The 55,991-nt window shown below is 38.3% G+C and overlaps 4 protein-coding genes across 5 annotated transcripts; 3 read left to right on the top strand and 1 right to left on the bottom strand.

The window, feature by feature from the left end:
• Positions 1–1,918: 1,918 nt before the first annotated feature.
• On the top strand, positions 1,919–6,380 carry LOC139712908 (zinc finger MYND domain-containing protein 12-like). Its single transcript, XM_071624686.1, has 5 exons — positions 1,919–2,084; positions 3,029–3,198; positions 3,813–4,059; positions 4,799–4,944; positions 6,231–6,380. Exons 1-5 carry the CDS (start codon positions 1,919–1,921, stop codon positions 6,378–6,380), a joined length of 879 nt encoding a protein of 292 aa, XP_071480787.1.
• An 8,006-nt stretch (positions 6,381–14,386) lies between these two features.
• On the bottom strand, positions 14,387–30,271 carry LOC139712914 (acetyl-coenzyme A transporter 1-like). Its single transcript, XM_071624691.1, has 7 exons — positions 30,193–30,271; positions 19,455–20,417; positions 18,573–18,754; positions 17,938–18,122; positions 16,436–16,556; positions 15,398–15,619; positions 14,387–14,575 (listed from the first exon to the last, which is right to left on the bottom strand). Exons 2-7 carry the CDS (start codon positions 20,191–20,193, stop codon positions 14,396–14,398), a joined length of 1,629 nt encoding a protein of 542 aa, XP_071480792.1. The 5' UTR covers positions 20,194–20,417; positions 30,193–30,271; the 3' UTR covers positions 14,387–14,395.
• A 254-nt stretch (positions 30,272–30,525) lies between these two features.
• Positions 30,526–44,501, top strand: LOC139712910 (uncharacterized). Its single transcript, XM_071624688.1, has 9 exons — positions 30,526–30,607; positions 31,420–31,523; positions 32,070–32,135; positions 34,257–34,387; positions 35,057–35,219; positions 35,854–35,970; positions 36,681–36,785; positions 39,817–39,903; positions 40,579–44,501. Exons 1-9 carry the CDS (start codon positions 30,589–30,591, stop codon positions 40,750–40,752), a joined length of 966 nt encoding a protein of 321 aa, XP_071480789.1. The 5' UTR covers positions 30,526–30,588; the 3' UTR covers positions 40,753–44,501.
• A 1,406-nt stretch (positions 44,502–45,907) lies between these two features.
• Positions 45,908–54,405, top strand: LOC139712912 (uncharacterized). 2 transcript variants are annotated; one of them, XM_071624690.1, is made up of 6 exons: positions 45,908–45,985; positions 48,046–48,190; positions 48,893–49,004; positions 50,265–50,384; positions 51,226–51,294; positions 52,354–54,405. In XM_071624690.1, exons 2-6 carry the CDS (start codon positions 48,185–48,187, stop codon positions 52,374–52,376), a joined length of 330 nt encoding a protein of 109 aa, XP_071480791.1. In that variant the 5' UTR covers positions 45,908–45,985; positions 48,046–48,184; the 3' UTR covers positions 52,377–54,405. The 2 variants fall into 2 exon arrangements, with proteins under 2 accessions (XP_071480791.1, XP_071480790.1); XM_071624689.1 differs by having other exon boundaries at positions 48,046–48,194.
• The last annotated feature ends 1,586 nt before the right edge of the window (positions 54,406–55,991 follow it).

Genomic DNA, 55,991 nt, shown 5'->3' with positions numbered 1-55,991 from the left:
GTCATGAAAAATCTGTGTGTAATTACCGGATAATGATTATTTGCCAATTGTGAAATTGTCGTTTCACATTAGCATTATATACTGTGATAGACTTACATAGGGAAACTAATGTGATATGGAAGAGACGTACCAGTAGCCATTTGTAGCGACATTTCTAGTTAAAACTTTCAATTTATATCTAATCAATGAAGGTTTATATTATCCTAGTACACTGTAAAAGTTATCGTGGATAATGGGATGTGACCAGATGTGTGTCTATAATTGAGGATATCTGGCTGAGTATATATGAACACACAGGCCATCATACTGATGGTTCTTTGCTCAAACATGTGTTGATACTGACATACACTGTAGGCCCTGTAACAAAGAGTAAATGCATTATTTATCATGTAATCAGATTAATGGCAGTTGGTGCTACAGAGGTCATGTTGGTCCAAACAATTGTATCTCTTGCATCCTTTGAGTACTGAAATGCAATATTCACTTTATTTCCTTGTCATTTTTGTTATTGTTGTTGATTAGGTAAAAGAAAACATTTAACAGAAGCTCATTGAATAAAGGATACAAATAAGCAAAGCCACATTTAAATGTACAAGTGAAGGGTTTGTTTGCAAAAACTGATAAGTCCGTTTTTGAAGATTTTGAAGTACGATCTCTGTCATAAAGTACAAAATAATACCTTTTAAAATGATATATTGTTCACTACATAAAAAGGTATATTTTTTGAGTTATGGTCAAAAGATGCAGAAATTTTCTTATTATTCTCTTTATTTTTCTTGCCCTTTATTCGCAAATATCTCCATTTGGCAAATATGGACTTATCGGTTTTTGCAAACAAACTCTTCAAGTGTTATGTACTGTACATAGTTATTTTGTACTGAGAGCTGGTTGGCAATATTGCAAAGTAAAAGCTGAGACATACACCATAAAAGCTGAAGAAAAAAGAACAGGTACATTGAAGTCAAATGGTTTAATGTGAGATTGAATAATTGAAATTACGGTATTCATATAGTCAGTGTATGTTGTTGAATTTGAATTTGATACCTTCTTGTATTCATGAAATTACTGCTTATGATTGACAATTTACAAACCGTGTAAATGCAGGGAAATATTCTCATATGCAAAGGCATTAACATATAAATAAAAAAAAAAGGCAAAGATTTCTTTATCCAATTTGAGTATATGAACTGTACCTCTTAAGATGTCTAATTTAACGATAATATGTTAAGTTTGAAAAAGAAATATGGAAATTGTCAAAGCACAACCTGTCCTATTTAAAGTTGAATTTCATAGAAAAAAAGTCATCTCTTTTGTCACCATAGCAACACCGGGTGGAAGAATATTGAATACTTAAAGACCCATTAAGATACATTTTGCCTTTTTTTATTATGTGGTTGAAAGTGATCCAAGAGTGGTCCAATAGTTGATTTTATTAAGCTTTCATAAGATAAGTATGTAAGTAAGTATAAGATGTGTATGTATTCATATGGGAACATTTTGAACTTTGTTGAATACACTGTGTATGATAGTTCTCCAGTAAATGAAGATAGAAAGAAGAGAACACTTTTGTAATAGGCATTGTCTTACCAGGGTAGTTTTGCACTTTCACCGAATTCAAAAACTTCAGCAAAACATACTGTAGAACTTCATTCATCTGGCCTTTTAAACAGTAAAAGTTGCACTTTTGATAATTTGTGATAAAACAGTCTTACAGTATGAACAAGTTCTGAGAAATTATATGTATGCAATCATTCCTTGACTCATGAAATAAACTCTTGTGGAGAACAGTAAGAAAAAAGGTTCTTATGTAAAGAAAATGGCTTCTTTTGAGGAGAAAAGTGTTCTTGACTGTAGCATATAGTGATCTATTTATATCTCTGATTTCCATTCAATGGTCTTTGTCACGTACTAGATAAACATGATTGAGCTAACGAGGACCACTGGACAGAAACTCCTCTTTGAAGGCAAGCATGAGCAGGCTGTGCCAGCAGCAATGCAGACACTTAGGTTCAGCATTGATGTACATGGGCTAGACAGCATAGAGCTTGTACCATCCTACCTCATCCTAGCTGAAGCTAGTATTGGTAAGTTCTGTTAAAATAACTATCCATCAATTGATGTTACATGCATCTGATACAATTTCCATACATAATAACTTTTGAATATGTATGATTTTTTTTTTTCGTGTATATATGTGACTGCATCAGAAACTCACAAGTCCTACAATTCAAAGTTTGGTAGTAGATACAATGTAAATGTACATGTTATTTGAGTCAACGATGTGTTTTGATTCTTTTAGTTTTTGGTGTTTTCTGAAGGAATTAGCTTTCCATGTAAATCTGATCTTTGCAAGCATTAGTGGAAGTGAATGTAGCTTTCATGCCTCGGCCCCAAAGGGTGCTTGAGGCATGCTGTTTGTTACGATTGTCTGTCTATCTGTACATTCCACATCTCATTTTCACAATTTAAGAAAAACTGCATAAATGTATTTTCCTTGAGCATGGCCCAGGTATGCTACATGAGGTGCAGATATGCTGATCAAAACTTTGATTAATTCTAATTATCTGTTTTATTTTCACATGAAAAGAAAGACAGCTAATTTTAATCCTTTTCTTCTTGCGCTGACTACTATCATAAATGCAAAGGATGGAATGAGTAAATCCATGTATACTGTGAAGTCTCAAAGCATCTTTACAGAAATTAAGTGATTATGCGACAAAGCAGTTGTGAATGTTCATTTCCCTCCAGCATCGTATGAGTACTAAGTAGCGTGAGGCACAAACTACTGTTTACCAAGTTCTAAAGGTTGTATGTCTAATGAACCCCTGAAATAGGCAACCGAGGTTTAATGAACATCATTGGGATAAGGCTTGGCCTACATGTGTGAAAAGTTTTATGGACAGACTTATACCAAAAGTTTCAGCCCTGTGTCCAGTTAAGTGTGCTGTTGAGAGTATGTTACTGATGCATCATTTGCAGAATGTTCCCCAGACATGATATACATGTTTGATTAAAACTATATCCTCAGGCCTTCACAAGTTGCAGCAGGCAGAAGAGTACCTGGCCCAAGCCCAGTGGACTGTCCTAAAGACACCAGACTCCAGCCATGCCATTAAGTCAAAGCTGTACAGGAACTGGGGTCTGCTCTATGCTGCCGAGGGCAACTTTGATGAGGCGCTGCGAAACTTAGCAGATGACGTAAGACTTGATTCCATGGACCTATCTCCCTGAGTGATTGCCGTGACTATCTTCTTTTTAAATGCATGTTGTATCATTGTGTCAGGTTGGCCCAAAGCAGCGCTTTACCTGTGCACTCACCCTAGTTTGTACATCCCAAATCTGATCTATCATTAGAGTTTAATACTAACTTCACAGCACAAGAATTTCAACCAAACTATTACTTCTTAGGTTTAACTGACACATTATTAAAGGGGAATTGCAGACAATTATCTAATTTAACATCATGTAAATTGTTAGTGCTATGTATAGATTTGTGGAATTATGTTTTTTAAGCAGATAAACCGATACTCTTAAAAACCCAAAACAAGTTATACTGAACAAGGGTGACATGGAAGGTTCACATATTCCAGTACTGTAGCAATGAAATTCCATTACCATACCACTTGCTTAACAGAGTCAGCTGTGTAGAATTTGTGCATACTTTCTTCTTTTGTTTTGCTTCCATGAGCACCCAGTCATGCATTCTTATGTGAAGCTGCTGTGTCATCATCCTTGTTCACTGTGATTTATTATAAATTTTGAAAATATTCTCTTATGCATTATGTGTCTCTTTGTGTGCTTGGTAATTGTAGATTTTCCATGCATCAGAGCAGTATGGCACCGATGACATCAGCACAGCAGGTGGCTACTTCCATATGGCCAATGTCTTCTTCCGCCAGAACCAGATGGATGTTGCCGACTCACTCTATGCACGTGTGACAGATATCTGGCACAAGCACCTCCTGCGGCTGGTCTCCGCCCGCACCCATCGGGCGGAGACACCTGCTGGTGTGGGAGCTGTTGCTGTGGAACTGAAAAAGGAGAAACCAGAATCTCTAGGTTTGTATTTAACCTGGCTCTGACAGATGAGAGAAACCATTCAATTCTTGTCTTCTGCTTCCTTGCTATGTTGCCAGATGTAAACAATGCTATAGATGAGTCTTTGAAGTTGTTTTTAGCTTGCCTGAACCAAAGGCTCAAGTGAGCAATTGCGATCATGCATCGTCCAGTGTCAGTTGTGCATCTTGTGTTGACTTTTCACATTTTTTGACAACCCGTGATTTTGATAACCCTGTGATGGATTTCACCAAACTAGGCAGGTAGCATCCCTAGAGGGATAGGATCTCAATTTGTTCAAATGGGCACCTTGCAACCCTGGAGGGACCCCCAGGGGACCCCAAAGCCCCCTGATAACCTGTTGAGGACGGACTGATTTTGCTACAATACGCATTTTCAGTAGATACTTGCCTGAAGTATACTTGGGACTTGTCCTCAACGGGTTTAATAATAAGAATCTTCGAAAATCTTTTTCTCGAGTACCAAAAATGATAGAGCTAAGTTAGTGTTGTGAGTAAATACATTGGAAATTTCTCTTTCAAGTTTGTTTATAGCGTATTGGCACCCCCCCCCCCCCCCCCCCCCCCCCCCCCCCCCCCCCCCCCGTAAAGTTTATATTGTGGTATTAGGGTATCGTTTGGCAACTTGAAGTGTTTCACCAGAGATTTGGCAGGGGAGAGGATGGCTGCTACTTTGAACCCTCATTTACTACTAGTATGTGTTTGTTGCTGTCTCCCTTTAGATGAAGCACAGGAAGCCGAGGCCAAACAAGTGTTGCATTCCATCCATGACATTAGAGAGCAGTCCAGCAGCCAGAATCCTGTGACCACAGCACTCGTCTGCCATGCCCTAGGCATGCTTCACTTTCTCCTGGAGGACATCACAAAGGTGAGAGAAGATGATGGTATCTATATTTGTGACCCTGCAGCACAAAACCAACAAAAAGTCACCAGACGTGGATTTTTAATCGAGGTCAGATTCTGAAAGGACAGACTCTAAGCTTTAAAATGATGTATAAATCAATTCAAATGGACTCCCCTAACCTATCTAAATACTAGAAAGAAAGCACACACTCTGGAAAAGTGTGAACTGAGAAAAGAGGCTCTGAAGTACAGGGCTTATTCAAGCACTTAATCTTTACCAAGCCATGCTAGCTGTGCGATGAATGTGACAAAACACAGGATGTAAACCACCGGAGCAACAACAATGAAGGGATTATCAGATTTAGCTGAAATTGAGCATGTTCTATTAACACATTCTGTCCATGATTAATGCCAACTTTCAAAGCAGTGGCGTTATCCTTTCAAAAGTTATTAGACTTGAAAGTGAAGAGTGTATTTCAAGAAATGAAAAGGTGCCTCTAAGACATACCTGATCATTCTACTCTCCCCCTAAAAAGCGTTGCAGAAAAACTGCTGAAAACACACTTTCCCATTCATGTTATGATCCCAAGCTGAAGAATAATGTAGAATAAGGATAGCTCTTTTAGAAAGCATGAATAACTCCAGATTGACTCGGATGACCCATTTCACCTTTTTTGAGTCATCACGTAAAATCAAGGTGTGCGACTTTTTGTTGGTTTTATGATGCATCAGTACAACCTCCACTTTCAGCTCACTGCTGCCCATTGACAGTCACTATTTGCTTTCCTCACATTCTCCCTGTGTCCCTTCCCTCCTCCATTCTCCTCTTTCTCAGGTCTTCTTTTGCCAAACAAAAATCTTGTCAAGGACTACATACACGTGGTGTTATCCCAAACCCCTCTTCCTCATTTACATCACTATGCAAACTTTCAGACAACACAAAAACTATGTTGTGGTATAAACAATCAAAACCTTGAGATTTCATCAATTAGGAGACCTCATACACTTTTCTGTCTTACATCACCTTGAGGGCCCAATGGAGTATTTGTAATCTGCAGTATTTTGTGTTCAAGAGTGAAGCGAACATAAAGTAGCTTTCGTAAGAGTACATCACTTGGGAGGTCATAAGCATTGAACAGAATTGTTGTTGTAGCTTGGAGTGACAGTCCATTGGGTTGACTTATCACAGCATGCCTATGATACAAACATGCCGACCTGTGCAGTATGTGCTGAAAAGATCTCTTCTCTGTGAATCATGATTGCCATCTTCAAACATGGATCTTGATTTCTATTTTCCCTTCTCTCTGATAGGCCAGGGATCTCACCGACAAGTGTCAGTCACTCATGTCATCTTCTGGAGACGAGGAGAGTGAGCTGAATGGACAAATTGCTGACTTCAGCAACGCACTTGACACCCTTCCCAGCAAGAAGGACCGCAGCATTCTGGGTAGTGCCTACTAGACAAACTACAGCCCAAAGATGTCTGTTCGTTTGGACTAGTGTTCGCAACGGAAGTCTTGTTGGCACTTACACTGGCTGTGTGAAGTCAAAAGCGCGTAATCCATATTTGAAATTTTCATCGCCATATGAATAAAGGATAAAAGAATTGAAGACTCACACTTGTTTGCTGGGTGCTGTTTGGGAAGGACACATTGACATCTTTTGTCATTTCTACTTCAAAATACAACATCATTTCATGTTTTAGCCTTTCAGCACAAATTCTGCAGCCTCTTATGTTCATAAAGGCACTATGTTATGAATAATGAAAAAGTAATGGCAAAATCCATTCAATGGTTTTTGTATAAAGCAGAGATGATGTTGCTGAATTTTGTTGAGATTTGGGAGCCTGTCTATCAGTTTTGACTTTTTTGGGGGGTCTGGTTCTATAAAAAAAAAATTATGATAATAAAAAAAATTGTTTAATAGTTGTATGAATGCTCCCATGACTCAAGGTGGCTAAGCAGTATCATTTTTGGAATTCACAAAAGTGACCTGTGTATCAGTCTAACTTTGTGCTCTTAAAACAGCACATTTTTTTTTTCTTCACAGAAATAGTGTGAAAACGTATTTTCAGTGTGCTACTTGTGAGTGATGGAACAATACTTTCCATATTTTCTGGATATCTGGAATATTATACCAAGAAAGTCCCTGCATGCATGAAACAATTACCAACAAATGTGAATGTGCAAATTTGAATCACATGCATCAGTGTATGGGCTTGTAAGTGAGCCTTTAAAGTAGTTCCAACCTATAAATGCATAAAATATAGTGTTCTTTTATCACTTAATGGCCATTTCAATGGCAAACCTATGTACTTTAATAATTAAGTCCAATCACTTAGGTGGGACAAAGAAGCCAGACAAACCCAAACAAGCAAAAAAGAAAACACACAGTCATCAATGGTAACTCTATCAGACAGAAGAACAACACACATTGCTCTCTCATGTGAGCACAAAACACAGGCTCATACAGACACAGACACACACAATGTTTCCTACTATTGTATTGTTTGGGCATACCGGTGTGCACAATAGTGCACACACCAGTATTCATCACTGTTAGCTTCCTGGTTTTATGCAAGTGTGGGGGAGGATTAGGCATTGTCTATTGCTCTGCCCAGGGCTTTTGCCAGGAATCTTTACACATATCAATGTGTTTTCACAGAGCATGATACTTGAATATGATTTATCTTTATCTTAGAGTCTGGTTTGTCAATGAAGATGATCAACCAACCTTATTTGTGATGGTAAACAGTTTTCTACAGATAGTACAGATGTTACAGACCCATGTACCAATGCAACTAAAAATTTCAAAATTGCAACCTAAGATATGAAGCTTTCATTGCAAAAGAAAGAAAAAAAAAACTGACACACAATGGAAACAAGGTTACATAACCAGTACAAAAATTAATTAAATGCACCTCATTAAAAAGCTGTGATTAACTTTTCTGGTAACATTGGTTGTAAATGTGGTAAAAGTACAGTGCACTCCCATTATAATGAACACGGTTATAACGATATTACGGTTACAACGAAGTAAAAATTCAGGTCGCAACATTATCCACTCTATGTCTTCTTATTGTTTATTTGTTCGGTTATAACGAAATTTTGATATAACGAAAGTAAACTGCCGGTCCCGAGGACTTCGTTATAACGGGAGTCCACTGTAACTGTACTTTCATGCACTGCTTATGTATTTGATGTCTACATTATAAATCTAGCAATCTTGGTTTTTAGTGTATGACTACTAATGAGCTATTCAAGGCAAAAAGAGATTCTTGTTGATCTGAGGAAAAAATATGATACCAGGATAAGGATTTAAGATGCAAAAATTAGAAAATTTCAAAATGGGTGGTTCTTCAGCGGCAGTTTTCATTTCACAAATGTGTTAAACAAAACACTAAGTAAACTAAAACTAGTACATGGTTTAAGCGACAGTGCCTATATGAAATATCTGAAAAGGTGGTTACCTGGTAATTAGAATGAATATTATATTGAGGAGCATTTATCAAGTCACAAACTCTTACGGGATTGGACAGTGTATAACTAGACAGGATATCATCACTGAATTCATTGTGTGATTTTCAAATCAAATTTGAAAATACATGTATTCATTTGCAATAGTGCTATCATATTCTACACAAACATGGATGCTTTTTAAGGAGGCAAAATGAAGAAATAGACCAATAAAATCACAAGACATGTTTTTTTCTTTACTTGTTAGTCTTTATTGTACACAAATATTTGTATGTAACATGAGTTATAAATCAATTTTGCACATATGTAAATATACTTTTCTTAATGTTGCTAAAAGCAAAATAACAATTGTAAATTTAGCAAAACCCTATAGCCCAATAAAGAAAAAAATATATAATTTATTAGACATTGAGAGTGTGTTTGTGTTGTTACTTTTATTGATTGCACTAATAGCATGACAAAAGCCCAGAGAAGTAACATAAGTATTCTCTCAACAGTCTTTCTTGATTGAATCACATAATGCACCATTTTCTCTTGGAAGTTATGAATAGGTACGACATCTTAGTTTGGACAAGATATCATCCTTCCCTGGTCTCAGATACATGTACTGTGATGTGTGTGTGTGTGTGTGTGTGTGTGTGTGTTCTTTTTTGTGACAGAATATAGATCAAACTTGCTTGTCAATTATCAGACTTTTTAAAACGAAGCTCTTGTCGGCATAAGCCAGACTGTGCTGCCCTTTCTCCATACACACCAAATTTCTGTAGGTAGATAAGATGCTGTACAAAATATAACAGACCACACATACTGGACATTATGCATATTATCAACAATTCATTTTGGTAATACGATGATGTACACTGTATCTTCATATCCTCGTATATTTCTGAATACAACCGCCAACACCTACAAGTTAAATGGAATGCGTATAGCAATAAATGAATAAGAGCATTTTGGTAGCAGCAAGCAGTGGATTGGGATGCCTCCATCTTCACACATGATCACTAGATTCCATTACAAGTGTTTCTCTTCATTTACATTCAGATAAAACTCGATGATCTTGACCATTGACCTGCAGAATGACACTTTCACCCCTTGGCACACTTGGATATATCTTCCAATCTGGTTCTTTTAACTTGACTCTCCTGGCTGACACTATGGCTGAAAATGGCATTCTTAGCCGTAATGGCGCAATCTATAACTCCATAAATTATTTAATGTCCATTTATTTTTGTCCTTGCTAACAACATAAAGGGGACTCCCATGAAAACAAAGTCCTCAGGATTGGCAGTTTTCTTTCGTCACAAAGTAATTTCAGTACATAGCCAAACAATAAAGCATTAAAAGATATATTTGGAGATGATAATATAATGACATGAATTATGACTTAGTTGTGATAAGAATTCCGCCATAACCATGTTTGTTATGACAGGAGTGCACTGTAATTACATCATAACTGAATGTTCCTACGTGAGGTTATGCCTGGAAAGGGGAAAGTACAGTAACTTGTGACCTTGAATATTTCACTCTACCATTATTGTCAATTCATTAATTTCATCCATTCCAGCAAATTACCCTATCAGTGGATATCCATAGCTGAAGTTATGGTTGGAAATTGACATTCTTATTTAAATGTTCAGTGAGCTTGGACCTTCACCACGAGGGATTTCATTCCCCCCCCCCCCCCCCCAGTACGATGAGCACCTCAAGTACCATGAGAACATTATTTACAATGGAAACTCGATATAAAGAGATCTGATTTAACAAAATGCCTGATATAACAAACTAAATTCTCCAGTTCCAATGAATTCCTATTTCCTTTGTTTTGTATTGTTTATTGACTACTGATATAACAAAATATCTAATATAAAGAACAAATTGTCTTGGTCCCAAGGCTCTTGTTATACTGAGTTTCCACTGTATAACGAGAACTATGGCAAATGAAGCCATGCGTGGATTGATAAACCAAAAACATCGGCATTCTGTCAGTAATGCATTTTTGGTCCTACGAAAGTGTCATGCCTTCTGCACAACAGCTACACAAAAAGAAGGAACTGAAGCCAAAACAAAAACAACAATAGAATAAAAAGAAAATCAACAGTAAAAGAAAGTGATCAAGACCTACTAAGTCGAATATTGTTTTGGCAAACAGCCAGGAATGTTTGGCACAATAATGGTCTCCTTGGTCATGTGAAGAAATGTACAATGCAATGTGTGCAAGTACAGTCTTGACGTGAAAAAACTGAGACCCGAATTTTGACAATCAAGGTACGAACACATTCATATGTTAATGAAAAATACCTGTAATCAATCAAGCATTTCCTAAGATCATGTTGGTGAACCTTTGTAGCATTTTTTTAAAGCACTTGATCTACATCATGAAAGAGGGACATGAGAACTTTGTGTTAACCATGAGAGAGAGGAAAAAAACCCAAACAAACAAAACCCAGTCAGTTTCTCCACTTGTAATGTGATGTTATCTGCTAAACTAGGTATACATAATACCTCATATCATTTACACCTTTAGGTATTGACATGCATAGACATTAACATATGCTATGAGCTTGAAGCAACGAAGTATTATCATGATTTAAATAAAATTGGAATGGGACATAAATGTACAATAATGTAATTAAATGGGAAATGCAGTGAACAAAGCATTGACCTTTTCCCAAAATTCTTTGACAATCAACATCATCAGAGAGGTAGATAATGGAGTCTTACATTGGAAAAAAAAAATACATTTAACTCAATTACAAAAATACTTTTGCCATTATAATTGCACAAAACTCAGTACAATGTATTGAGATTTCTAATTTTCTACTGCCACATTTACCAGATGTTCAGTGTTGTCTGCGATAGTTATGCAGAGAGAGTGTCCCCCTGTTCAGACGCAAGCCAGTTTATACCAAAACTCAATAAAGAAACGACGTATAAAGAATCATCGTATAGCCGACAGACCATTCAGACGCTAATTTCGACCATTCCGGAAAAACGTCGTATAGATGTGCAGTTTCTCACGGCGCATGTTGTTATGGTCATGAGTGACAGGTACAAGGTCACCTTTCGTTCTCGCTCCCATTTAGCCCCGCCCATTTATACCGTTCTATGCTCACCATACGTTCAGACGCACAATGGACACGTTGGAATGCTGATTCGTTATCGAATTCTAGTTCGAAACGATGCTCTAACCATCGTTTTGCTATACGTCGTTTCGTTATACGTCGTTTCGTTAGTCAGCATTCAGACGTATAAATTCATCGTATAGCTATACCGTTTTGGTATAGCTATACCATTCTAGTATAATTTTTTATTTTTTGCGTCTGAATGCCCTGTGTGTGTCTGTCATGTTGAGGCAGCTTATTCCAAGTTTGATTCTACAAAATACATTCTCTCTCTGCATGATGACTTTAATACTCACTGTAAATGGTAAATTTTGTGGCAGCTGTAGAAGGCATGTTGTTGCCATAGTACATGTATTTCTAAATTGATCGAATGCTAGACATTCCTTGCGAAGCAGGGAATGGGTGCAACTGCACCTCTGCTTGCATAGTACAGTTGTAGTTCCTTCTTTTTATTTTGATAAAAGATTTCAATTATTTTGCTATTTACAATAAAGAACACATCAAAATCTCTACTAAATTTATCACTTTACGACTACAAGGTCTTTGCAAGACATGGACTGAATGTCATAGGAAGGAATCTTCATATGTACAACTCTTCTGTAAAACAAATATGCTACACAAACATGTACAGGTACTTTGGATTTGTACATCCAAAGGATGAAGCTACAAAATTATGTCTATGTTGGCTGTCTATTAAGGCATTATATGAAATAAACCAACTGCTAAATAAAGCAAGAACACATGCTTTTCCAGCATAAAAATTAATATGTGAGCTGGATGAGAAGGAACCACCATATAACATTGATTTTTTTTTTCACATTTTCAAAGAAAAATCTATCCATGAAAATGAATTGACCACTAAGCTTATCTGCCAACCTATTACACCTTGCTGCGCCTCATGCACAAACAATGCCCTTGTGCTCTAAAGCACCTCAGATCACTACCTTACCTGCAGATTAATACACATTCACATGTGACACAAGGCACTTTAAAGCATTCTTCATTCTTGTTTTGGTTGTCTCTGGAAAGCATTTTGAAAATCAAAAACAAATTCTGCAAAAATAATTCCCATGACAAAAGTAACATACATATTACACTAGTACTTCCATCTACTTATATTGACCTTTATCTTCCATACTGCATGCAAAAAAAAAAAGGAAAAAGGAATGAGATGGATGTATTATATTTATGCCTTTTCCACACGATAATGTTGAAGATATTTAGCGTTTACTTTTTTATATAAATGCGGAGTATTTCTTGCTACCATCACAACTTTACAATGACTTGAAGCAGCTGAATAACACTTTGTAAAGATCACTATGATCATACCAAGTTGAAGAGAGAGAGAGAAGTCAATGAAATTTACCCTTTTACGTGGTGATCCTTGAAAATATGTAATCACCATGGATATTCAATAAGACTCAAATCAACAAAACTCCAGATTTGACAGTTACTTTTCTCCCCGGCATACTGACAACCACATCATCTCCCATAATGCATCCAATTTGATGATTTATTTCAAATTGTTCAGAATCAATACACTAGTATATATCTTCATAATCAGCGATAATCAATGTCAAAAATTTTTTTCCCCTGTAATATGTACCAAAGATTATTAGATGAGATTATTTCTAGATATATAGATGATAACCTTCCATTCCTGAGAGCAAGTTGATGGGAAATTATTGACTTGGTGTATTGTTGAGCTGCCTAGCTGTAATATTATACCTTTACCCCATGACTTATACCAACTTTTAGGGATATTCAACATGGATATTCAATAAGACTTCATATGACGTGGCAGATATCTCTTGATTTTGAGCTTGATATGGTCAGGATCAAAGGCCAACATTAAATTTGAAAGTTACGTGATTCATAAGAAACTGCCAGAAACAAGGACTAGACTTACTATCTCTTAGGAGGTGCGACACATGAACGACCACAGATTGGATTTTGAGATTGTCATCTCTGAAGACCAAAGGTCAAGGGATAAGGTGAAGAAAGTGAAAGACTTAGGAAGCATGAGCCATCAGCTAAGTGGAAAATTTCAAGCAGCTACAGATAAGAGCATATATACACATGTTAAAATAGTAAGTTATATGAAGTACAGAGTGTAAAGCGGGAAGATTCCCATTGACATTGTGATGGAAATTGGTTCTTAACTAAAACAAAACGATTTCTAGTAGAACGTCACACTTGATTTCAAAATAACAAAAATCCAGATTTGACTGTTACTTTTCTCTGCCAACAAACTGACGGCTGATCGTCTCCCAAAATACATCCAATTGGATGATTTACTTTAAATTGCTCAGAATCCCTACATTAGTAAATATCTTCATAATCAGCAATAATCAATGTCAAAAAGTGTTTTTTTTTCTTTAATATGTACCAAAAATTATCAGATGAGATTATTTCTCGATATATGACTAATAACCTTTCATTCCTAAGAGCAACAAAAGATTGATTTTGTGTATTGTTGAGTTGCCTAACTGTAATATCACACCTTTACCCCATGACTTAAACTATCTTTTAGTATTTCATCTATGCAATATTCATACAATTCTCGAAGAACATGCGTCATCGCTGAACTCATCATAACTCTACCTAACACCATGGATGGGTAACACACACAGGCATATATATGTATATAATATATCCTTACACACACACACAGAGAGCATAAAACTGTAGATTTGTTTGTCCATGTCCTCAAATGTTAATCACAGTTTGAACCAAGACACAGATATGCATAGCAGTATTTTTGATGTATGAACTGCTAACGTAACTATGTAATGTTAAAAAAAGAAATTAAAATATTTACAGCAGTATGCTACCTGAATGCTGAGAATCAAACATTATAGGCCTTTGTTGCTAGTCAATCCCTCGATTGCTGGAGTCCCTTTAATTTCCATGAGCTGAGGGGAAGGTCTTGGAGTCGAAGAATGCGTCGTCTGTACATCCAATACCACACAAAGCCAATGACAACACAGATCGCTGACTCTATGTAGTAGCCATCAACGTCTGTAATGCACTTCCCTCCCGCACCTGTGCAAGCCTGCAAAAGTTATAATGTGCTGCTGTTTACATTGACTGCTGTGTATTTTTTTCAGAACCAGATTGAGGAGCACACATTTAGAAAGGAGATGAAAGTTCCTTCATATGAAATGTTCTGACAAGGCAAATGCCAAGCAATGTCTCATTGTTCATTGATCTTTTGACCTTTGGCCTTGTCTAACATGACCAATATATTAACTTGACTGGCTTCTTTAGGTGGTGAATATGTGGTATAAACTTGGTGGTCACAGCTCAAAGCTATGGAAAGTTATTGAGAGTATACCACGAAATGTTGTATACAGTGCTAATCTGGTAAAGTTCATGGACCTTTGACCTTGTCAGACTTCACATCTTTAGATGATGTACCTATGGTAAAGGTAACGATAAAGGTCATTGACCCATTGATCTTTGAACTTTATCATATTGAGAAAAATAAAATGAATGTAATTGCGATGAGAAATGGGTAGAGAGAGAGGAAAAAGAGAAACTCAAGGAGACAGTGTGAATGCCAACTTTTGATATTTCATAGTCACCAAATGGGAATTTTTGTTTCTATCAAAATTTAGGGATACGTCATGTATTCAATACAGTGGACTTCCATTATAACAAAGTTGGCAGTCAGCAGTCAGGACTGGCAGTTTTCTTTCGTTAGATTGAAAATTCATTATAACTGAACAAATAAGCAATAAAAAACATATTGAGTGGATGGTGTTGCGGCCTATATTTTTATTTTGTTGACTTGTACGCAGAATTTCGTTATAACTGTGTTTGTTATAATGGGAGTGCACTGTGTTATTATTTAATGATACTTTGTCATACACACCTCAACTTCAGCTTGGACATCACAGTCAAGTCCCTCCTCACTGCCCCCTAGACAAGATTTCCATGTCAGGTTGTCAACCAGCCACAGGGCAACAGTTGGGGGCCAGTTGCCCCCTAGGTTGGATAGAGTGTTCAGGAGGGTCATATACGTACCCCCCATCACTGGGTCAGAGATACGGGCGGTGAAGGCCATGGAGGAGACGAACATACAGTAGAGGGCCACCTGTTGGTTATAGACACACCACATGAGCATTATTCTTGTCACATCTTGTAGTTTTTTGGAATTATATCTGGTAAATAAAACTTTTGATTTCTGGGTTATGTTTTGTTTTATTTCATTTTATTTTACTTTATTTATTTTATTTATTTTATTCTATTTTACTTTATTTATTTTATTTATTTTATTCTATTTTACTTTATTTATTTTATTTATTTTATTCTATTTTACTTTATTTATTTTACTTTATTTATTTCATTTATTTTATTCTATTTTACTTTATTTTACTTTATTTTACCTTATCTTATTTCATTCTGTTTTGTTATGTTTTATTTCATTTCATTTTCCAGCACACGTTAGTGGGTCAACAAATGCTAGCAGCCTTCACGATACATTGTGATAAATACATATCCTGGGGGTGGGGATGGGGCTTTTTGTCCAGCTGAGATCTACATCCATAATTTGAATGGGCACAGATTGAGAAATTCTTCTACCATTCTGTTTGGATCCACTGCCACACACTTCTTGACAGTCCATGCCCAACAGTGGCTACAGAAGCAACTCAAATCCAAACTATGGATAAACTGACTCTTATATTTATTGTTTGATATTTCTCTCACAGAAACAAAATACTACATCTTCCCCTTTGGTAGTCAAGGCATCTAAAAAAAAAGAAAAAAAAACCATGTTCTGATAACATCAAATCTAATCTCTAGTGTGGTGGATGCATCATATCAGTATTATGAAAGTGGTAAACTGACTGATGCCAAATTACAAGGGTTTAGTTGTGGACGTGCATTGCTAGTCTTGAGTCAAACGTACCTGATGAAAGGCATAGCTGACTATGAGAAGTCCATAGTAATATGTAGGAAATGTTCCATCTGGTAGCTTCATAGACGGGGTAATCCACACCAACCAGGCAAACTCCAAACCCATAAGTAACCTGAGGGTAAGAGATGGATAGATTGATAAACAGATTTGCATACACATACTAAAATCAAATAGTCAGATGGACTCTTGGAAGTTGGCGGTGAAATAATGTCAGAAGAGGGAGAGGGAAGGCAACAAACTTACTTCCATGGACACAGAAAGACATAACAGTAAAATGCAAGCACACACTTTAGCAATGAGTAGAACTAGCAATATAGATATAGAAACCATCCAAAATCACTGCCAGCAGAAATAAATATCATTACAGATTAAACAGGAACTCTGGACCAGCTACAAGTTATTGCATCTGATTGACAACCCATCCTTCAGTGACGTATTATAAGCACTGGTTATTTAGTGTGTTAGTGGTAGCGATTACAATGAAAACTTGATGCAAGAATTCATTCATTTGAATAAATACACAATATTTGTATTTGCCCCACTTTTGTACATCAGCATATGGCCTTTCCTATGCATCTTGTCTGAGATTCCCCCTCCCTCCTCTCCCCCCCCCCCCCCATGACCAGTTAAGATTCTACAATGCATTATTTCAACCCTATTTAAAAACACCTATTGTCTTTCTATTGTTCCTGATCTTCTTTGCTGCATTCCCCCCTGTACCTCTATCCTTCACAGGTTGCCCATTCATTAGCTTTGGTGATCATCACTGACCCTACTGTTCCTTTTTGTTTGCTCCCTCCCATCCCTTTAATCCCCCTTTCATACCTGATTGGCTTCCTGCTAATGACACTCAACGCATCACTGTTGTTTCCTTTGTTCCATGTCCCCAGCCCTTCCAAGATAGTGCATGGTACAGTTGATAAATGTCTCTGGTCCATGTAAGTGTCTGCTGACTTTTTCTGTTTGTCATTATGCCACTGATGAAGATTCTGCTGGGATTCAAAGCTCAGGCCCCTTTGTCTCAATTTTACTCGACTGTCTTACTGTTATTGGCTAAGTTTTCAGCAGCTTATTTCCCCCTTTTTTAATGGAGAATTCTCTTCACACGTTCTTGTAAACTTTCTTTATATAATTATGCTACTGAGACAGCTTGTGCCAGCCTTCTTATCAAGCAATGATGACACTTGGGTTTTATGAAACTTTGAAAATCATAACTTTTGAACAGATGGTCAGATTTTCCTAAAACTTCAGGAGTATGATCTACTACTATCCTGCATTCACTGCATTTTTCAGACGTTTGGGGGTTCCAGTCTTTCATCCATCAATATGTGCCACTAGCAGAGTTTTGCATCAGTATTTCTGTTTTCATTTTCTTTATTTTCTATAGTATTGTTTATCCTTGTAGGTTACTTCACTCAACAGCAGTGCAGATGTCCATGGAAGGGGCCTCAAGACTGTTTATAAACATGTCCACATTGGTTGCATCTGCTCACCTGAATGGCATCGCATTGAGGTTTATGTTGAGGGGCCTGGAGCCTGCAGTGTACTTGCTGATTACCCATGGAAGGATAATTTGGAGTGGCACTAGTGGAACTCCTAGGAGGGCCAGTCGCTCCTTAGGAACTCCCTCCTCAATGAGCTTCAAGGCAGTTATAGAATCTGCAGCTGCAAAGCCAATCTAGAGAAAAGTTACCAAAATCACAAGAATGAGGTCTAGAGATAATTATAATGCAGTGACAGATATATAGCTGAGAAAGAAATACACTGTAGAACAAAACTTGTGAAAGTGTGTGTCTAATCTCTGCCACATACATCCAACACAAAATTAACATCACATCTTTTAATTTCTCATGTATGTATCAGAGCCAGAGAAAATAAAATTTGTAACACTATTGTGCTTTATAAAAGGCTCTCACTAGCACACACAGTGACTAAAATCAGCAACAACTGATATTACAACAAGTATAGGATTTTTGACAGAATCCATTTGTACTTCCATTACAGGAAACACAGTTGTGAAAGAATTAATATACCTGTAGTGATATTCTTCTCTTGGTACAACACCATTTAACAGTCATTTAAGATGCTGATCCTCAACCAACAAGCTCAAAGAAAAAACCAAAATTACCTTGCCTGTCAGAAGAATTCCCATGTAAGACATGACAACAGGCAATTGCACAATGCGATACAACTGACGATATGCTGCAACTATACTCATATCTGAATCCTGATGACTGTCCGTCTCCTTTTTGAGAACTGCAACTAGAGTTGTGGTGATGAAGAATACTATTCCCCAGAAGAACAAGAAATCTGAGAATAAATATGAACAGGGATGGATTTAGAACGGCAGGCCAACTGACAAATTCCTTCACAGGCACAGAGTAGAAAAGCCAGGGTGAAAAAAAAAACAAGGAAAGTTCCCCCCCCCCCCCAAAAAAAAAAAAAAAAAAAAAAAATGTCCACTCTACTCTAGCACACAAAATTGCATAGCTGGTTTAAAACACTTATGAAAGGTCTTGGATTGTACACCATAATATATATGTTTGCATACCATGTAATCCCTATGATAAACTGCACACTGATAGGAAGCCATCAAACCTTTTCTATGCCTAATAATTTCTAGAGTGTAAGCTGCATCAATTCTCAGACACAATCACATGGTGAGTCAGTATTTTATTAATGTTCCTGCACAATTTGAAATTATTCAGATAAATATACACCTTTCTCTTTTTTTATGACAAGTTTCTGAAAGTCTGGTCACATAAGCTCTATCTTGCATATTTTTCACAGAAGAATAGGAGGTTCAAATCATTCAGAGTTTGCTGTTCGTTTTTTTTTTTAAACTAATAACATAGTGAGACAAACAGAAGAATAATCTTGCATGGGGAATCTCACCTTTCATTGTAGAGCTAATATTTGATTGTATCAACAACAAAAAATAAATAAATAAAAATGCAGGAGATATTAGAGACAATCTGGAACATATACTTGATAGTAAATGAAAAAATACCTTGTAGTGTCATAATTCCATGGGGTAGTGGCTCAGAACGCAAATACTTATTACAAAAGTCAGCAGACTCCAAGGCCATAAACAGAATATTTCCAATGAAGTAACCAGCAGTCTGGCCAACTGTATTACATGTTGATGCATATCCAACATTGCCTGGTGACAGCATAGTAAGGGCCCAACCATCCACAGCTATATCCTGTGTTGCTGCCAGAAAATTTAGTATGAAGAAGAGAAGAGTCAGCATAGGTACATTCGGGCCACTGCCATTTACACCAGTATCCCCGAGCAGGCCACTGACCTGGCTTGACAGTATGATCATGAAGAGGCCAATGAGGTACTGGCTAGGTACAAGCCAAGACTTGCGCCGACCAACGTTGCCGATGAACACTGCATCAACGATGGGTGCCCAGAGGAGCTTAATGCTGAAGGGCCAGTAAACAAAGCTGAACACAGCCTGCTCCTTGTAGCTGATGTTGCGGCTCTGGAGGAGGAGGGGGATGCTTCCAGCCAGGCCTAGCGGTATCCCTTGGAGGACGTATAGGAAGAGGAGGAGGAGAATACTTCCCCTGTCCCGATCCAGATTGCTGCACCCAGCATGGTGGGATGAGTTCTCATCATGATTTGATGTCGATGAATTGATTGTGTATTCAGAACTTTCCCTCATATGACTTGAACTTTGATCATTCACAATTGAATCACTGCCTGGCTTCTTTGCTCCTCTCCTCTTTGGAGACGACATATTAGAATGCTTTCTTTCCTTCTTATGTTTTGTTTTGTTTGTAAACCACAACTTTTTTGGTCAATCACAGATAAATCTATCTATAATTGCATTGGTGATTGCACTTTCAAAACTGGACAGGCAAATCAGTGACTGTTTCCATACAACCATATAATATCTGCATCTGGTCATTCAATAGGCTTCCCTAATATTTGTTCGAGTCCGGTGTTGAGTGTAGTGTCAATCTGGAGAGAGACAGAGAGAGAGAGAGAGAATGGGATACACATTAAGACATCTATGAGTAGGCCTACATGACAACAGAATACCAATGTTCTTTCATCTATTCCACAAGTCAACCCATCTCAAGATATAATACTGTCTTTTTGAAGAGGCCCTTAAATTCTAGCTTTCCTATGTTTCAGCTTTGAATGTTTGTGCCTGGCAAACACTAAACAGCATACAGAACAGAAATCTCATGTAGCTACAGACTGATAAATCTGCCTCCTGTTTGGTGGCCTCTTCTTAACTGTATGGTCGGTAATATGGTCAGTGTAGTGGCAGTGCGAATAAACCCTACCTACACCACACAATTAATTTCTGCATTTTACCTAACTATACACAGCCCAGTCGCTGTATAAATAGTGACAGGGCTGTACCGGAATGGCCCACAACACAAAGAGAGCTCAGTGATCACTTTACGATCGCTTTGAGTTTTGATACTTGACATTATTTTTTGTCACCTCAAACTCGGTACATGTAATCTTCATTAATGACACTACATAGCTATGTTATCGATATTGACATACACATTTCACAACTTATTGAAAATGAAGATTTTATGCAGCATGTGCAAACGGTACATCTGATAATCGGGAGTTTAAAGGCCACGCTGTCCACCATGCTGCTACCAAAGAATGCACGCACGCGTACGCATAATTTGCTTTTGTTGAGTGGTCAACGCGCCATTTTGAATTCTGCAACGATGAACCCCGATGGTCAGGGATTGCGCTAGAAAGTGCCATTTTTTTGTTCAATGGACTTATCGTGAGGGCCCTCTATGGACTTATATACCTTCTGCACCTATAAGCATGCACTTTACGCGAGTAACGTACAAATGTCTATATGTACCGTACTTATGGGTAAACTCGGCCTAGCGGGTGAAGTCGGACCCCAGCGCGCACAGTACAACTACTTGTAATGCGCGCGCTGGGGGCCGACTTTACCCGCTAGGCCGAGTTTACCCATAACTACGGTATAAGAAATGTATAAATTGTATTTGTAATAAGTTTTGTAGTTGTGTTGTTGTTCCCCACTTTGATGGCGAGGCCCCGTCTGTCTGACGCTGCGAAGCACAGCGTCTGGTCGGGCTACACTTTAATTAAATTACCTAGTTATTACCTACGTTAGATGTCCTACTACTACCTAGTGTACTACTCCTACCACTACTCCTAGACACACGACTAGGATAGGAATAGTGTTGTGTATTGGCATGCTAGGCGCCATTTAAGATCGTTTAAGTTGCCATGTGTTGTGACATTGTGGAGAGGTACAGATTCAAACATACAATTACGCTGTTAAAGTCATCGACGAAATAAAGGAGTTGTGGAGTCCAATAATATGCAGTTGAAGTGTTTATTTCTGAGTCCCGAAACTCAAACAGCAAAATAGCCAAAGTGTAACATAGGAGTTACACAAGTTACAACTAGAAATGTCGCTACAGCGACTGGTTATACCCCCGCCAAACAACATTTCATAAGCTTTGGTCAAAACAACATTTCATAAGCTTTGGTCAAAAAACTGAGGAAGTACGGTAGTTAAATCCGCAAGATCTTTCCTTGATCTTCTGCCATTAATATGCTGTTACCATGGCTACGTACTTTCGGGTACTGTCGAAAAATGCGTCTTGCACATCTACAACCAAAGGCACACATCTGTACCAAGTTTCATGGAAATTGGGCAAAAACTGAGGAAGTAGTTTGCAACACAAAATTTTCCATCATTTTGGCTCATAAAATGTGAGCTGTTACCATGGCAACATACTTTTTGTCACTGTCAAGAAATGTGTCATGCTGACCTATATCCTAAGACAAACATTCAATATGAATTCCATGAGAATTGGAAGAACACTGATGAAGCAGTTTTGCCATGAAGCATTTTGCCCTATATTTTACCAATAACATGCCGTTACCATGGCAACGCACTTTTTGCCACTGCGGAAATATGTGTCTTGCACATTAACATATTCAGATGAACATCTGTACCTAATTTCATAAAAATTGATCAAAAACTGTGGGAGGAGTTCGCGGCGCAAGATTTGTACCCATTTTTGCCCATAATATGCCGTTACCATGGCAACGTACTTTTGGGTACTGTCAAAAAATACGTCTTGCACATCTACAACCCAAGGCACACATCTGTGCCAAGTTTTATGGGAATCGGTTGAAAACTGAGGAAGTAGTTCGCGACGCAAGATTTGCAACGGACCGACCGCCCGACCGCCCGACCGTCCGCTGATTCCTATATACCCCCTTCAAACTTCGTTTGGCGGGGGTATAAATATCTCCAATGCCGGTAACACAGATAAAATCACAACATGTTCAAAGAGCAGATGAAATGCTACATTCTCATCTGGCTGAAGCTTGGAGTAGCAGTGTCTCGATTCTACTTTCAGAAACTATCTCTCAAAACTTGGGGGAAAATCTCATCCTGAAAAGCACATGGTCCATACACTGTAAGGGGAATAGTAGATCGATTATGTAGAACGATTACGATCACGATTGGTGGAGATCGATGTAAGAGAAGAGGAAAAGGAACGACGATGTAACGACGAAGAGGTAAAGCTTGTGTGCCGTGTCGGCAAAAGTAAAAGAGAACAGATTGCATATTCCTGGTGTTGATATCAGTCATTCTGTGTGTTGTCTAACGAACCCTTACATTTGGCGCTGCGAGCAGGGTTAATGATGACTATGAATGTAGGATATTAACCGGGTCTGACACTCTCGATTTGATGTGGCGACATGCTATTGGTGTCTCATTGTGTAGTTACAGTGTAGCCCCAGCTATACACTTTTCCGTGAGTAGTGAACGTAGTGATTCCCACCGCTGCGTATCGACGGGTGAATTGTTAGAAGCACTCGTCTGTGGATAGTTTCGATGTGGAGCTTTTTCACATGGTACACAGAGAGTTTGTGTGAATGCTGTCCCTTGGCAGACTTACTTGAGGATCAGTTCACTTTCCTGTCCACATGATTAATGAATGTTAACTAGGATTAGGACTACGGCTATATGTCTACTCCCATAAAAAAATAGGCCTTATCTAATGCAATGGTTCGTCAGTGTCTGCGTCCATTCGGACTCTCAGTACTGTTTCGTTTTTGAAGCTCAAGTCATCCTTACATGAATTCATTGCTGATTTAGCATTTTTGTGGTTGGAGTAGACAGTACCGATGATTTAGAGAACAGTAGTATTGAAAACGGAAAAAGAGGTGAACCCTAAACGAATTTACCAAATACACCACTTAATGGAAAAGAGATACAAGGGTAAGGAACATCACCACGGTAGACATTCCATCAAAATATCGACACAGACGCAAGACAAACAATAAGGCACATGTGTATGATTTTTTTTATTGCATAAGTGGATAGGAATTTTGTATGTTACTTTTAGAGAAAATTTTTGTATTAAGTTTTTGTAATTGGTAGCTTTGGTGGTTGAGATTTAATTAAATTTTAAATTGATTGTAGAATTTAGATGAAAAGGGCTTAAATAAAGAGAGAAAATATAACAAGTAAACCAAGTATTGTAATATCCTGACACACTAACACTGCATTGGCTGGTTTGAGTTTTTTGGTTGTGGTCAAGATAAATTGCTTTGGTTTTTTGATACTGTGCGGCCTCTAGTGTGTGAGCTCAGTTTTTCTTTTTTTTCCAAGTTTATATGTCTTGAGGTCACCAAGATGTCAGGTCGGTCAGCATATCTTAATCGCTTTACTGCGGAATACATTGCTAAGCTATGTGACTTGAACCACATAGATACACAACTAGTGAAAACCAAAGCAGAGAGAATAGAATGTTTGGTGGAGTTGCCTCACATGGTGGAAGAGGTACGTTCCCAAGAGAATAAACCAGAAATGCAAAAAGCCATTACTGCAGATGAACTCCTCAAGGTAATGCAACATATGAACATAGCCAGACAGGAGGAGACTGAAAAGTTATGTGATTCATTCATGCAAGTAGTAAACCAAAGTGCTCTGAAGTCGAGTCCACAGTTGGTAGGTTTGCATAAGCTGAGTTCTGATGATGATATCGAGTGTTACCTCAGCACTTTTGAACGCATTGCCACATCTGTGCAGATCAGGATAGAGCAGATTGGCCCCGTTTGCTAGAATCATATTTGACTGGCAAAGCACAGCAGGCATTTCATGCTTTGGATGGTACAGACAAGGAGGATTATGACACAATTGTTCGAGCCATAAAACGCAGATACAACCTGACCCCTGATGCCTATCGGGTCAGATTCAAAACTGATGCAAAGAAAGGAGGTGAGACCTTTGAAGAGTTTGGATATCGACTCCAAGAAAACTTGCTGAGGTGGCTAGAGATTTCAGAGAGCACCTTTAACATACCCGAGGTGAAGCGCAGCCTGAATTTAATCATGATGGACCAGTTTCTTGTGTCTGTGTCTGACAAATCCCTGCGTCTGAAACTGAGAGAGGCACGGTGCAAGTCATTGCATGACTTGGCACGATTGGCAGATGAGCTACTGCTTCATCGCAAGGCCAATTTTTCCATGGTTGAAGACAATCCTACTCCTCGCAAGCCAAGAACTGGTGGTGATCCAACTCGTAGCAGAAGAACATTCAACATGAGTTGCTATGGATGTGGCCAGCTTGGACACCGCATCGCGGAGTGCCCCAAAAACGTCCCCAAACTCCCAGCCCAAGAAACCCAAGCTTCAACTCAAGCTTCGACTCCAGTCAAAACTAGTGCAGACTGCAGTTTTTTGGCACCCCATCGAGAAGAGATGCCAATGGTGGATATTGGGCTGAGTGGTCCGCAAACAACCTCTTGCAAGATTCATGCCCTGGTAGATACTGGCGCCAGCGTATCTCTCATGACTACTAGGCTAGCTAATCAACTTGGGCTCAATCCAGCATCTCAAGATGAAGATGGATCCCTTCGCATGGGTTGATGGCACATATTGACTCCGGCGGGAATGGTGCATGCCAAAGTCGAAATAGGGGGTAGTGTTGTGGATAGGACCTTCAGAGTTTGTAAAGAATCTCCCAGCTGAAGTCCTTGGAGTAGATTTTGCCAAGCAGGTTGGCTTGGTCTTGGATTTCAGTAGTGGTTCTTTCAGCACAACTGGTCCTGAGGGAAATGACAGGTGCATGCAGTTCTCAATGCAGGGCTTCCACCCTGAAGAAACCACAGAAATCGATGAGAACGATGAAGTCAAACATATTGGGGCAACCCACTCAACCAGAGATTGCCCTCACCCCTATCGAAAGTCAACACCTTCAAGACTTAATAGAAGAGTTTCACACTGTCTTTTCACCTGAAGCGGGGCACACCAACGTTGCTACACACAAGATAGATGTAGGAGATGCAACCCCAGTGCGTGCGCACTCCGTATCGGATGGGACCAGAAAAGAGGAAGGCTGTAGAGGAAGAAATTGACGGCCTCCTGAAAACAGGAAAGATTGAACCTTCAGAGTCCGCATGGGCATCCCCAGTTGTGATGGTTCCAAAAAAGGGAAATAAATACAGAATGTGTGTTGACTATCGGCGTCTGAAGTGCTGGTGACAAAGCTGGACGCGTTCCCGATGCCCACTGTTGATTCCATTTTGGGGTCACTACATGGTGCAACAGTCTTCTCATCTCTACATCTTCACAGCGGGATACTGGCAAATGGGTATTGCTGCTGAAGACGTTGAGAAAACAGCCTTCATTTGTGGCCAGGGTCTATTCCAATTCAAGGTCCTTCCTTTTGGTCTGGTGAATGGCCCAGCCAGTTTTCAAAAGCTGATGTCAAAGGTTCTTGGAGAGCTGATCGGTCGCTGTTGCTATGTCTACTTGGATGACATTGTGTGTTTCTCCCAAGATGTTCCCCAACATTTGGAAGATCTTCGAGCCATCTTCAAGAGATTGGAGGAGGCTGGGCTCACAGTTAATGAGGAGAAGTGTCAACTAATGAGGGCCGAGATGAAGTATTTGGGCCACATTGTCAGTGCCGAAGGACTCAAACCTGATCCGGAGAAACTCTCAGCCATCAAATCCTACCATCCCCAAAGAATCTCAAGGAATTGGAACGGTTTCTTGGGATGATGGGCTGGTACCAAAAGTTCATTCCCCATTATGCAGATGTGGCTGCACCCCTCTTTGCCCTCAAGAAGAAGGGAGAGAAGTGGACCTGGAATGACAAATGTACACATGCCTTCCAAACGCCTGAAGGATGCCCTCATGACTGAACCCATTCTTGGTTATCCGGATGAGACTGCAATGTTCACCGTTCACACGGATGCTAGTGATGTGGGGCTTGGTGCCATTCTCACACAGAGCACACCATCAGGGCCAAAGACCATCGCTTTTGCTAGCCGCACCCTCTCCAAAGCAGAAAGCAATTACAGTACCACTGAGAAGGAATGCTTGGCTGTAGTTTGGGCCTTGGAGAAATGGCGACCATACCTTGAGGGGAGAAGCTGCCGAGTGGTAACTGACCACCAGGCACTGTGCTGGCTCTTCCGGAAAAATAAGCAGAATGGACGACTTGCTCAATGGGTACTTCGCTTGCAGGACTTCCGCTTTCAGGTGATCTACCGTCCAGGTTCCCAACACCATGTCCCAGATGCTCTCTCTAGGATAAATGAGATACCCATGGTGGTTGGGGTGGTGGAAGTAGTGCCAACTGAAGAGGAAGAGTGTGACTTCAAAGATTGCTGTCGGCCTAGTGGAAAAGTGATCGACTGGATTCAATGCGATCAGTGTGATGGCTGGTTCCACCAACGGTGTGTCTCGCTCACCAAAGAAGAGGCAGATGCCATGGAACTCTTCTCCTGCCCGGCTTGCCAAGAGACAAGTACCAACACTCCTGAAAACACACGCCAAAACAGTACACACTGTGCCCCTGGATAAGGTGGCCTTTTCCACTGCACAAAGACAGGACCCGATGCTGAATCTCATTCGTGAGAAGATGGCAACAAATCCTGATACCAACCATGGACACTTCTACCTCAAGGACAACCTATTGTACTGCCAGGATGGGTCGTTGGTAGTGCCTAAGGAGCTGCCACCAGCAATTCTACTGGAAGTCCATGCAAAACCAAGTGCAGGACATCTGGGACGAAGAAAAACGCTCCAGAGATTGAAGGACATGAATCTATGGTGGAAAGGAATGTGGAAAGGAATGTCCAAAAGCGTCCGGAGTTTTGTTCGGAGTTGCCGTATCTGTCAACAAACCAAACCAGTGTACCAAAAGAAACCAGGAAAGATGATCTCCACTGGTTCAGTGATTCCATGGGAAAGGCTTGGTGTAGATCTGATGGGACCACTGCCTCGAAGCTATGGGGGACATGAATACCTTTTGGTTGCTGTGGATCGATGCACCAGGTTCGTGGAAGTGATCCCACTGAAGTCTGCCACAAGTAGTTCAGTTGCAAGTGCCCTGGTCAGACAGGTTTTCTGCAGATATGGACCTCCCAAGGCACTCATCTCAGATAACGGTTCACAATTCCGGGGGAAAAAATCTCAGAGCGGTGTGCGAGGGAATGGGGAGTGGAACAAGTTTTCACCACTCCATATCATCCTCAGAGTAATTGGGTGGAAAGAGTCAACCGCAATTTGAAGGCAATGCTCCAGGCACACACTGAAGATGATCATCGTCTATGGGATGTACATGTGGCGGAATTCGCCTTTGCTTTGAACTCCAGTTGCCACGACGCTCTAGGAGTGGAGCCTGCCCGCCTCATGTTTGGTAGGAAACTGAACTCCCCAATGACGAACAGGCTTGGACCCCCCTGCAGCAGTGTGTACCGACCTTCCAAGCGACCCGGAGTTGGAGCTTCGCCAACAGAAGGCAAGAGATGACGCAGCGAAGCTTTACAACAAGCGCCGTTGTGAGGTACGCGTGCAAGAAGGAGACCAGGTGCTAATCAAGACATTTCCATTGTCAAATGCAAAAAAGTCCTTCAGTGCGAAGCTAGCGCCACGATGGGCGGGACAATACATTGTGCGAAAGCGTGTGACACCTGTGACTTTCTTGGTTGTCCACAAGAACAACCCCCGAGACACACGCATCATGCATGCGGACCAAATGAAACTTTGTAAAGACGATTGAACACTGTCACAGGAAGTGTAATGAACACTGAAAAAACTGTGTATTGCACGACAACAACAAAAAAATATTAAGACAAGTGAAAGTTTTTAATGTTTTCTATCACCTTGGACATTGGTGCTTGCTGATTTTGGAGAAAGGACTGGTGTTTTTTGTTGTGTTTTGAAAGATGTGTATGTGAACATGGATTATTTTTCCATGTTCTATCTAACTGTATCTGTTATGATGTTAAGGACATTAATATACTGTATGTTTATAGCATGCTGACAGTGCACTGATATTTTGTTTTAGCCTGTTCAGAAAGATTTCAATGAAGTGGTGAAAAGGCCTAGGAAATTCAACACTATATTCACAACATCTGTCAGATTTGGTCAGTTATGTGGACAAAATAATACTCTCACATTTGCACGTTTCATGGACTTCAGTCGTATTGTCATGTACCACTGACACAGGGCCTGGGTAGCAGCATTTATGAATACTAAAGTTGTTTGTATACAGAGGTTAGAAATACATAGTTTACAATGTATTACACTGTGGTGTAAGTGACATTTAGACGTTAAAACGAAAGTGTAGTTCAGGGTAGTGTGCATTGTTTAGTAGCCGTGGTATTTAAAGTATGAGAAGTTGTGTTTACCCGTCTTTGTTTGGTTAAATGTTTGAAAATTCTGTAGAAGAATTTTGAGGGGGGAGTGTAAGGGGAATAGTAGATCGATTATGTAGAACGATTACGATAGTAGATCGATTATGTAGAACGATTACGATCACGATTGGTGGAGATCGATGTAAGAGAAGAGGAAAAGGAACGACGATGTAACGACGAAGAGGTAAAGCTTGTGTGCCGTGTCGGCAAAAGTAAGAGAGAACAGATTGCATATTCCTGGTGTCGATATCAGTAATTCTGTGTGTTGTCTAACGAACCCTTACAACACAATATGATTGGTCAATTCAACGTGGGCATGGAAACGTAGGGTATGGTCTTAGTCATTTTGGGGCCTGAAACAAAGGAACAGTGTTGAGGGTATTAAAATGGGAGATGGATTTGTGGCAGGAAGGGAACTGGACAAGGGGTGATAACTTTCTGACCACAATGGGAGTGGATACTTTGATGTGGGGTTGTTAGGAGGAAACTAACCTTGGTGCATGGTGGTCTGACATAAAAAGGCTCCTATTGACATGAGGGGTGATGGACAGGTGTTGGGGTTACTGTGCTATGGGTTATTGAACTATAAGGGAAAGGACTAAAGCACGAATGGAAACTATATTACATAGTTAGGTAATGGAGAATTGCGCCTAAATGACGGATGTAACAATATGCAATACTAGCTAATCATTTAATAGCCAATATCAATAGGATGGCTCCCCTATAATCACTGGTAATACTATTAGTAATACATGATATCTCCTTGCCTACCATCCCACCATTTCCAGTAATGATTCCCACGTGACTCTATGGCTCCACCCTTGATATTTTATAAATAACTCCTGACCTAGATGAAGTGTCTACATTACATAAAGCTCTAACACTGACAGTTAAAATAGACAAGCACCAACGCGTTATTCTACGAATGGGACTGTTACAAGTACAAAGCTGGCAAGATGGTGAATTCCATTGTAAAATTTAGTATGTGACTTATATTTCGATGAGTTAATCTGAATGGGGAAATCAAAACAGCACAGGGAACCTACTTGTGCTTGACAAATGACGTGGAGTTAAGCATTCAATCCAGAAAACAAACTCGTCTGAGCAGAACTGATCATACCGGTATACCGGTAACACACGTCAGCAGCGCAGCAGCTGTATGCGATATGTATACGTACACAGCAATGCGGTAATACGATGATGGTGCGCGGCGCGCGTACGGGGACGCGTCATAGAGATGTACTTAGTATAGATGTATATCTCTATGGGACGCGTGCATAGATCTGTAATGCAGTGAGAGCATACAGTGTACGTGTGTGTATGTGTGTGTGTGTGTACGTGTGTGTTGCAAGCAATGTGTTGCTATATTTTATGGCATGTGAAAGCTGAATGAATGCACGTACCACCAATACATGTTCTAAATCTGATGCAAGCATTGAAAAATGGCTGAAGAACGAAACGGTAAGTGCTGTGACCATGTGTATGGCTATGAGAGATATTTTGGGATGTGAACTCTCCTTTTAGTGTGTTTTATGTCAGAGATGATGAATGTACAGCATGTAATATGTTTCTCGCTTGATTGTGGCGTAGTTTCAAGATTTCTTGGCCTTTCTACATAACCGGTAAAGGTACCCAGAATATGATTCACCGCCCCCCCCCCCCCCCCTGCTTTTTTTCCCTCTTTTTGATGGAGATTCAGAATCACACAAAGGCAATTCCTTCTTCTGATCCTTCCATCAGATTCCAATTCCAGTTTAACTTGCTCAGCAAAAAAGTTTTTTTTTTTTTCATTTAAAATTACATGGAGATATTAACCACTGATGATGCTATTTTTGATAAAATTATGTACCGTATAGAACTAGTTATGGGTAAACTCAGCCTAGCGGGTAAAGTCGGCCCCCAGCACGCGCAGTACAAGCAGTTGTGCTGCGCGCGCTGGAGGCCGACTACCCGCTAGGCCGAGTTTACCCTTAACTATGGTATCCAGGACCAGGTATTTTCAAAATCATCGTAGCTCTTTATTTTAAAGCATGAACATCCCATTACCGATCTGACAGTCTTAAAGGTACCCCCACTAATTCAGTAATTTTTTGATTTCATACAAGAAGCACACTCATAGGCCGTATTTGGCATTTTGCACAAAGACACAGCAACTTTTCATGACTCCCAACAAGGATTGTCAGACTAATTATTCCTTTCAGTTTGTGAAGTTAGCACTTTCCAACAAAGTTTGAAATTATAATTATCACTCTTATCTATTACTATATATGCAGGTGCCAATGTCTCCGATGAGTCGGAAGAGGAGGAAGGAGGACCAGGGGTTGAGATCATTGAGCCTCCAGATCAGGAGCCAATCAATCTTGATCCCAATGCCTGTGTGAGTACAACAAATATATACCCCTTGCCAAGCCAGTCTTGTGAAGGTCCAGCAGAGAACCATATCGTCAGCAAGCCAGTTTTATTAGTTGCAGCAAACTCTCAGAATGCTAAGAGATAAAAATGTGTTAATGAATTGCTTTGATGAAGTCTGACATGAGTTTCACTAAAAATGAATAAACCTTACATCTGATTTATTTACTCACTGTTTAATAAAAGTGAGTCTTGTCATAATGTTAGTTTTGTAGAGCAAGAATCATGCAAACAGATAGTTTTTGAATGAAACCTTGTAAGATAAAAACCCTATCCAGTTCTGGTGGAGGACCGCGAAGACAGAACATGGACGTGATAACAAGCAATTCTATTACTTTCCTTCCGTACATTGTGGGACTGTTGCTCTGATCATAGAATATGACACACTGAACAGATGAATAAAAAAAAAAACCAAAACAAAACAAAAGCATAAAGAAGAGGTAAAGGAATTATAGACACTGTGGTACATAAAAAGAACTGAGATATATCAACCTTCTCTTTCAAATTTGTGCAGGATGTTGACCTGACGCACAGGAGGATTGGTCGAATCGTTGGCTTTGAAGTTCTGAGACAGGTTGAGGTAAGACCATATTTCCCTCTTTATTTGACCTCTGCATTGAAACTACTCTGCCTGCATTTCGTCTTTCTTTTTAGCTCACCTGAGCCGAAGGCTCAAGTGAGCTATTGCGATCGCTCTTCGTCCGGTGTCCGGCATCCGGCGTCCGGCGTCCGGCGTCCATCGTGCGTAAACTTTTTACATTTTCATCTTCTTCTTGAGAACCCCTTGACCGATTTTCACCAAACTTGGCAGGTAGCATATCTAGGGGGATGGAATCTCAATTTGTTCAAGTGGGCACCATACCCCACCTGGGGGGCCCCCAGAGGGGCCCAAACCACTCAACATTAAGGAATCTTTAAAAATCTTCTTCTCTAGAACCACAAGTGATAGAGCTAGGTTAATACTATGAATTAGTACATTGATGATTGTTTCAAGTTTGTTCATGGCGGAATCAGGGGTGCCCCCCTTGGGACCCAGGGGAGGGGTCCTAATGGGGCCCAAATTGTACATTTTCATCATTTTATTGAAAATGCCATAATGAATTTTCACCAAAGTTGGCAAGTAGCATCTCTTGGGGGAAAGAATCTCATTCCCATCAAATGGGCACCATGCCCCTCCTGGGGGCCCCAGGGCGCCTAAATTTGGACTGAAATTGTAAATTTTCATCTTTTTCTTGAAAACCCTATCACAAATTTTCACCAAAGTTGGCAGGTAGCATCCTTAGGGGGAAAGTATCTCATTCCCATCAAATGGGCACCATGCCCCACCTGGGGGGCCCCAGGGGGCCTACATTTGGACCGAAATTGTAAATTTTCATCTTTTTCTTGAAAACCCTATCACAAATTTTCACCAAACTTGGCAGGTAGCATCCCTAGGAGGATAGAATCTCAATTCCATCAAATGGGCACCATGCCCCACCTGGGGGGGGGGGGGGGGGGGCAGGGGTCCCAGGAATCTTTACAGATTTTCTCTAGAACAAGAAGTGATTGAGCTAAGTTAATACAATGAGTCAGTACATTGATGACTGTTGTTTCAAGTTTGTTCATGGGAGAATCAGGGGTGCTCTCCCCCACCCCCTTTGCACCCAAGAAAGCGGGATGGGATGGGGGGGGGGGGGTCCAAATGTGGGCATAAATTTTCATCTTCTTGCTAAAAACAATATCATGGATTTTCACCAAACTTGGAAAGTAGCATTCCCATGGGGATAAGATCTCAAAGTGTTTGAATGGGCACCATGCTTTCCTTGGGGGTCCCATGGGGTCCAAACCTTCTAAATTAATTAATATTGAATAATATTTTTCTCTAGTTCTAATCAAAAGTAATAGGGCTTTAAGTCTTTTTTTCCCCAAGCTGCATAATCCAACATTCTATAAAGCACAGTGTACTTGGCAGATATTTTTACCAGTGTGATGGAATATGTAAATGGACACCATGCCCCCTCTCTCAAAGCTACCCCCACCATAAGTTTTCAATGTTCTCAGGTAAGAGTCTGCAAGAATGCATGGAAGGTGAACTTGCGATACTCAGGTGACTGTGTGACCCCCGGGTCTCTTGTTATATTTCAGGTGAAAAGAATAGTGCTGTATGCACTTTTGATGTTTACTCAGGTATCCTTATAATATGCTCTTGGGCATAGTGTTTGTTGTGCCCCAAATTAGTGCATTAAGCATAAAGTGATGAAATAGCAGTCTTGAAATATTTTTTGTTTGTTTGTTTTTTGTTCTAGATATACAGGAGAATGGAAGAGAGGGCATGCATAAGTCTTGTAGATAATGTGACTGGCATTGATGTCTGAAATATTTAGATATTTACATATATTTTGGCAAAGTATGCTGTTGATCAGCATGCTACATACAGCAGAATCCATGTTTCATTGGCATTGGTAATGAGAGGCATATGGGCAACATCACTTTGTCAATTGCTTTTTTTTTAATATAGATATATCTATGTTCTAGTCATGCATGTCTGTGGTTAGTGTATCATTCAGTGCTTATATAAGAAATGATTCAAACTGATGTCATAAAAATTGCGATACTAAATTGACAATCTATGGCAGGCAGAAATTTCTGTAGCTGTGTACTATATTTAAGACATCACAAAGCCTTCAAAATATGTTTCTCTGATATGCGTTGCCTCTGTCAGACACTCACTCTACGGCAAAATGAAATCAGGAAGATTGAAAACCTGGAGACATTGACTGGACTGACTGATCTGGACCTCTATGATAACCAGCTGAAGAAGATAGAGGGCCTTGCAACATTGGTCGACTTGAAGTGAGTTGAAACACTTCAGTCAGAATTAATGCTACAGATTAATGATAAATTGTGGGATTGTAGTAGAACTCAGTAATAAATCAAATCTTGTGCTATGAATGATGTTGGGGATGAAAACAAATTAGTTATCCAAAATTTATTCAGTATTTATATTGTTGCTTGATCCATGTAGCTGTATGGATGTTTTTCTACAACCCACTAGCATAGTTCAGTGGCACGCAAAAGCATGGTGTGATCACTTGAACAATTTGACATGGCACTATCAGCTGTGATGAAAAGGCAGCTGTAGTGTTTGTAAATAATGATGGAGCCCTTTTGAGCAAAGGCTGCGGCAAAAATGCTTTGAAAATTGAGGTGTACTGCCTACTGGGAATCATTTTGAAACTTCTCTTCCACTTTCATGTAAATAGCTCTCAAAATGTATTCAAGTACTGTAAAACATGATATTTTCGTTAATTGCCTTTAACATTCATATAGTGTAGACAAGATCTTTAGCGTGCATTTTAATTTCGCGAAAGTCTGCTCTTGCGAAATTCGCGAAATTAACATGCATGCGAACATTCCTTGTTTTACAGTAAATTCCCCTTTAATGATATTAAGTACTACTGTCATAACTTCTTGGTTGTCTGTTTGCAAACACTGCTGGATACTTTCATTGTGTCTTAACAGATTTCTAGACCTGTCTTTCAACAAGATTCGAAGAATAGAAGACTTGGAACCACTGGTTAGTGTAGAGAGACTCTTCCTCATCCACAACAAGATCAGCGTGATTGAAAATGTGTCCCATTTCACCAACCTCAACATGCTTGAACTTGGCGATAACAGAATACGAGTGAGTCATGTAGACCTTAATACTTTGAAATACAGGTATGACTAGTTTTCTCAATTGAAAAAAAAAAATTTTAGCAATGGATTGAGTTTGAACTTGATTTTATTCTTATATTATGGAAGCTGCTCGAACCTTAAGATGGCTGAAAAACATCTCCCTTAGTGCATGGAGATTGAATGGGAGATTTTTATTCCTGTACATTTCTTTTAATTGCAGGCCTGGCATATTGTTTGTTTGTCTTGTTTATTAATTATTATTTTGATGTCATATAATTTTCTTTCATATCTTCATATATCTAATAATTTCAGGTGCAAAATAATAGAATCTAGAATAATGAGTAAAATAATGAAGTTCCCATACTTTCCTTCTAGAAGGACCAACAATAAATTGAACATATGCCTGTTGTCATAGTGGAATTAGGCTTTAAAAAAAATAAATAAAAAAAACCACTATCTCTAAAAGGTATGCTCACTAGGTGTAATGTTCAGTATGTAGATTATGTCTTCTTTCTTGTTGAATCAGTGTTAGGGTACATATTTTTTTGTTCCATGTAAGGGTAGAAGTAGAAGTGAGATAAGATGTTCTACTGCACTTTCGAATGTTTATGTCATGCATTTTCCATTCTTTTCTCTTCTAGAAATTGGAGAACCTAGATGCCTTGCAGAACCTTGAGAGCTTATTTGTGGGCAAGAACAAGATAACCAAGCTGGAAAATCTTGAGAAACTCACAAAACTGAGAGTTCTTAGTATACAGGTTTGTATGAAGGCTGGATTTTTTGTTGTTGTAATTTTCTTCCTTCTTTGCAAAGTTAGTGCTAATTTGAATCAGAATGCACAATTTTGGCTTTCTCAGTTCCTTACCAAGTCTCATAGAAAGTTGACACAAAAATGTTAATAATTTTCTATACAAATGGGGTGAAAGGTATCTTTATTTGTCATTGGATTGCCTGTGATATCTTTTAGCAGAAATGTAAGGAATTATTGAGTTGACACAAAAGTTAAGTGTAGAGTTACATTTTTCTTTTGTGTGTGTGACAGCAAAGTACAGTCTGTTCTTTGTTTACTCATGATTGTGAATTTAAGAGAAGTAACAAAATTAAATCCAGGCAACTGTGGGTGTTGCCTGTAGGTCCTCTTGTGAATTGTGTGCAGTGACACTGTCCTATTGAGACTTTCTGTTTTCAAAAAGAAAAGAAAAGACAAGACAAGATAAGAAAAGAAGAAAGAAAAGAAAAGAAAAGGAAAGAAAAGAAAAGAAAAGTGAGGAAAATGGGGCACATGTTGATTAAAGCAGCAGATCAGAAAAAATTGTTAAAAGCAGATGAGCATCAGTGTACGATGGTAGGGCCACACTATCAAATCATCCTCACGAGCTTGTCAGGATAGTTCATTACATGTCATGAACAGAATGCTTATCTGAAGGGGACAATGACAACTAATACTGCCTTTCTCCCTTTTTCTCAGAGCAATCGCATTGGCAAGCTGGAAGGTCTAGAAGCACTGACTGAACTGGAGGAACTCTACATCAGCCACAATGGCCTGGAGAAGATTGAGAATCTGGAAAACAATGTGAGTTCCATTTTAAATTTGCCAATGAACATAGTTGCATATTGCAAGACTATTTGCATTTGCACTCCAATAATCTTCCCCAACTTGACTGTGTTGAGAGTTTAACCCTAGAAAGACTGGGCTATTTTGGTAGCTCGAAAGACTGGGGGGGCGGGCCTTAAGGGCCCCCCCTTAAGATCTCGGCCGTGGATCGCGCGATCGCCGCAGAAATTTGCACAATGGTAGTGTGCGATGTAATCTACAAGATTATATATCTAAATTTTCCAAAATGGTCTTTTATTTTATTTTGATTAATTATGCTAATTTATGCGAGAAATCAGACTCTTTGATCTAAATCAGTAAATAAAACTCCAAAAGTGCTCATTTTTGGTCCAATTATACTTTGTGGCATTCTTAGCAAATTTACTTGAAAAAAGAATCGGTATCAAAATGAATTTCTTATTTATTTTATTTTATGAATTTCTTTGTTTTTTCAACCTTTTGTTTTTGTTGTTTTTTTAACAAAATTTGTGGCAGACATTTTGAAGTATAATACTCCTAGAACAAATTGATTTTAGCCATTGAGAGTAAAAATAAGCATATTTATATGAACCATGTGAAAAAAATCAATTTGCATTGACTTTGTACACAAAATCACATTTTTGAGCCACTTTCGGTCTCACGTGCATGTACAAAAAGTTTTGGAACCTCAGAACCGTACCCCCGGGCATCACAAATTTAGTGTCAAAATGTGCGGGAAACTCGAAAGAAAAAAAGTCATAGAGTGTCGCAGCGAGAGCATTGCGTGTTGCAGAGTAATCGCGCAAAATGTCGACGGGGGGGCCTTTTAGGCCCCCCCTCGCCAGTCTTTTTAGGGTTAAGCAACCAACTATACTTGTTTCAATGCCATAATCCCATAGGAAGGACATAGTTGTACAGTAGGGATTAGTATGATTGCATATTTCCTTTCCATTGACCTCAAGGTTCAGGCTATTCTAGCCAATTGCTGAATAAAGCAAATCGGCAGATGTGACAAATGGCAAACAAAGGCTAGTTAAGGTGTAATTATTATTTTCATGGTTTTAACATCATGAAAAGCACAAAGAACTGTATTGGACTACCAGATGTTAACTAGGTGGGTGTTTGAGCCAAGTTGGAGTATGAATTACGATGTCAGTCAAATTTCATAATACTTTTTTTTTTCTTTATCAAGAAGAATTGATTAATCAGTAAAGATGAGTTGAGTGAACTGATGATTGTGAAGACTGTAGCAGTTCATTGTTATGATGGGCCACATTTTAGCATAACAACTGATTAATCAGTAAAGATGAGTTGAGTGAACTGATGATTCTGAAGACTGTAGCAGTTCATTGTTATGATGGCCCACATTTTAGCATAACAATCTTGTAGCGTTTTTTAGATTAGATTTTTTTTTTTTATAAAGAATTTAATAATTATATAGTAGTCAGGGAGAGTGTGCAAATATTGAATGCAGAATATTGCAGAGGACTCACTGTTAACCAGCACTCCGTGTCACTCAATCATTAGCACAGATGTCAGGAAACTAGTAGTATTAAAGAGAAGAGGAAATTTCACAATGCCCATAATTCCCACTGTACAGTATGTCCCAAAAAAAATTACAACGGGGCCCTCCGCAATGATATCTTCAAAAATATTGCATCAATCTACATACAAATTCAGGGTATGAAACTGTAACTCACTGCCCACATCTTACAAAAAAAAACCCACTGGATTTACTTCAGTGGTCAAAGAGAAATACAGAATTTTGTGGAGGATGTCGGGAATCTCTTCAGTCCAAATTCTGTCTATTATTCACACACAAGAGCATTGAATTGCTAAAATTGGAAGAATCAGACCCATGACATGCTTCCACATTTCTCTGTGACCCCTTAACCAAATTGAATGGGGTTTTCAGCGAAATAGAGCTAAAATGTTACATTTTAAGACCCTGAAGTAGCATTTGAAAGAATTAATCATATTGGGTGTTGTCAGTGCGAAAATCTGATTGTAATTTTTTGGGGACATACTGCACTAAGTCGCCCCAAAAATTACAATTAGATTTTCGAATTGATACCACCCAATATGATCGACCTGTCTAAGTGCTACTTCAGGGTCTTGAAATATAACATCTTAGCTCTATTTTGCAGAAAATCCCATTCAATTTGGTTAAGCGGTCACAGAGAAATGTGGATTGTTGTAAAGCATGTCATGAGTCTGATTCTTCCAATTTTAGCAATTCAATGCTCTTGTGTGTGAATAATAGAATTTGGACAGAAGAGATTCCAGACATCTTCTACAAAATTCCGCATTTCTCTTTGACCACTGAAGCAAATCGAATGGGGTTTTCTGTAAGATGTGGGCAATGAGTTACAGTTTCATACCTTTAATTTGTATTTATATTGATTCACTATTTTTAAAGATATCATTGCGGAGGGCCCCATTGTAATTTTTTTTGGGGACATACTGTATGTTACTGACCTTCATGTGGACTCTTGGGATTGTTACACCTACTTCTGATTTGATTCTGCAAGGATATTCCTGGGATATTTTTATTAATCAAATCCTCAACTTTTGCCAATGTGTTTCTGAGAGCAAAAATGGCTGTGATTTTTCTTTTAAACTGATTTCTTTGCATTATGAATCTGTAATTTGCTCTCTTTTCTTGCTTTTCCTATCTTACAGAAAGAAATGTGGTATTAATCTGCCTTTTTGTTGCAATTCCTGCCACTGTGCAGAAATCAAAGTATTACCCATCCAGAATGCAGTGTAGATATTATTCATAATGAGTACCAACAGTATTTTACTCAAAACCTCTAGGATGGTTTTCCAGGATATGAAAAGGATGAAAGTGGAAAAAGTTTGACATTACATTAGTATAAATTCAAAAATTGAATACTAAACATTTGTTCAAGTTTTCCAATTTAATAAGAAACCATCATTATCAGACATTATTGAATTTGATACATGACCTTTGGCATTAATTCATATTGTGTTTTGTCTTTCTTTTTAATGTATTCATGTTTGATATCAGACAAAGCTGACAACACTTGATCTGGCAAGCAACAAGATATCCAGGATAGAGAATATCGCGCATCTAGTATCACTGGAGGAATTCTGGGTATGACCACTGATTACTGTATTCTTCAAAAGATATGTCATCAAGCAATGTGTAGCTATCGGTATTCAGCATACATCAGAAATGATATTCATATCTTCTCTGCAGTGGAGCTCCACCTGTAATATATTTTCCAATTTGTTGAGAGTGAACTAATTGCAAATTCTTGCAAACTCTGTGCGAAAGAAGATGATTTACTCATGTTTTTTTTTTCTAAAGGCAACTCTGATGAACAAATTGTTCAATTAACTGAAAACTAACTTTACTCCTTGCCAGGAATTAACAGTAGTCCCAACTTCTGCTAAGTAGGTTTGATTTTACTTGTGTGTTTATACTTAGTTGAATGGCATTGCAGATACATTGCTTTCTTTTTTTTAAATACTTTTGTTGTATTATAAAAAAGTGAAAAATATTTCATCCCTAAGTGCAGTTAGATAAGACACTTTAAGTAATTTTCCCTGCATATATCTTGATGCATAGTTACCAGCTTATACTTGTTTGCATGCCTCGCCCCAACCATCTGAGGTCCATTCAAACAATGGCATGTGTGTGCTCAAGTTCCATCCAAATCATATTTTATATGCGCACATGTATATGACCATTACTTTCTTCCTTGTACACTGCTCATCAAGATCTATATACCTATATTTTTCTTGCATTTCCCACTGATTCAAACAGTTCAACAACAACCTTCTGGATAGCTGGAGGGATTTGGACCAGCTGCAAGGGGCTACCTCTCTCCAGACGGTCTATCTGGAGCACAATCCCATCTTTCGTGACAAGATGTACCGCAACAAGGTCAAGTTAGCTCTGCCATGTGTCAAGCAAATTGATGCAACCTACTGCCGATAACCTATTACAACTGTTTTGATAGGCCTGGCATGGGTTGTACCGTTAAATTCTGGTCCCTTTTTTTTTTTTTTTTTGGTCATTATTTTATAGTAGTCAATGCATAATTGCTACGCACTTCTCTTCTATTTTTGTGCTGGCTGCACAAATAGATAGTTCAGTAATGACTTCCCTGTTTCTACACTGTCTTTGATGCAAATCTAGGAAAGCACAGGTAATTTCCAATGTAGGAGTAAAACTGGACAATTAAAGGGATAGTACAGTATTGGTGGAGATGAAAATTGGGCTTGCGAGATACCAAGAAAACACTTATGAAAGAGTACAGAGCATACCATTTTAAGTGGAATTCAAAGTTTATTTGATAAAAATCGGGTTTGGAATTGCTGAAACATCCAAAAACAAAGTAAAACAAAACGATCGTAAATAAAGTGTGGGTCCCACACATTATTAGAATCACTCTGTTTTGGATATCTTGGCCATTTCAAAACCAATTTTCAACAAATAAACATTGAATCCCTCTTGGAATGACATGCTCTTTCATATTTCATAGGAGGTTTCTCACTATCACACTAAAAAATGACAAAAACCTGAAGTTAAGGCTCAACCAAAACTATACGATCCCTTTAATTATCTCTCCTGTACAATTGATTTAGTTTTTCTGTCTTGAATTTTTGGCAGTTTTTCGAGAATATTGTTAATACCATTAAGCATGAGTAGGGAAAGAAGTGGAGGTATGAAAAATTTATATATTTTGTTTTCACATTTCTAGATGATGTGTAACATGGAGTTTTGGGCAAAAGGAACCTATCAAATTGACATACTATGGATTTAACACATCTAAAAACACAACTAAGTTGCAAATTGATGTAAACAGATTAAAACACCTGTTTATTTGGTCAGTAGCTCTCTGTGTTGCTAGTGTGCTTTTATATATATATCCACCTATTTACTTTTGAATCAGAAGTCAATCTTACACTGATTTCACAGTCTGAAAAGTACCGGTAGCAATCTTGCCCTCAAAGATGCAAGATTAAGGTCTCAACTGCAGTACATACTTTCAAACTTGTGTGAAGGAAAATGTTACAACATTATATTTATAGGTCACAAACTATAACAAAAACATGTGTTTGCATACAGTAAATATGTATTGGTATATTGTCTCTTTGTCATTGAAAGTAACTATGCAAACATGAAATATTGATACTGAGGAGTTTGCCGTGCATCTACTGAATGATTGATGTGAGGGTTGTGAGAACAAAAGGATTTTTTTTTCCCTTGGTCAAGACATCACACATACTCAGATGGACAATCAGGCAGTGGCTGTACTTTCAAATGTAACCATGGTTCATATAATTAATCATTCATGTGGAATGTACTAGACAGAATTGCTACTAAATTTGAGTTTAAATGAATTTGACTAAAGTTACTTCTGCTATTAAACAGCAACACTGGGTTTTTGTTACTGTTATATATTTGTTGTTAACAGAAACTATGAATTGAATTGAATTTGACAAAAGTCACTTTTGTTATTAAACACAAACACTTGGATTTTGTCACTGTTATATATTTGTTGTAAATAGAAATGATGAGTGCATACTTGTACTCTGTATTCTGGCCCATGAATTTTGTTGTTAATGTTGTGTATATTGCAAATAGGACTCCTCTTTGATCCTGGAACTATTTGTAAGCATTCAGACCATCTCTTCCCCATGCTGATGCTCCACAGGAGTACATACCATTCAGTAGTAATGAATGGATGTATGATGTATCTAGAACACAGACAATATTCTATGTCATTATTGCCCATGTAGAGCAATTAACAAAAACCTGCATTTTATTGCAAATACAGTGTACATGTACTCAGAAGTTTGAATCTGATGTAGTTTGACACTACATCCTCGGTGTGAAATAGTGTATCACAAGTGGAAGTACAGGAAATATTTGACTGTCTTAAGTGCTAACTGCATTTTATTATATCAGACTGACGTGAATTACCAACTCATTAGGACTCCTATATCGTTCACTGCTGCCTGAATGCAGACAAATATCTTATTACTGATGGACAATGAGTTATAGATGGATAACCCTTATTGCACAACATTGTGTCCCAGTAATAATCCTGTATCATGTATTATGCTAGTGTGTGAGGGTATTGCTTTGAACATGAGTGACATCACAAATCTCACATGGATCTTTTCAGATCATTCTCCCGTGAGAATTTGGATTATGTTGACATAAAAAAGTAATGATATGAGAGATGAAGTGTTAGGGTTTAGATCCAGGACACACTTTACTCTGAAGATGCAGTTGAAGTAAAACCATATCCATGGAGATTTTGTTTGGGTGTTTTGTATTCAAGTTGCATTTTTGTTTCTTGTTTTATACATGTATATGGTCACAAAGCTTGTATGAGGTATCCCATTTAGTTGACAGGCTTTTTAAAGGTGCATGGTCCCGGTAGTATAGAGGGCGCTGTTGCTGATACCGTTAGCATTGAGACAAAGATTACTGAAGTTGAGCTGTCATCAAGAGTAAAGTGCGTAGGTGTTGCTAAGTAATGTTGCCTTCGTTGTCTTCTCTGCGCATCGCGCAGTCTGTAGTAATGCCAGGGTGCGCGCATATGTGCTTGTTATTATGACATCACAAAACAAGTTTGCTAAAGCTGTCATCTCCCTCAGCCGAATCATGAGCCGAACTGTGATGGGACCACTGACTACAGTGAATTGGACTTCTTCGGACTCGGGGAAGTGGGCCACAGCGTAAGCGCCAAAGAGGAGTCGATAGCGTAGGTCTCTATAGGAAACTTGCGCCGTGTGCCAGCGTACGCATTTGACTAAAACACCGGGACCATGCACCTTTGATATAAAGTCTTAACGATGTGTTATCTAGGCTGGCTTTTTAAGGTGTGAAAGCAAGTTTAGACCTCATTTGAGTATGCATTTTCTTAGAGCACTGTGAAGATACATTTGCACACTGTCACATGCAGTGAATACTTCTTTCTTGAATGCTTGAATAAGACATCCTATGTAAGGTTGAGACTTTAAAGAACATGACTAGCAAGACCATTTTCCTTTTGTGATGACTCAACTTGAAGGAAAGTCACAAAAATACTCCCATCACTCACTCTGAAACAGAAGATGAATTTAGCTGACACTTGAAAGTACTATTCTCATACCAAATACCTCATTTACAGGAAACTTGCAGAAGAATACTGATAAAGAGGAGAAAACAACTGACTTGTGTGGACTCCTAACCTTGAAACTGATTGGCTTCACCTTTGTCTTAGACTTATCTGAAGAAGACATATGGTAGATGTCACTGATGCCCATTTTCATAGATGTATGCCACTGGTGATCCAATCCAACTGTTCCTAAAGCAGCATCAAATAAATAATGCTGGCATCAGATTGACTCTGGAAATGGTAACACACTGTTGACATAATCTTTCATTCTCTCCCTTTCTACAAACGTAACCATTCTTGGTTGTCAAAGGATGCAATCCAAACCAATCCAGCTTTTTATTCAGTGAATGGAATATGAACTTGCAACAGTCATTTGTGGGTAGCGCTTTCTGCTACCTTGTAAGTTTATGCACCACAGTCTCATAGTATTCTTTTCCTAGGTGAAATTGCTGCAGTTTACGAGGAGGTGATATTTAGGCAAAAACATATCCTTCATCAGCTATTCTCAAGATATTTCAGTGTGTTTGTACCAATGTTGATGCTGTATTATACCGTGCAATTACGTCATGTTTTGGAGCTGTGTTTGCTTTTCGTACTGCATGTGTACAGAATTTGCATATAGTAAAATTATTAAATACTCCATTGAAAAGAAAATAAAGAAATTTGGTATATTGTTTTTACTCTATTGACGATAAAGTGTAAAAAGTCTGATTGATGTGTAGATATGAAAAGAATAGCATGCATCTCTCCATCTTTCCTTTTTGTTTTTGTTTTTTACACCATTTTGTCTATTTATTTTTTCTTTATCTGTATGGAAAAGAACCAGCTTTAGAGATTCTGTTAGTGTCTGGGTGAACAATCTGTGCCTGAAAAAGTAGCCTAAACTGTGTAGTGTTGATTGACTGATGTACATGCTTTGAGACGTGCAGAATTGCAATTTTTGAACGATAAGTTTAACCAGCTTGATAAACATTAACATTTAAAGACACACATACATAAATACATTCAAACACACACACACACACACGTGAAACTATTCACTTTCAGTAGCCAAAGCATTTATGACTGAAGGAAAAGCACAACACCTGAACCTCTTGCTGGAGGTGAGGAAGGGAAAAAGAAAAGAAAAGAAAAGAAAATAAAATTAAGGAGAAGATAGCATATGATAGAACTGGGGGAAAAACAAAGTGCAATTCTAATCTCGTAAAAAGTACCTACCGTTATTTAAAGATGTGAAGTGAACAAGTTTAGCCAATCTTAAACATTGTTTTTATGTATATTGGCGAGCCTACACATGTAGTCTTGTGTATTCTGTGCGGTATGGATGTTGTGTGTGTGTTTATTTTATGTGTTTATGGTCTTCATTTTTCATGGAGTCCGGCTATTCCATTGTATAGACCTACAGTGCACTCCCATTATAACGAACACGCTTATAACGAAATTCCGGTTACAATGAAGTAAAAATTCAGGCCGCAAAATTATCCACTCTTTGTTCTTTATTGTTTATTTGTTCGGTTTTAACAAAATTTTGATAAAGTGGAAGAAAATAGCTAGTCCCGAGGACTTTGTTATAACGGGAGTTCACTGTATATGGTATGTATTTTGTATAGGGCCCCACTCACAAGCCTAGCTTCTGAAGCCTAGCTTCTGAAGGGGCCTAAAATTTGAGAAAGCCATTTGTATGTTAAGTTGTGTATTTATGTAATTGCAGATATGTTTGGTTTTGGTGTCCAATTAAATCAACTCCAAACTTCAACTTCAAACTTCGTGGGGATAACCAATACATGTACAAGCCAAGGTGGCCCAGGCTGTTACAAACATGTTAGATGAAGTGGAGCTACCAAGGGTGTGTATAGAGTATGTCCACTCTATATCTAATCCACACCTTGATTACGTAATATAGTCGCCAAACCAAAACAAATACACGTACTACATAGCACCACCAAGTGAAGGTACTGAGTACTGAGTAATCATCAGTGTTGTAGCTGTGCTGTGGTTCTACTCGAACTCGTGAAAGGAGAGGTCTTTCTACCATCAATAGCATAGCCCTGCCAGGTAAGTTTAGCTACATACAAGTTTCGGTTTCCGTTACATAACACATTCTAACGACATCCTACTACTGCAGTATTTTGTCACAGAATAGATCTACGTATATCATGCTGTATCGGCGATAAACACGATAACCCGACCCTCTTGTAGTCCCGTGTATAGCATTTCGTGAGGTATTATACCATCAATAGCACACGCGGAGCCAGAGCAGAGCTCGAGCGGACAGTACACACACACAAAGACAAAGGTATTTATAATACACTGTAGTGAAGCTGCCCATGCAATAGATACCAGTCGACAAATCGGACGATATGTTGCAATCGAATGATGTTTATTATGTAATGTACAACGGTCGTACCCGTGAAACTGTAAAGATGATGTTTGATTGTGAGTAGCATACACACAATATAAATTAGATCTAGAAATAGATCTAGTTCAGTTTCACAAATTGAAATTACATTAAGATTGTTTTGTCATTTAAATTTATGTGCGTCTGGGAATTCTACAATCAGACAATTGTTTTTACACTAAAATTATCCGTCTATACAATAATTAATAAAGTTATACACCTAATTACAGCGCTTTCAATCTCATATTCGCTAAAGGATAACATCAACAGTAAACACTAATTCGATCACTCTTTACAGTAACAGTTTTTCGTTAATCTTAACCTCTACAAACTTATGAAATACTGTAATCATTGGAATCATGTAAGCTATATACAAGAACATTTAAATCGCTTACCTCATTGGTGGACATTAATTGCATTAGCAGCGTGTTTCAATTGTTTTTTGGCTTTGAGACTTTTTACTTTGAAGATTTTGTTGCTTTACATGTAGAGTCTACTTTCGTTGCTTTCAGTTGCAGCCACAGACCGTAAACTGAGCGTAAAAAAATCATTCTAATATTTTGTTCAAGATCTACGCCTACGCGTATAGGGCAGTACACGCCTCATATTGAGCATCTAACAACACCGCCAGGGAGAGTAACCATGGCAGCAGGCTGGAGGCAGCTGCCACATGTAGGCCGTACAGTGCAATGCCCCATTAAAATGAAATTTTAAGGTACCGATTCTCTTTATTGTATGTAATTCTATGCATTCTACAAGCTGTAGCAGTCTTCCCATCTAGCGAAGGTGGCACTGAGACTTCAAAAATTCATAACTTTCGAACAGATTGTCTGATTTTCGTCAAACTTTCTCTGATGTTTGATATACTATATTGCTCCATTTACTGAATTCAGTTATTCACATATATATATATATATATATATATATACACTTGTATGCATTGTGGTGAACTTGTCCTTTAAATTTGTGGATCTAAGACTGTGAATTAGATGTAATTGAGGATGGTGAGGGTCCCTCGCCCAGCATGTCATAGGGTCAGAGGTTAAGCATCCCCCACAGTGCTGTTTATGAGAGACTTCCGTCTGTCTCAGAGGAGAACCGTCAATATCAACAAATTTTATAAAACTCCTCTGAACAAACCAAATTTTTCTGTGTCGCTGAAATATATATCTATAGATAGTTATAATGACATATTTGCTATGAGAGTTCATTATACTGTAAAACATGATACATGACCTATTCGTGGCATGAAATTTTTGCGAATTGGAGCCGACGGCCTTTTTTGTGACATGAAGTTTTCGCGAATTGCCACTGGCGTTCAATGCATATAGTGTAGACAAGAACTTTTGTGGGCATTTTAATTTTGTGAATCTTGGCAACTGCGAAATTTGCGAAATTAAAATGCACGCGAACATTCCTCGTTTTACAGTATTCAGATAGTTGCATTTGCGCTCAAAATTTCTTGTCCAATTTGTCTGTGTAGGGTAGATACAATCTAGAGTCTAGTTGCTAAAGTGAAATTGGCCATCAACTTCTCAGCTTTATGCTAATCAAGACAACTCCCTTTCAACACTTCATATTGGTACTACTTGGGTATGTAATCTTCACATCTAAAGGTAACACTACTTTGTACTATATAATTTCCATGATGCCTAGCATCAGTTGAATTTTGATCTTTTATTTTCTGTGTTTCTGTTTATTTTTATCTTACTCACAGCTGAGGAGGACTATAAAAACAACCTGCACAATTGTTTCCTCTCATCAAAGTGCATGAAAAGTGGACATAAGAGATTGACAAACTGATAAATAATGCCTCTCTCTCCCTGGACTAGTATGGGGCTGATTGTCAGTCATACATGGAAGTGGGTGAGAAAAACATTGTCTTGTATTCAGTCTTCTAATTCTGCAAGGATACCCTGCAGGATCCATAAGTCAGGATTTAAATGCTGATGTTTTTAAACTTACAGGTGCACTGTGGCATTGCCTAGATCTATTTGTGTGCATAAGTGCAAGTAAAAGTCGATCCCTCTACTGGGTGGAAGAGCTCTCTTGAAGACCTCTAGTGAAGCAGCTTCAAAGGTGTTGAATGGAACCCCATTCCAGAGTATTATTGCTCTAGGAAAGTCTGTAGAAGTCTATAAAAGTCAATCCATTTGAATACAACAATAGTATGAAGGGTTTGCTGTCATGAGGTTGCCATGCAAGGCTGCCCACTTTCTCACAGTGGCTACTCTCAAGCTCACATGCTCATCTCTCAAATTTTCATGTTAGAGGAGTGAAAAAAAAGTTAGATTCTAAAACCTGATCAAAAAGAGATCTTGTAGCGATCATAACCCCAAAAGAAATGCAATCTAAGTTGGCTTAGTGGATGATATTTAATCAGATGAATAAATTCAATTTCAGCTAATACCTGGTACTCAATTGAGTTTAAAATGTATGCTATACATGCAACAGTGCTCATGACATGCAGTATGTACCTGATCTCACCATTTGACAATGAAAATTGTGAAGTTCCCAATGTCCCTCTACTTCCCTCATTTATGCTGTTTTGTTTAATTGCACAGATATGCTGTTTTATGGCCCTGTGGTATCCTAGTTTCATTGGAACTGATGGTGCTGTAATCACTGTATCTCCAGCCCCATCATATCAGCCTAAGGTCACTCCACAAAGCACAGGCAAGTATGGTCATCTAAAACATGCAGACAGACACTTGCAAAGACACACAGATACACACAAACACATACAAAAATCCATTGGGCTGTTCTCTGAAAGGTGAATTTTTTTTACATTTTTTCATTTTTTTTGCAACAATAATGTTCTCACATGTTTCTCTTCATAGGATTTATAAGCAAAGTGTAATGTGACTTGATTACATACTGGCCAAGGACTTTTTTTAACCTTAAAATGACAGTCTATGAATTTCTCTGATTTAGATTCGGCCTATGTCCACTAAGGGTACAGATAGCAGACACGCAAGTATACTGTATATGCCATGTATTTTGTGGGCTTTCTTTTCATGAGTTGGGTGCTATTCACGAATATTACAACACGCGAAAGTATTATCTTTGACATGATATATTTTCCTGACATGAATGTGCATGTATGTGTACACTTTTCCATCCATGATCGCGAATTCAACCTCCGGGAAATTGTTAGGAAGGCCCCATTCTCGAAAAATTAGACTTGCTGAATATATGGTATATCGATATTGAAGTATGTGGTGCATTTTTGTGGTTGATGAGGAAATGACCTTGGTATAGGGAAGATAGCCATTTGTATTATTTACAATCACTGTCTATCTTGCAACAGCATGCATGACCCACAGGTGAATGCACAAATTAGGTTAGATGAAGGCAAAACACTTTGAATACATGTGACATACAATAAAGCCAAAGACAGTGCTTTGCCAATTCTATGGAAAGATGAATAAAAGAATGAAAATACATTTTCAATGCCATGATGTGTAATACATGATCATTCCAATGTTCAGTTTTATTGGTATACATGTGACACCATTCTGCTTTTACTTGCCAGTATCTTGTCCATAATACTTTTATCACCAGCTTTTTGATTGATTCTGTAGTAACAAAACAGAGAATAACTTTCACATAACATTCACTAAAAGGGTCATCTCTCATTTCACTTCTTATTGATCCTGTTGGGAAAATAAATCGAGATTGAATGACATCTTTGGCATTAAAGTAACTTTACATCATCATGTGTAAGTTCACTCTAGATATCTCATATATCTTAAAAACTTTTTCACCCATATAAACAGATGAAAGAAGAGAATACAAAACAAAAGTGGCAGTGAATCAGTAAGTAGTGTTGGTTGGTCACATTGCTGCTGCCTTGAACAGAGGAAATCAAATCAGGAAAAGTACTTCCATTGATCTTTTCTTCTTCTATTTTTGATTTTACGGTTTGCTGTACAGGTCGAGAAGGAACCCAAGAATACATAGCAGGCTTCCTTGTGTGCTTGACGCTAAACATCGTCTTCGTAGCTGTCGTCCTTTTTGCTCTTTGTTATCTTAAGAAAATCTCTCAACATGGTGGTAAGATACATTTATGAAATCATATATAAGATGATGATATTGTTTTTCTTTTGTATTATCAGGATGAAATACACACTAGGTAGAGTTCAAGAGATTTTGCTACCAGTGTAAACGAGACTGAGTTTTCTTATGCCTCCATCGCTGGGGGCATTATTTATTGTTTTGTTTTGTTTGTTTGCTTTACTCATAGGTTTGTGATAACAAAGAGGTTATATACTCACTGCCTATAGAGGGCAGACTATGTAAAATGTCTGAGATCACAATGAGGGTTGGCTGGCCCTACTTGGAAATGGCGGACTTTACTCCGGATGCATGTGCTCCGCGCGCTCACAGAACAACTATTGTACAGGACATACTGCGAGTCTGCTCTCCTTGGCTGCTAGTATACTAGCAAAGAGCGCTGTCCACCGTGAGGGGCTAGCCTAGCACCTCACTCCATGCACTCTCAGAGCAATTGTTCATTGCATATTGGGAGTAAGCACTCTATTACCTACTCAGATATAACCGCTTTGGATAGTTGACATTAACAGTTGCACAGATGACATTCAGTTTGCCTACAGAAAGCGATATTCAAGAGACTCCCCCCCCCCCCCCCCCCCCCCCAAAAAAAAAAAAAAAAAAAAAAGAGAGAGAAAAATATATAATATGTGTATATATATATACTATCCAGTGCAGCAAGACCTATAAGTTCATGTAGACATTGAGAAAGAACTTGAAAAAACCCCTATAAGCTTCTAAATAAGGACATACATTACTGTACCTTTATTAGTCTTAAGATTTTTTTTTTTTTTTTGTATTATTGTAGTTTATGTACAATTTTCTTTGTTACATCTTTCTTCAGGTGATGAAATTGATGGAGCACAGCCAAGGCAAAAGAAGTCATGGAAGGAAGCTCTGGAACCTTTAGCAGGTGAGTGGCAAAAACCTTCAGTCCACACTCATTGATCTGGGGGGGGGGGATTTCATGAAGCATTTAGTCAAAATATTTTTTTCCTCACAAACTGTTTTAAGCCACTGAAATCCTTGCATCTGATTGGTTGAGAGAAAATTTGTCTGACAAATCTATAGGACAAAGTGCTTCATGAAATGCCCCCTCCCCCCATAGTAAACCTAATTGTTGTCTCTTCCTTTTGATATTTCTACCCTTGTTTTCCATAAATGCAGTATATTTTGTTGTGTTTTTATTTTTGTGAATTTCCTGTGTCAAACAACATTTTCAAAATAAGCAACTCACACAGATATGCTGCCTCTAAAGCCATGACACCTTTCCTATGATAAAAGTATCTATTGTTAAAGAAAGTGAAATGCAATTGAAGTATATTAGAGTACTCAGAGTGAAAAGATTAATCTTTGTTCCTCTTGTTAACTTGTGCAATGTATTCTATTATATTCTTTCAGTCAAAGGCAATATTTACCACAGTTGATTTAGCATCTTGTTGTTTAAAGCGTTTCTATCGATCCTTGATGATGTGTGACAAGAACTCACAGCTGTTGCTGTTGTGATCTGCCAGCATCTTGAGGATGTAGTTTTCAACCACTTGTATGTTTTCCAGTTTCATTAATTCGTATAAAACCCGTTGAGGACGGGCTGAATTTGCTATACAACATGCATTTCCCATAGACACTTGCCCGAGTGTACTCGGGACTTGTCTTCAATTGGTTAATATTTGCCATCTTGATATTTATCATGCCACGCTTATTCCCTTATTATATGCAACTGTCCCCATTATTCACAACTATCATCCTGTCTCTTTTTCAGTTTAGTCCACATTCCTCGATTTTTATTATTTCATCTTTGTCATGTCTTAAAAGACCCAACCTTCTCTTTTTGAAGGGATCTTCCATGTCACACACTCTTTCTCTCTCTTTTCGGGTTTTGTTTATGTCTTTGTGTTTGTTTTGTATTTATGTGATTCAAACATATTCCCATCTGATAAATCGAGATCATGTCTGATCTTCTCCCTTGCAGACAAAGTCTTCTTAAAAAGTTAGCAGATTAGAGTTACAGCAGCAGCAACAAACAAACAAACAACATGGCTTCCTCATGAGAGAACCTTGGCTTCACCAGGTGTATCAGGGACTGTAGTAGTGTTTGTTACCATAGCTTTTGTGGTTGTCATGAAGCACGCCTTGTTGCTTGTCCTGAGAAAATGTTGTAAACCTCCTCACTCAGCATCGGCTTTACAGAGTCCAAAGTGACCAAAAATGTTTTTGATTTGTTTTGTTTTTATCCCATTTAAACAAGAACATCAGACTTATGCGAGCAATTAAAGTTGCTAAATAAAACACTGCTTTCCTCTGGACCTGTGTCAGGTTACTTAGTGCAGGGTAACTTGCAATGTGTGCTTGTACATATATTTTAAAGTTTTCGACCTGCGAAGATAAAGACATTGAAGAGTTTTTGTACATGATCACACATTGATTTCTCGTTATATGACAAGTCCACAAGATTTCAGAGTGTCGCGAGGGCTTTCCTTCTCATATTGTGCTTAAACTCTGTGATTGTGTCATGACATGTTATATCTGAAGTTTTTAATAGTTAATATGTAGCTGTCACTTCCTTTTCAGACAGATAAATTATAAGGTTTAACACTGAAGCTTATTTGCGATATTATGTATCGATGTTATGTATTGTCAATTCGTTTGCATTTACAACTATGCTCATAACATTATTATTTTTGAAACTGCCATTTCTAGGGGAAGAGAGATTTTTAAGCCAACACTTAGCTGCCCTTGCTGGTTAAAGGGGCCTGAATAGAGCCCTGAACCTCATGTGTTGAGTCATGACGGCTTTGATATAGCCCTTGTGCCATGAAAAAGTGATTGCTTCTGTGTGTAACAGGGTTTGCAAATTTATTATTTTATCGTAAACTGAGATACTTTAAGCCATTTAGAAATAAGACAAGAGGAATACCATTCACCATATACTGCTCGCTGTATTTTATATTCTGTCATGCTAGGAAAAGTGATGTGCAAGTGTTTGCCGCTTTTTGGCAATGTTTTGCTTAATCTTTCTTTACAGAGAACATAATGTAACTAAGCTGGTGGTACAGTCCGACTTTGATTATCCGGCCATCTCTTATCTAGACTCCGCTACATGAATATTGTTTCTCCCATATCCAACCAAATTGCAAATCCATACGGGAGCTGGTCTGAGCATGGCTGTATAACAGAGGTCTGACTGTACTTCATTTCTCATGATAATTGTGGTGCTTGAATAGTGCAATTTTAAAATCATTTAATAATTTCCATTAATGGATTATGATTTTTTTTTCTCACTTCAGCAAGTGTAGAAGTGAAATGAGGTGTTCTCTGTGTTGTGCAGCTTGTTCAATCATAAACTGAAATAGTTGCAATGAGTTATTAAATTTTGGGTTCCTGTATTACATAAAATTTGGGCTCACCTGAACCAATTCATGAAATGAGGTCCTGCTATCACTAACTCCCTTTTGTTATTTTTCATTTTGTAATTAATTGTCTTATGTGGAGAATTATTCTCAAACTTTTCATGATTTCAATTCCATTGCTTTGAAAAAGCAATGGTGTGGTAAATGGATTCCCTGCAGGCATAGTTATTTGGGTAAGGTGGTTTTAAGCTGTCCAGATGATAATGCACTAGAAACTTCATATTGTTTACTATGAAAATGTTATTGTTGGGGAATGTTTTAGTTTTCATGGATAATTATGGGTCCATGTGGTCCTGGAGATAGGTGTCCTTAAGATAAAGTAACATCTAAATGAAAATGTGCAATGAAAATTTATCATAGTGGAATATTTTCTGTCTTACTTTGTCCAGATGTAGCAAATTTCCTTTCAGGAAAGTGTGTAGTTTTTCTTTTATTTGTTTGGTTGTTTTTTTTTCTTTTTAGCCTTTGGTTGGAGTCACATGGGTGAAAAATTTATGCTCAGGTAAGCCTCGACCCCATGGGTTCTGTGTTCTTTGCTAAATTTTCTAATTTGAAATACCAGGTATATTATTAATAGTATAAAAAAAAAAATCATCAGTTCAAATGTAATTGTGTGTGTGCATGTGTGTATGTGTATATATATCTTAGTTTTACAGTACTGTACTCACTGTGAAGGCAAAATGCATAGCATCTGATGATCGAATGTATACCTGTACTTATAATACACTGCTTGAATATAGTATTTTTGGAAGACGTGTTTAGTTTAGTGTGAAAGCTTGCCTTTATGAACATTCAAGTTGATGTTATTTCTGAGTTACATACTGGAAACCTTATGAGTGCCGTAGTTATCTGTCTGTATTATGTAAACAATTTTATTTGGTTAAAGAGATTCAAAGCTGTCATAAAAAGATGTAAACAGTTAGCCAGCCAACTATAGATATGGATGATTTGGTTCATATTGGTCATGCTGTAAAATCTACACTCATTAGCAGTTCTTTACGGGAGCATCTTTACAAATGTTCCATTTACTTTATAAGAGCCATGTAATTCAAAATGGCAAAACTGAGGTGTGGATACATAGTAAAAGAGCTTTTTTTTTTTTTCCTCCAGAGCTAGAAAGTCAATCTTTATATTGCATTCTAAAATCAATTTTGTATATTGCATTCTATATGCAAACATCACCCCGTTTACAAAAAAAAAAGGATTTTTTCCTTCGGCAAAGGCCTTTGCCCGAACGGCGACTTCGTCGCCACGGGGTTCATATGGCAAAGGGTCTGAAAACCAGACAATTCCAAGTTGCGTTTGTTTACAAGCAGAGCGCCACTACGACAAAATATTGAAAGGTTTGAATCAAAAGCGCGGCCGAGCCCCGCAGTGTAAACGGACAAAATTGTGGGGCCCGGCCCCGCACTGTAAACGGGGTCCTAGTCACTAGCAGACTCACATGCAGACTAGATCACAAGCCATATACATAACATGTTATTATCATTGCTATGGTTTGAAGAATGCCCTTTATGTCCCAATTTTTACATTTTCAAAAGTTGAATCATGCTTTCTTTTGTTCTGTCCAAAACCTGTGGCCCCATAGTTCAACACATGTATTAGGCCATTTGGAATTGCTCTTGGATGTGACTTTACCACATGACATAGCAATGTACTGTACTTTAACACTGATCAAACATTGTGTGTATTGCTGTTGGATCTTTGATGTCTTGTACAAGTAGTATAACTTGTATGATAGGAATTTTGATATATAGTATTTCATCTGTTTTTCACTTTAATAAAGTTGTATACTTCTTGGTTCCTCTTAAATGAAACATTTTATCCAGGAAATATCATAAGGCATTCTCTACTGCTTAAGATTTTATGTGTTGATCATAACCCATGACAGCAGTATTGAAAGTATAACTTCATCAAGTAGAAGCCATTACACATGATTGTATCAGGTTACTTTTTACTCTGGTAAATGAAAAGGAGATAATGTTTAGACTGCTCAACTAAGATTATTCAAAGATGCCTAATTGAATTTCATGTGTGTGTGCCATTCCAAGTATGTTTTACTTTAACAGAAAACAAGTATGCAACTCACCACAGTCAGAACCTATTTTGTAATGTTTTTTAAAACATTGTGTACCTATCATCTTTATCTGAGAACAGTAACTAGCAGCTTGTAATGTCTTGTGTAAAATTGTTATGTGTA

This window comes from Diadema antillarum, unplaced genomic scaffold (genome assembly GCF_040938485.1).
Source record: "Diadema antillarum isolate AM-2024a unplaced genomic scaffold, OU_Dant_1.0 seq00001873_RagTag, whole genome shotgun sequence".
NCBI lineage: Eukaryota > Metazoa > Echinodermata > Echinoidea > Diadematoida > Diadematidae > Diadema > Diadema antillarum.
This window is presented reverse-complemented; position numbering and strand designations above follow the sequence as displayed.

Coding starts and splice junctions, on each gene's coding strand:
- LOC139712908 (XM_071624686.1), top strand. CDS start 1,919: ATGATTGAGCTAACGAGGACCACTGGACAGAAACTCCTCTTTGAAGGC. Junction 3,199..3,812: donor TGCGAAACTTAGCAGATGAC/GTAAGACTTGAT, acceptor TGGTAATTGTAG/ATTTTCCATGCATCAGAGCA. Junction 4,945..6,230: donor TCCTGGAGGACATCACAAAG/GTGAGAGAAGAT, acceptor TCTCTCTGATAG/GCCAGGGATCTCACCGACAA.
- LOC139712914 (XM_071624691.1), bottom strand. CDS start 20,193: ATGTCGTCTCCAAAGAGGAGAGGAGCAAAGAAGCCAGGCAGTGATTCA. Junction 18,755..19,454: donor TGGAATTATGACACTACAAG/GTATTTTTTCAT, acceptor ATTTATTCTCAG/ATTTCTTGTTCTTCTGGGGA. Junction 15,620..16,435: donor TCAGCTATGCCTTTCATCAG/GTACGTTTGACT, acceptor TATAACCAACAG/GTGGCCCTCTACTGTATGTT.
- LOC139712910 (XM_071624688.1), top strand. Junction 35,220..35,853: donor TTGGCGATAACAGAATACGA/GTGAGTCATGTA, acceptor TTTCTCTTCTAG/AAATTGGAGAACCTAGATGC. Junction 35,971..36,680: donor TGAGAGTTCTTAGTATACAG/GTTTGTATGAAG, acceptor CCTTTTTCTCAG/AGCAATCGCATTGGCAAGCT.
- LOC139712912 (XM_071624689.1), top strand. CDS start 48,138: ATGCCTCTCTCTCCCTGGACTAGTATGGGGCTGATTGTCAGTCATACA. Junction 48,195..48,892: donor TCAGTCATACATGGAAGTGG/GTGAGAAAAACA, acceptor TTAATTGCACAG/ATATGCTGTTTTATGGCCCT. Junction 51,295..52,353: donor AGCTCTGGAACCTTTAGCAG/GTGAGTGGCAAA, acceptor TCTCCCTTGCAG/ACAAAGTCTTCTTAAAAAGT.